The sequence below is a fragment of the Sinocyclocheilus grahami genome, unplaced genomic scaffold, assembly GCF_001515645.1.
Source record: "Sinocyclocheilus grahami isolate Dianchi unplaced genomic scaffold, SAMN03320097.WGS_v1.1 scaffold988.1, whole genome shotgun sequence".
Lineage (NCBI taxonomy): Eukaryota > Metazoa > Chordata > Actinopteri > Cypriniformes > Cyprinidae > Sinocyclocheilus > Sinocyclocheilus grahami.
In genome coordinates this window covers 263,906-335,994 of record NW_015506167.1, presented here as the reverse complement: position 1 = coordinate 335,994, position 72,089 = coordinate 263,906, and the positions used below count along the sequence as shown (strand labels likewise).

Here is a 72,089-nt window from a genome sequence, read left to right as displayed (position 1 = left end):
AGCTTGTGCTGGTTTAACTGGATCTGATTCCTCACCCATCAGAGCAGCAGCAGTCTTTGATTTGACATGTCAGTGGGCATCTCATGGATGTTTTATGGCCCTGGTGTATTAACACATGCGCTATAATAACTTGTTCTAAATTAAGACAGTTTATTAAGCTTTTCTACATTGCGTATTGCCACCTCATTGCATATACTCAACTAATAACTAACCTTCACGTGTACATGATTTATGCTGGTTTTATGAAGGTAAGGTTAAGACTTAAGACATTTTAAGACCAAATAAAGACAATTTAAGGAATCATTCTAAGGGAGCACAATATGTCAATATGGTCTCTAAATGTAAATGTCTAGAAAACACAATGTCTTGTATTAGCAACATTTCAACGTTTGAAAATACAACTTTCTGATTGGCTGAGCCACGTTTAAAGAGGCATAGGAACCTGTATTCCACTGATATAAATATATTAATACAATTATAATTTATATTAAATTGTCAATGGTGAATACAAATTAGTTAAACATAATAAATAATAATAATAATAATAATTAGTATTATTATATAATTAGTATATATAAATAATAGCCATGAGCCACATTTCAGCACACAATGTCTGAACAGATATTCTGGACTAACAGGAGCTTCGCCTGTGGTGGTGTTTGACACACTGAGGTCAAACAATGACGACCCTCTTAAACCAGCCATAACTTTGGCAGAGATACAATAGACAAAAGCGTGTGTGAGGTGTTTGGTGGCATTTAAAGTTCAAAGCCCCCATCATGAGGCACACTTCTCCGTCTCTCATGCTCAAATGACATTTAAGAATTAATTGAAGCAGGGAGAATTGTTTTGGCACACTTGGAGCTCAAAATGACCTTATCCTTAAGTAAAGCCTAGGACATAAAACAATGTTAATAGAATATCAAAACTACAGGCTACACTGGGTTAAATGAATATCGACATCTTATTTAACACATTACAGATGAAAACAACACTGATAACAGCCTCTCATTGCTTCACTGGAAACAGAGACAAATAAATGCATTTGTTTGCCCAAAATAAATCTGAGCCTTGCAGGAAAAACAAATAATGCCGATGTGACGTAAGGTGAAAGTTTAGGCGAGGATAACGGCATTTTCTGTGTAGATCTGACATTTACAGCCCTTTTTATGTTTCTGAATGATGCCTACAGGTGTATCTACTCTTGCAGCTGCAAGTTGAGGATCACCTCTGCATCTGAAATATGGTGGGTGGGATGTTCATTTCACATGCACTGGCTAAACCCATCAGCTCAGGGGTTGAGGCAGATTAGAGAGAGAGCTAGGAACACAACGGGCCGTGAATTTAGCGTGAATTAGAAACAGGTGCATGGAGACTAGCTACAGCATTGAGCCAAGTATGTAATGGCTTTTGTGCTTTTCTTTGGTAGTGCATCATAGGCCTGTAAAGTAAGCCCAAAGTATATATCATCATCAGAATAGTATGTCTGGTTTTTCTAACTCTATTTTACTCTATACACGAGCCCTGAATTTTTGTGCACTTGTTTCGGACCGAGACGAAACAACAGCAGCGAACGTTTGACTTGTGTGAGGGGATTGAGAGAAACCAGAAACTCTAAACGAGTAGAAAGACATTGTATAATATAATTTATATCCTAACTTGTGGAGAGAAATGGTGCAGATACTGGACAAGGTTGAAACTTTCTAGTGTGCATGTGTCAAGAGGCTGTGTTCATGCATGCTATCAAATGCAGGATACTTTAAAAGGCTATACAATTGTATACCTTGGGATTTAGTAGTTACGGAGATGGGATAACTCAAAATTATCCCAAAAGATTCTAACATTGGAATTGTACTCTTGAGCTGCTTGGTAAAAAAAAATAAAAAATAATAATAAACAAAATAATAAACAATTATTAATTAATTAATTAATTTATATTATAATATAATTTTTGTAATGTACTTACTTTTTCTTCAGGGAAAAATAACAGGAAAAAATATGATGACTCATCCTGCACTCATGAGTGTGTCCTGTTTTTTTTTTTTTGGCCAGTCAAATGCTTTGTCCATTATAAAGATTTTCTTTTTAAGAATGGAGAAATGTGAAGTTTTGATATTGTTTAACGCATAAAAAAGCAGTAAATTAATTTAACAAATGTTTTTTAGCTTCAAAATTAATAACATGTTTGATAGATGTTAAAAAGAGACAATAAAGTAATGAAGTTAGAGAACGGGGGGTCCATGCATTGCTGTTCTTAGCGCTGTCAAAATAACATTTCTGCTTCCGACACATCGGCCAAACAGAAAAACGCCAATAATTAAAAAACAATATTGGCCAAAAGATCGGCCTTGGCAATGTATCCGTCCACGACTAAAAAATAGACCAAAAGTTAAGCTGTTATTCACTGAAAATCTTTACTTACATCTTGCTCTCTTTGCTTGTTTCCAGCTCAATCATGAGTTCTTGAGAGTTCATGAAAGAAGCAGCAATGCCTTTGTGTTTGCATTTTACCACATAGCATTTTGTTGTTTATTTGATTGGTTGATTCATTGTTGAGAAATGCATTTGCAAACCACACTTCAAACAGAGAGTAAATGACTTCTAAAGCGAGGCGAGATTTCTGTGTGTGGGAACTGGGACGATGAGTGTTGTCAGAAGATCAGAAGCGCAATGAAGCATGGTGTGTGCGGTGAAGGCCAAAAAAAGTTGTAAACTGACTCCAGCATGGTTATAACGGCGCAATGCACAACACACACCAAAGTCTGTAGTTTGATGTGTTTGGGGTGAGAATCTCACTTTCAATTTCCTGCTGAAGGCACAACAGCAGAATGAAGCAGAAAGTCATCGCTCTGCAGTCGCACAGCATTATTTTTTTACTAAACTGTGTAGCACAGTGCGATCAGACAGAACGTCTGAAGAATGCTGCATGGGTAAAAATATTTTAGTAGAGCTCTGGAATAAAACACCACCATTTACATCACAATGAGACATCTGCATCAAACTGAGGACAAACAAGATGGTGAAAGAAGAAATGTTTACCCAGATTTCACAGTAATCATATAACCTTACTGTTGAAGGGTTCATGCTGTGAACATCATGTGTGAAATTACACTAAAAGGCACATTTGTAAAAGTGTTGATCACAGAGTGAGTCTTTTTCCCTAACCACCCATGTCTATCTCAACCAGAGCTGACTGCTGAGTTAATCAAGTCATTGTAATTTTTTTGCACTAACATTGCTTTTTTCCTATATAAGTTGGGCTCATTATTATAAAAGCCTATTTCTATCTCACTAGAAACAAAAATACATAAAAAGTTAATTGCAACTTAATTTTGCATCTCATAATTGCGACGGTCCTATGTAATAATTAAACATAATTTTTTTTGGCCAGTCAAATGCTTTGTCCATTATAAAGATTTTCTTTTTAAGAATGGAGTAATGTGAAGTTTTGATATTGTTTAACGCATAAAAAAGCAGTAAATTAATTTAACAAATGTTTTTTAGCTTCAAAATTAATAACATGTTTGATAGATGTTAAAAAGAGACAATAAAGTAATGAAGTTAGAGAACAGGGGGTCCATGCACTGCTGTTCTTAGCACTGTCAAAATAACATTTCTGCTTCCGACACATCGGCCAAACAGAAAAACGCCAATAATTAAAAAACAATATTGGCCAAAAGATCGGCCTTGGCAATGTATCCGTCCACGACTAAAAAATAGACCAAAAGTTAAGCTGTTATTCACTGAAAATCTTTACTTACATCTTGCTCTCTTTGCTTGTTTCCAGCTCAATCATGAGTTCTTGAGAGTTCATGAAAGAAGCAGCAATGCCTTTGTGTTTGCATTTTACCACATAGCATTCTGCTTCCGACACATCGGCCAAACAGAAAAACGCCAATAATTAAAAAACAATATTGGCCAAAAGATCGGCCTTGGCAATGTATCCGTCCACGACTAAAAAATAGACCAAAAGTTAAGCTGTTATTCACTGAAAATCTTTACTTCCATCTTGCTCTCTTTGCTTGTTTCCAGCTCAATCATGAGTTCTTGAGAGTTCATGAAAGAAGCAGCAATGCCTTTGTGTTTGCATTTTACCACATAGCATTAGTTAAGGTTTTGTTGTTTATTTGATTGGTTGATTCATTGTTGAGAAATGCATTTGCAAACCACACTTCAAACAGAGAGTAAATGACTTCTAAAGCGAGGCGAGATTTCTGTGTGTGGGAACTGGGACGATGAGTGTTGTCAGAAGATCAGAAGCGCAATGAAGCATGGTGTGTGCGGTGAAGGCCAAAAAAAGTTGTAAACTGACTCCAGCATGGTTATAACGGCGCAATGCACAACACACACCAAAGTCTGTAGTTTGATGTGTTTGGGGTGAGAATCTCACTTTCAATTTCCTGCTGAAGGCACAACAGCAGAATGAAGCAGAAAGTCATCGCTCTGCAGTCGCACAGCATTATTTTTTTACTAAACTGTGTAGCACAGTGCGATCAGACAGAACGTCTGAAGAATGCTGCATGGGTAAAAATATTTTAGTAGAGCTCTGGAATAAAACACCACCATTTACATCACAATGAGACATCTGCATCAAACTGAGGACAAACAAGATGGTGAAAGAAGAAATGTTTACCCAGATTTCACAGTAATCATATAACCTTACTGTTGAAGGGTTCATGCTGTGAACATCATGTGTGAAATTACACTAAAAGGCACATTTGTAAAAGTGTTGATCACAGAGTGAGTCTTTTTCCCTAACCACCCATGTCTATCTCAACCAGAGCTGACTGCTGAGTTAATCAAGTCATTGTAATTTTTTTGCACTAACATTGCTTTTTTCCTATATAAGTTGGGCTCATTATTATAAAAGCCTATTTCTATCTCACTAGAAACAAAAATACATAAAAAGTTAATTGCAACTTAATTTTGCATCTCATAATTGCGACGGTCCTATGTAATAATTAAACATAAATGCAAACATACAACAATAGAAGTATAAAAGACAATCATAAACCTATACAGCTAATATACTGAGAGAGGTAATCTGACTATACATATGCTATAAATAGTTTGCTCTTTTCAGCCGGCGGAGAAAGTGTAGGCGCTGTTGTGCCTTCTTGGAGAGTCACATGATGTTGGTGGTCCAGGTGTGATCCTCTGTGATTCACTCCTAGGAATTTAGTGCTGCTGACTCTCTCCATGGTTGAGCCGTCGATGGTCAGTAGGGGGTGGTCAACAGAGTTTCTCCTGAAGTCCATCTCAACCTCCTTTGTCTTCCACACATTGAGGGCCAGATTGTTAGCACCACACCATTCAGCCAGCTGTGCCACTTCCTCTCTGTAGTGTGTTTCATCGTGGTTGCTGATGAGGCCTTCCACATTGTGTCATCAGCAAACTTGATGATGTGGTTGGTGCTTAACTTGGCAGTGCAGTCGTGGGTCATTAGTGTAAAGAGCAGCGGGCTTAGCACACAGCCCTGTGGGGCACCTGTGCTCAGTGTGGTAGTGCTCGAGGTGTTGTGGCCGACATGGACTGACTGAGATCTTCCGGTTAGAAAGTCCAGGATCCAATTACACAGGGGCAAGTTGAGGCCCAGCAAGTTTAGCTTGATGATAAGCTGCTGAGGGATTATTTTGTTGAATGCTGATCTGAAGTCGGTGAACAGCATTCTAACATAAGACTCTTTCTGTTCTATTTTGCATCTTGCATTGTCCATAGAACAGTTTGGACGGTATGCAAACTGGAATGGGTCCAGCGTGTTTGGGAGACTGGACTTGATGTGATACATGACTAAACTCTCAAAGCACTTCATCATTATTGTGGTCAGTGCTATGGGAGGATACTCATTCAGGCAGAACACAGGTGACTTCTTTGGTACTGGAATTATGGTGGTGGATTTAAGACACGTGGGGACGACTGCCTGGCTCAGCGAGGTGTTGAAGATATCTGTTAGGACATCTGTCAGCTGTGCAGCACAGTCTCTCAGTACACAGCCAGGCATGTTATCAGGGCCCGCAGCCTTTCGTGGGTTAATCCTGGACAGAGTCTTCCTTAGGTTGGCTGGAGAGAGACAGATCACCTGGTCATTTGGAGATGTGGGTAGTTTTTGTGCAGGTGTTGTTCTACATCTCAAACCATGAATAGAAGTGGTTGAGTGCATCTGGGATGGATGTGTCATCGTCACTGGTCTGTGGCAGGGACTTGTAGTCAGTGATGGTCTGAATGCCTTGCCACAGGGTCTGAGTGTCTTTGCTGTCACTGAAGTATTTGTTGATTTTTTTGAGCATATTGTTGTTTTGCCGTCTTAATGCCATGAGACAGATTGGCTCTTGCTGTTTTGAAAGCTGCCTTATCTCTTGATCTGAATGCCTCATCTCGGATTTTTAGCAGTCCACGAACCTCTGCTGTCATCCATGGCTTCTGGTTGGCACGTGTGGTGTTGGTCTTGGTGACTGTCACATTATCTATTCACTTTTTGATGTAAGCAGTCACTGTTTCAGTGCACACTTGTAGGTCTGTGTGATCATTGTAAGTGTCCGCCTCTTTGAACATGTTCCAGTCTGTGTGCTGAAAGCAGTCCTGCAGTGCTGAGGTAGCATCGTCTGGACATGATGTGATGTGTTTTTTTTAACTGGTTTGGCAAGTTTGAGCAGTGGTTTGCATACTGGAATTAGCATAACAGAGATGTGGTCTGAGTACTCGAGGTGCTTAAGTTGTTAAAATAGTATTTATCGAATTATTTTAATGTCAAGTGTGTTAAAATATGTTTTATGGTAAAGTTATGGCAACCACAGTTGCCTTTTTTTCTCCACTTATTTTATAATTTTTTACAGATAGTTTTATAGTAAAATATTGGAGTTTTTGTAAGTGAAAATGTTAAGTAAATAAACAAATACATAAAAACTGCTTGTAGTGAGCCTTGATTCATCATGTGGATTGTGATGGTTGTCAGTGTATTAAGGTTTAAAACAGAATTTAGTACTTCGGTAGATTGGTAATTTAATATTATATAAGTTAATGAAATATACATTTACTGTAAATTTAAATTAAATCTGTAAAACATCAAATATTGCCAACAGATTTTTTTTTATTTATTTTTTTGCGGTAAATTTCTGGCAACCACAGATTCCGGTATTTTACCATAAATTTAACTGATTAAAAAATAAATAAATAATAATAATAATACATATTGGCTTATGTATTGGCAGTAGCAAATTCCTGCAATTGCTTGCAACAGTGGCAATAAGCTACAAATACAGCAATAACCAACAGCAGCAGCAGCATAGCAGATCTATTCCGCCAAGACCAAATACATTAACATTGTCATATTCATCACCATGCTAAAATCTCCTGAGAGTTGTCATGATATAAATAGATATGGGTCAAAATTATTCAACCCCCTTGACCTGCAAGACATTTTGTTGCAGAGAACAACATTTTATGAAAACAATTTAACAAAGACATCAGTGAACTATTAGAGAAAGTTTCTTCATACACATCTGAGTGATTCTGAGAATGTAACATTGATGAATAATGATAAAAATCAAATTGGCTCTAAACATTCATGTTCAAAATTATTCAACCCCAAAAAGTCAAATTTTGTGCAGAATCATTTATTCTTTAAAACCACCAATAAACACTGCCTGTAAGAGCTCAGAAGCTTCTGTCACCTCTCTACTGCAGTCTTGGCTCATTCCTCGCCTGAAAAAGCTTTCAGATCACTGATAATATTTGGTTTTCAAATTGCCACTGCAAATTCAACCAAATATTTTCAATGAGAGTTAAATCTGGAGACTGAACAGGCCACTCAAGTACATCCTATGACTGATCTCTGAACCAAGCCTGAGATTTGGATGTATACTTTGAAACGGCAGGAAAGTCCATTCATCATCAACTTCCAATTCTTGCCAAAATGGCCTGATACTTCAAAGAATCCATGATGTCCTTCATAAAGTCATGACTTGCACTTCCTGCAACCATAAAACAGCCCCATAACAGGACTGCTCCACCTCCAAGTTTGACCATGGAGATGGTGTTCTTCTGTTTATAAGCTTTGCCTTTTTTGCACCAGACATACCGCTGATCCATGGGTCCAAAAGTTCCAGTTTGGTCACATCGCTCCATAAAACATTCTTCCAGGACTCCACAGGTCCACCCAAATGAATTTTAACATGTTCAAGTCGGCCTTTTATGTTCTTCTTGGTCAAGAGGGGCATTCGGCAGGATGCCCCAACACGAAGGCCATACTTGTCTAGTGTTGTTCTTATACTCAGCATTGAAATGTTTTTCCTCCTTTCATCGGGTCATCTTGCAAGTCTTTGGCTGTACATTGCAGGTTTTTCTCAGATGGTCTGATCAAATTTATTATGAAATTGTGCTTTTTCTTCAACACCCTCAAAGGTTTTCTGGTACAACACATATTAAGCTAAGGAATGAGGCTGCCAGCTGTGTCTCAAGGAAATTTTAATGTCTTGGAAATATTCATGTAGCCTTAGACTTTCTAATGCAACTATTTCTTCTATAACCTTTGAGAGAACTCTGTTGAATTTGTCATTTTTGCTACTCACGTCAGCACACGCATGGGCTAAGTTTATGTATGTGTAACAGCTCAAACTAATTCTGTTTTTTAATAGAGTTTTTAAAGGCTTAATTGTGTTTTAAGGCCATTTTGTTACCCACCATACAAAAAAGTGACTTAATAACAGTATAAAGAATAATTATGACATTGCTGTGTTATCAAAAACAATATACAGTATATATTAAATTATATATTGACACTATCACTTTTAATATGCCAGTCAACTGTTATAGATGCAATTTATATAAAATTCAGGATCTTCAAAAAAGCTTGTATTTGTAAAGTACTGCCGTCTCTGAAGGGTTGAATAATTTTGATTGCAACTGTATACATATATATATATATATGTATATATATATGATGCCACACAATCCCTGCAAAGTAAAAAACAGAAACAGAACAAGTAAAAAGGAGAAGAGCGATTCTGAAAGAGCCAGTGAAATGCAACAAAGAGCGTTTTCAAAGCTGGACTCATCTGAGCCACAAGTGCCCACGTCTGATGGCCGAGCGACGCTGAGCCGAATTGATCCGAGCTGTCGAAGAACAATGAGCAGCTCCTTGTCTCCAAAAAGAAGCAGAAAACCAACTGTCTTATCAAAATTTATATGTGATCAACAGCTCCTAAACCTGCCGTTTGCTACGTGCATTGTGTAAAACACACCCAATCACAAGCTATTCATTTCTGTAGAACATACGGTTGGTACAGTGATTAATTTGAGCAAATTGTTCGCAGAGAACAAAAGGACACCCAATTTATTTCTGATTTACAAGTCATATTGATTTCAGGCCGCATGAGCAGCCCGCCTCAATATAATGTCAGAACTCCTCAAAATTAATTATCCTCTCTGGGATTTGACACATTCAGCAGTGTTTCTTTCATGTTGAACATCTTAAATGCAATCACATAAAATTTATTGAAAGACATAAAGGCCTGATCCTCTCATTTGCGGTCATGTGATCCTGTGGGAGGGGAGCAAAAGCACCCAATAAATGAACTTCATACGAGTCCGGTTTAATAACGGGGTTGATAGACTTGCAGCAAATGTAATGGACGGTAAGGAGCTTTGCTCAATTAGAGACTGTGTCTGCTGCTGCTGAGATTAAAAGCGATGGGATGTCATGATTATTTAGCATAAGTATTGCTGGTTTGCTCAAGCTTGTTACTCAATCAAAAAGTGAATGACGTAACATCAAAAGTTTAACACTGCTAAACGCAAGAAATAAATAAGTATATATACAAAATAAAAATAAAAATGCATTTTAATGAAATTAACACTTCTGTTCATAAAGGATGTATTTAATTGATCAAAAGTGACAATAATGACATTTATAGGCCTGGTTTCACAGACAGGGCTTCGGTTAAGACAGGTTTAGGCCATAGTTCAATTAGGACATTTAAGTGTCTTTTATAAGCGTGCCTTAGAAATAACATTACTGGTGTGCATCTTGAGACAAAACAATGGCACTGACATATTTTAAGATCAGTTAGTGCAAGTTTCTTACAGGTTAAACAGCCCAGACATGCAGTTTAGTCTGAGACTAGAGTTAAGCCTTGTCTGTGAACCCAGAGATAATGTTAGAATAGATTTAAATTTCTAATAAATGCTGTTTTTTGAACTTTCTATTCATCTGTGAATCCTGAAAATATTGAATATTGTGCAGCACGACTGTGTTCAGCATTGATAATAATCAGAAATGTTTCTCGAGCAGCAGATCAGCATATTATACTGATTTCTGAAGATCATGTGACACTGAAGACTGGAGGAATGATGCTGAAAATACAGCTGCGCATCACAGAAATACATTACAGTTTAACACAGATTCAGATTGTAAACAACTATTTTGAATTGTAATAATATTTCACATTTTTACAGTTTTAACTGTATTGTTAATAAAATAAATGCAGCCTTTATTTATTTATTTAAATAGCAGCATGTAGTTAGCTATGTCTTGTTAATAGTTTGCATTGCAGGCAGCTGCTGTTTTAATTACTGAGTTTCAAAGTAGTTTACAAGCTCACGATACAAACAAAGCTGCTGTCAGAAAAGTGGCATGGTGGGCGGTGCGTGTGCTTTGACACATTACATGACTGCGCACACATGAGCAATCTCTACTCTCCTGTAAAATTAAAGGTGAAACACTCATAAATACGCCTAGACTTTCACATTTTCTCAAGAAAAATATGTGTGGCGCTTGTGTTTATTAAATGTCGTTAAGGTGTTGTGGGTGTAAGGAGTTGCCGTGCCGCTGCTATGGTGGTTTGAGTGCGTCACTATGCTTTTTTTCCAACCAGCAAAACTTGTTTTCTTACAAGTTACACTGTAGGTTATTGGACCATTGAACTAAACTAAACTAAAAAATATATATATATATATACACACACAATTAAATACAAAAATATATACTGTATATGGTATTGATGATGAGTGGAGCTTACAAAAATCTGTCTATAATCTGTATAAAAAGGAGTTGCAGCTTTTATACAGAAAAAAAAAGTGTACACATGCAGCACGTCGTGTTTTGATATATATATATATATATATATGTGTGTGTGTGTGTGTGTGCGTGTGTGTGTGTGTAGGCTCACGTAGAAACTATGAATAGCCCCTACAGCCTATGCAATGTCAGCTGAAAAGGTAGATAGATTCAGAGCCTAAGCAGTTTATTACATTTTGATAATAGATTATGAGGACATATTTTTTATATTTGGTATAATATGCATCATGCACATGAATCATGCACAGTAAAACCAGGAACATGTATTAAGATAGTAAATCAGTTCAATTGATCCAGTCCTAACTTCTTTTGTGTCTCTGTGTAAAGTTACCCATTAATGAAAATGTTCATGAACAACATGTTAACATCATATGATGAAAACGAGCCTGCTGTTAAATACTGTAGCTGCTAAATTCAGCACTATGAAAGCCTGCTTTTAACATTGTTAGTGACTTTAAAGGTTTTGTGTATTAGAAAAAAGGGAAAGTTTACGTATACATACTGAGATACATGTGTTTGAGTGGTTAAGCAAAGGTAAAGGAAATAGATGCGTGGATGTTTGAGTCACGTGTAATCGAGGCGCCAACGCATATCTATGACAGCACGCCGTCTGTTTTTCTTCACTTCTTCTCCAGTTCCAAGGTTAGCAATCTTTTGACAGGGCAGCAGTGTAAACACTTTTTCTATGTGGCCTTGCAAACTGAACTGAAGTGGCATTCAAGTGTTACACACAATAAGAAAATGAACCAAACTGGGCCTCATTCTGTCACAGCACTGAGAAATTATCAAGGACATATTTTAATGGAATATTCCAGCTCCACAGGAAATGTTCAGTTTAAACTTTAAGATAAAATCATATGCAATCGTACTTATTTTTCAGTGAAATGAGTTTGCAGTCTTTTACATAATTATAGAGCTATATGTTATGTAAAACTAGGTCTGGCATGTGTGTGCGTGCATCTTTCTGGATGGAGGAGTTGATGAAAGGCCCACTTTGCAGATTATCCACAGTACAAAAAAGCAAAAAAAAAGAGACTACTTATCTTTTCAGTTAGATTTCAATTTATGAAAGGCTTAACCTCGCTGCCAGATACGTCATGCCTTTCATCAAGACCGCCTCTATTTGCTTGGGTTTATCTGTCGCCAGACATCCACAGTGTGACAGAAATACATTTTACAACTGTAACTCCAGCCGAGCTAAATCCACCTCGAGCAACGCCGAGCTCCAAAAGACGGGCGGATAGTCAAAGTTTCACATTAGTCAAAGTGTGTTTGTGTTTCATAAATGTCTTTTAAGTGCTATGGGGAATGCATGCAGTCCTCAAAAGATGTTTGGACTGCCCCCCTCAGCAAATTTCTGCACATTTTCCTGCATAATCTCCGACGGCTGGACATCATACATCTAGTAAACCCTTTTGTGTTTGCTACAAATATTTGCACCAGTCTGCCAACGGAGAACGGATTTGCATGGCTTCCCAAAAGTATACGGTGGATCCGTCATATCTGTCATATGCGGCAAACTGCAGTATATCAGCTTATTTCCACATACACACTGCAGAAATCAGTACTTTTCCATTTCAGAAAAGCCTTTAAAGTGACAGTTCTCAAAAATGACAATTTTGCTATCGTTTAAAGGGGACTTAACAGAGATTCAGCCAATCTCATGCTATTCTTGAGTACCTATAGAGTAGTATTGCATCCTTCACATCTCAGAAGAGTCTTTAGTCTTTATCAGATTTATAAAATAAATATAAAGCTTTACGCTTCTCTCCAAAAACAGTCGAGCTCCTGGAGTCGTGCCATGGGCGGAGCTAAAGATTCGCGAGCACCCACAAGCTGTGACATTGACATAAATAAAACAGGAACAATAAAACAGGACTTAAATTAACTATGGCTAAAAATCTGATCCAGCCATACACATTCATTCCAGAAATGGATCCCGACAACTTCCGTATCAGGAATGAAGCACGTTGATGGGCTGCTCCTGTTCTCGCCCTGGGGTGCGTTTCCCAAAAGCTTCGTTACCAACATAGTTCAATGATTCGGTGTTTCCCAAAACCATAGTTCAAACGAACATTCGCAAACAGCGTCGCAAACTTACGTGCTTTGAAGTTCAGCTCTCGACCTGTGGTTAGAAGCGGAGTTTCTTGTTAGTAAGACATATGAGCTTATATAAATTATGCTCTTGGGCACACTAAGCAAGCTAACATGCAGTACAATCTATATATCTTTATAAATAAGTCAGAATGCATGAAATAGCATTAGGCCTCCCCTTTAACCTCATGATATTCCAAACCTGTATGACACAGAAAATAGATATTTTTAGGAATTAGAATTCATTTGATTCTGATTTTAATTCAGTTAAATTCATTTATGATTCCTTTGGGTATATTTCAGATTCTGTAAATTATACAGGAGAAAGTTTCAGACTGATTCGAACCAGTATCTCTTTATTTTGGGGTATTCATTTAAATAAATTGTGTATAAAGAGTCTAAGTTTTGGGAATCGTCCCACATTTGTTTGATTCACTAAAAAAGAACTGGCTCATTAGAGTCGATTGTTTGTGAATCAGACTACATTGGTTGTTAGGGTTGGGTAGCGTTTTGAATTTTAGCGATTCTGATTCTGCTTATTGATTCTGATTCTTAAAGAGTCCCAGTTTTGATTGCAATAAGGTATTAAAAATGAAGTCAAACATATTTATTCTGTCTTTTTTTGCAAACATTCTGTTGCAGCATGAACAAAAATCTGCAGACTACAGAACACTTACACAAGAACATTTGCCAAAAATACCACAGCTAAAACAACTAGACTATCTAATATTGATGTCATACATTATTAAAGGCAAGTAAACAGTTAGAAATAAAATAAGAACAAATACATGAATTAGCAATAGCGCAAATAGCATTAATGGCACAGACAGCAGCAGGAATATTAGGCTGCTGTCACTTTAAGACCTAATGCACAGATACAATATACTGATACATTTGCACTTTCTTTCTCAACTGTGCACATTCACTTAAGATAAAACTGACTGTTTTTGAAAAATCTATGTTTTGACATAATTGTGTGTACCTCTATTTGTCTGTTCAAGCACAAGATGATGCAAAAGAGAACTCCATTTAGTATTTGTGCAAGCAGAATCGAAATGCACGTGTCTTAACGAATCCACATTTCTTGGAAATTCGGAACTGGTTCTCAATACCGACATTACTGGTTGTGTTGTATGTTGTTTTTGTGAGCAAGCTGTGAGAACAACTCAATCGAAAGATGTTTCCTGCCATTGTTTTGCGGTATGTTATTTAAAATCTTGCAAACGGCAAACTTGCATTCACATATCAGGGGACATTATTTCAGACAGGGTCTCTTTTAACGTGGGACAGTCGGAAAAGTATTAATTTTAAATGAAAAGAATAAAGTAAAATATTGATCTTTAACCCAACCGTACTGGAGCTCAGAATAAAGAAAGCCACACCAGTTTGGAATGACATAAATAGTAAATACTGACAGAAGTTACATTTTTTTGGTGAGATATTCCTTGAAGCTGCAATGCCTTCTTTATACAATGAAAGGTAAAGAGTTAGCCTGCGCAGAAACAGAATATGGTTTAATGCAACTGAGCGCAAAAGGCCTCTTCTTTTGAAAAACAGAACAAATGAATATATTCCTCAGAATAAAGAAAGCCACACCAGTTTGGAATGACATAAATAGTAAATACTGACAGAAGTTACATTTTTTGGTGAGATATTCCTTGAAGCTGCAATGCCTTCTTTATACAATGAAAGGTAAAGAGTTAGCCTGCGCAGAAACAGAATATGGTTTAATGCAACTGAGCGCAAAAGGCCTCTTCTTTTGAAAAACAGAACAAATGAATATATTTTGGGCCGTCTAGGACTCTTAGAGCCGCATTCAGACAGTGAGATGAGACGAGAACCGGAGGAAAAGAGAAGACGAGGGTGCTCGTGTAACCATAAACCTCTCACTCTCCCACACTCACAAAACTATTTCCCTCGTTCCCTTTCTTTACTCAGAGAACACACTCATCCCCATCCTTTTCATTTAATTTTGCTCTAGAGGGGTCGGCGTCTTTGGGTCTCGTGGAAACCTGCTCTTCACAGGGCGGGCTGTTCTCTTTCCACCCACTCCATCTATGCCGCGGTGTCTGCTCTGAGCCTGACCTTTTCATATATTACACATACCAAATGAGATTCACTCCATCCGGAATAAAACATTTGAGTGAGATTCCATAACTTGGCAATGATTTCAGGAATGTGTAGAATTCCAAGTGTCTCCTTAAAGATTTTTGAAAGTGCTTTTCCACTGTTTTGACATTCAGTGTTGTGGTATATAGTGGTCTTCATTTTTAATATGACCAATGTTGTGAGGCTCATGTATATGAACACCTTAATCGTCTTAATGCTGGATGTGTTTCAGCTTTTGTCTTCTCCAGATGTTAACTGATGGATTGGAGTGCTGTGGATTATTGTGATGTTTTTATCAGCTGTTTGGACTCTCGTTCTGACGGCACCCATTGACTGCAGAGCATCCATTGCTGAGACACTGATGCAGTGCTACATTTCTACAAATCTGATGAAGAAACAAAAACATATTCCTATTGGATGACCAGAGGGTGAACATATTTTTTCTAGTCAGTACATTTCATGAATTTATTTATTTATTTAGAATGAACAAGGTTTTGTTCGAGGTTTTGTCATAATAGCTCTTAAGTTGTCTTTACCGTATTCCTTTTAAAGCGCATTGTGGTGAGGTCAATAATCACATTTTTGACCACAATCCAACTGAAATGTGTAGCTCTTTCTCTCTGAAAAAATAACCCCACTCCTCAATCAATATAGAGGCTTTAGAGACTCATCCTGGGTTTATTTGTCCCTAACACCTCTTATATTTGTGTCTCTCTCTGCAACACTTGTGTTATTTGGCAGAATCACTGTTTGGATATGACCAATGGTATTTACACAGTTCAAATTCACACAGGATCATAAATAAATGTGTTAATTTTGCGGCCCTGCTGTTTGCGGTGATAAATTACCTGCCTACGAAATGTTGTCAACAGATGGCAAAAATCACTCAAGCACATTACACCGTTCTATGGGGATATGTAATGTAATGTTCTCCCCTCATTACAATGCTGACTAATGTGCAGTTTTTTCTAGGTTGTTTACAGAGCAATTTCTGTCTCGTTTCAGTGGCTTTAAACTGACACAACCTGTGTCCAATCATTGGAGCAGTTCAGGTGCATGATGTATGTTAAACATTTTTCGGTAACACTTTACTTGAAGGGGTGTGCATAAGACTGACATGACACATTCATAATCATGACATGACACATGTCATGAATATGAAGGAGGTTTTATGCATGTTTATGACAACTGTCATTAAGTGTCATTCGCTCAGTTATGTCATTTTTAATGTAAATATGACATTATTTGACCTAACCCTACCCCTAACCATAGCCCATAACAAAGACATCTCAAATAATGTCATATTTGCATTAAAAATTACATAACTGAGCGAATGACACTCAATGACAGTTGTCATAAACATGCATAAAACCTTCATATTCATGACATGTGTCATGTCATGATTATGAAGGTGTCATGTCAGTCTTATGCACACCCCTTCAAGTAAAGTGTAACCCATTTTTCTTCTTTGTTTTTCATTCTATGAAAATAATTTCTAACTTTACCATACTAAATGTAAAATTAATGCATGCATGTATGTATTTTTATGTGTTTAATGTTTTTATATAAAAATGCTACTAACTTTGTCATTCTAAATGTATTTTTTATTAAAACATATTTAAAATATAAAGTTTAAGTATGACAGAGGTAGAAACATTGTAACTAACTTTACATTCAGTTTTTGTTTTTAAGTAAACATAACTTAAAGGGAAAAATATTTTTTGTCATAATTTACTCACCCTCATGTTGTTCCAAACCTTTATGAGTTTCTTTTTTTCTATTGAGCACAAAATTATGAGGAATTCTGGTAGCTAAACCATTGACTTCCATTGTATTTTATTCCATACTATAGAAGTCAGTGGCTACCATCAACTGTTTGGTTACCAACATTCATATCTGCTTTGGTGTTCAACAGTAGAAAGACATTTAAAGGTAAGTAAATGATGACAGAGGTTTTGTTGTTTTGGGTGAACTATCCCTTTAAAATGATAGTTTCTAATCTCTTTACTTTAATTGATGTTCCATGGTTGTGTATTTTATGATAACTCTTGATGATTCAGAAATGTTGAGAAATGGCTGCCTTCCAGACCATTATTTTCTAATGTTATTCCTAAGTGAATGGCCCACTTCCTGTTAAACACACACACACACATCCATCAATGGCGTTGTCGTGTCATGCAAAATGTTGTGAATTTGATTAAATGTGATTGATTGAAGCAGCCAAAGGTAATGCCTTCCTATGAATTACAATGACCAGACAAGCTGTCATTTGGCATCAAGACTTTACTGTTGCATCTTAGTTTTTTTTTCCCAACACTTTGACTCAAAATGCCTTGACAGACTCTAACATTATTCAGTCGTGTCAGACTGACTCAAAGCGACAGCTCACAGCATGTGGGGCAAAAAGAACAACGTTGTCCACCCCTGTCGCGATTGCTTTTCTCTTTCACCCTCTTCTTGCCTTTCCGCTCTATACATCAGAGTGAGCATTTTCTGCTCGAGATGTAATTTCCACCCACTTTCACTGCATTCAGTCCATATATTAGCACTATATAATGACAGTTGTCTGGGTGAAGGCATGATGTGAAGTAATCATGCCAAAGAAATAATGAAGAATGATATACCTGCTGTCTAAATGTGTCTCTTGACACCTGTGGCCCCAATTGTGTCAACAAAACAACAATTACCATTTTTCATGTCTGTCTACGTATTGCATGTCAGGACAGTCTTTTATTATCCACATGCTGTGTGAATTGAACGTAGCTTTAGATAGATAAATGGGCAGATCTCTTAAATTTTTTATGCACACGTTTATTGTAGCATTGCATGTCTGTAGATTCTGAAATAAATTACTCAATAATAGCCAGTACTCAGAAGTAGGTCTGCATGATGATTCATATTTTAAACGTCATCATGATTTCTGCTTTTCTCAGTTTATTAAGCATTACCGTCTGTAATATTTGCCCGCTGGTTATTTATCCTGAATGCATTTCATTTTCATTTGCCGTTTGCATTATCTTGTATTGGTAACAAGCTTTACTGGTCTTTTTAAGGTCTACAAGCTTTCATGGTTGCTGGATGTCAATAGTTTAAATCAGAGCATTGTTCCACGAACCTATACATTTTTCACCCAGAGGTTTACTTAATCTTCCCAACCTGGCAACCATGCCTACATTACAGAAAAAAGCACTGATGAGCTGAAAACACTGGCAAACGTGCAAGTTGGAGTTTAGTGATCTCTATTGAGATATTCTACTCAAAAAAAAGTGTAATACAGCCAGTCTGTTTTCTACATTTCTGTTCTGTTTTCTACATTTCTGTTCGCTACAAATAAATCTGTGAGAATACCATGCGAGTTGACTTTCTCTTGATTTGTGCTTCATGTGAGAGTGCAGAAATTCAGAAAAAATTAAAAATGACAGTGATCATGATTATGTTTTTGGGCAAAATAATCGTGATCAATGCAGCCCTACTCAAAAGTATATGCCTGTATACAGTATGTGGTCTGTTATCTGTGATGTATGACCGTGGGTCGCCCAGATATAATCTTGTGTGTAATGATCATTGTAAATCCACAGCAGTGCAGCACCTGGATCAGTGCAGCTGATGCTTATCTCCTGCTCATGCTCATGCTCGAGCTCTCAGCTTCTCTGCTTCAATTATATCAGAACAAATTGTGTGTGTAGAGGCAGAATAGCCTGAAACATTTTGTTTAGAGTTAAATATTTTTGAGTTGTGGCTTTGGGATGTACATAGGGCTGAGCAATTAGTTGAAATCATAATAAAATCTCAATGTGAGGATATACAAGTGAGTGAAGAGATATTGGATTGGTGCATTAGGTCTTAAAGTGACAGCAGCCTAATATCACTGCTGCTGTCTGTCATTAATGTTAATCAATCAGCAAAATAAAAGGATAAATAACTCACTGCTCTTGACTGAATAACTTTTGTAACTTTAAGGATTCTGAATACTACTGTTAGAACTACGTGAAAAACTTGTTTTATTCATTTGTCTCTTTGCTCTATTGTATTTATTTGTGTAATTATGTGTAATTTGTTCAGCTGTTCTTGTTTTATTACTAAGCATTTTCTCTTTGATAATATTAGTTAGGCCAGAAGTTTTTGCTGTGGTTTAGACATAAAACCCAGCCTTTTTGGGTTAGCAGTTACTATTTAATTGTATAACCTCATGTTTTCAAATATAATTATGAGAGTAATTAATGCTAAAATTATAAGGGAATACCAAGTACCGAGAGGAGTGGAAAATTCTTTTTTTTTCAGACATTTATTCCATTGAGGAAAATACGCTTCAAAAACAAGGTGCATCATTAAACTGTAATTGAAACAGTTCCAACTCTTGATGTGGAGCAAACAAATCATTTTCACAACTGCAGGTTTAAATGGTGCGTTAAAGGTTTAACGAATCTCTCTATCCCACTGATTTTCTTCCTTTCTCACTGAATCAGGAGATTGTCTGGAAATCTAAACATTGAAACTGACTTTTACTAACACAAATCTTCTGTGAAATAACATTCTAATTAAAATGAAATGCTGGCAAAATTAGAAGTATTTCATCAAAATAAAATGTTTTCCCCCTCAAGCCCAACATGCTATACTTATTATTAATGCATTAATACCCCAGCATTATTGCAATTGTATAACGCATTTTCTTTGGTTAATGATGTGTTGTGACAGTTGTTGAAGTTACTTAAATGCCTCAATTATAGATCCTGGTTATTGTAATCCAAAAATTACAGGCCTCTCTCATCTTTTTAAGTGGGAGAACTTGCACAATTGGTGGCTGACTAAATACTTTTTTGCCCCACTGTATTTTTAAGTGATGTATTAAATATATTTTGATGCAGATACAAGATTTTTCTTAAGCACAAAAAAACCCCCGTACTATATTGAGCACTAAAACGGCATTTATTATTTGCATTGCCTGATAATATGGACAAAATCTGAAAGATGAGACTTTTGAATTAATTTCCACACATGCAGTGGTTAAAACAACACTTTATTTATTTGAACTTTATTTGTTCGGGAACAGATGCGTACCATATTTCGTGCACACTTACGTTTGTGTATTTCTCTTTCTCTCTCTCTCTCTCTCACACACAAACAACAACACTCTAACTCACACAGGCACAGAAGCACTCTGGGAAAGACAAATCAATGCTGGGAGAGAGCGCTTTGAGACAGTTTCTTTAAAAACAGTGAGGTTAATCTGCGCATGCCAGACTTCCTGTGCGATGCATCACCTCGCGCTAATGATCTTAAGAGTTCTGGGAGGATGTTTGCCATATGTATTGTCAAGAAGCAATTTTTGTACATCTCTAAGGGAGATCATTGCTGCTGTAAACCAATGTTCAATTGTATTAACTCCGCTGGATAAAGGGCACAAACAACAATAGCTCAAGAAAAGGGGATTTTTGTGCCAGTTCAGAACCTCGTGAACCATGATGCTCCTGCCAGACGGATATGCTTTGTGCTTCAAGACTAAATCTAAAAGCAATATAGCTTAGCCTTGTGTTTTCTAAACTTCAAACTAATGTGCATCAGAACAACACTTTATGAAGTTAACCGGGTGATGATACAACAATCGGTCAGGTCAGGTGGTTATCGATTCAGTGACTGCAAACTGTTTAACTGGTGTGGTGTTTCCTTCTTTTTTCCCCCCAAATATATGCAAGATGCAATGCCTTCCAGGTACTCCATGATGCCACTGAGCTTGTATTTTATTGGCGAAAGTCTGACTCACTCATTCTAATGTAGCTACTGAAGTGAACAGCTTATTAAAGGGCATTCCAGGGCATTCCATTCACTTGAATTTTAGCGATTCTGATTCCGCGTATCATTTCTGATTCTTAATGATTCCCAGTTTTGATTCCAATAAGGTATAAAAAATGTAGTCCCACATTTAGATATCAAACATATTTATTGTCTTTTTGCTAAACATTCTGTTGCAGCTGAATACCAGCTACCAGAAAATATTCTGTTGCAGCCTAAAGAACACTTACACAAGGAACTTTTGCCAAAAATACCACAGCAAAAACAAGACTAACTTTTTTTTTACAAACATTATCAAGGACAAGTAAACAGTCAGTAATACACTAAGAAAGAAACAAAAAAGCAATAGCAAAAATAAAAACAACTGAACAAAGTTTGGGTACAGAAACTGAACTCAAAATGTAATCAAAGGAAAAATTACACTGCATAGTTTTCTTTTTATAAATAAAGTAGAGAATAATCAAGTTAGAAAAGATTTTCATTCAAGATCAGTGAGTGATTTTATTTGTTTGTTCATTGATAAATAATAATGACACAGATGGAAGCAGGAATATTAGACTGCTGTCACTTTAAGACCTAATGCACAGATACAATATACTGATACACATGCATTTTCATTCTCTATTTATGTTCACTTGGCATGTCACCATATTCTAATTTGTTGAGATAGTGAATTGGTGGGTTTTTGTTAAATGTGAGCCAAAATCATCACAATTAAAAGAACCAAAGACTTAAACTACTTCAGTCTGTGTGCATTGAATTTATTTAATACACGAGTTTCACAATTTGAGTTGAATTACTGAAATAAATGAACTTTTCCACGACATTCTAATTTATTGAGATGCACCTGTATATATTGTGCCCTTAAAATTGTAAATTTCTAGCCTTTCTTGCCCTCACCAGTCTGGGATTGTCAGTCAATTAAATGCTTAGCTCATCAAAAAGCAACTCAAAACCCCCATCAAGTAGATGTCAGAATCTTTTTATTTGAGTTTTAGACACTGTGCACCTTTTTGTTTCATTCATCTCATCCTCAATGGCCTCGTACCTCCTCCTTTCACAGAACTGACGACTATATTAATGCCACGGGTTTTTAGGGGAAATTTGGTTTCTTCAAATTGCTTTCTAGAAAATTATAGGAGAGTGAGTAACACAATGTATTGCTTGCTAAGATTTGGCTACAAATCTTTAACAAGTTTTAACTGGATTTCCGTTCTTGGTGACTTTTTAATTCTGGAGAAACTGCTTCTTTTACATGAAGGAAATCTAAATGGCTGACCCATTTATTTATTTTTTTTATTTATTGGTTTATTTAATAGGGACCATGCATATTCATGAACATTGTTGTATAAATATACACCATGTAAATATGCCAGAATTAGTAACAATTAGTTAACAATAACTACTTTTCAATAACTACTTTTCATCTGTAGTCCCTATTTACTGTACTTTAAACGACTAGTTGCAGTTTTAACAGACTGATTGGTGCTGAGCAAAATGCAGACCTTATATTCATATGAAGTTGTTTAATCTGCTAACTTTTGAAGACTGTTAATGACAAATATTAGTGTCATAATTGTGTACACTCTTAAAAATAAAGCTGCTTCACGATGCCATAGAAGAACCTTTTTGTCTAAATGGTTCTATAAAGAACCTTTAACATCTGAAGAACCTTTCTGTTTCACAAAAGCTTATTTGTGGTGAAAGAAGGTTCTTCAGATTACAAAAAGGTAAGAAAGAGATGGTTCTTTAAAGAACCTTTGACTGAATGGTTCTTTGTGGAACCAAAAATGGTTCTTCTATGGCATCGCTTGAAGAACCTTTTGAAGCACCTTTATTTTTAAGAGTGTAGTTACAGAATCTACCAGCAGTGGCTCTACATGACAGCGCTGGAGAAGAAGGGTTATATATATATAAAAAAAAACACTGTCAGCTGGAAAAGAAGGACGTTTAAGAGTGCAAAAAATTACATTTTGCTGAAATATTTTTGAGGGCAGACATTTTTATCCTTAGGAATAAGCAGTGTTTTGGTAATATCACTGAGATACTATTATAATTCTTAACAAAAAACATTAATATATCCTGTTTTCATTTTAATTTTCATTTAAAGTTTTAGTAATTTTTACCTTTGTCTGTAATTTTTACTAGTTTTTCATTTGTCTACATAGTTTTTATTTATGTACTGATTATTTATATAATTAATATTAATTTACTAAACTTACTAACTTTCTAATTTTAAACTAAATTAAAATATTGCCTCTGCAACTAGCTGAAAAAAGTACCACTTAAATCTACAATGACAGAATCCACTGTCAATTTATTAATCTAAAATTGTTTAATTAAATATTCACTTTATGCTGTGATTTATATACAGTATAAATAAAATAAAATACCTTCATCTTTTAATGCAACATTTAAATTGCACTTTTAAAACATATTTGCCCGTTTTTAATCATTTATTTGCCTCATGCTTTATCCAAGCCGGACCTACATGATTTTCTTTGTACATTTTCATATGAACTAAATAAACACATTTCAATGACTATTTATTTGTCAGTTTAGACAATGATGTATCTATTTCAGTTTTTATGTTTGGATTCATACATAGATCACTGACAATGGCACTCAAAGTCCTCCATAGCAATAAGAGCAAGAACGTCTATTTCATCGCGCGTCATTTTGATTTTAAGTTAACCAATGATACGATGCAGGTTTATTTTTCTTTTTATGGTCTTCCTCAGAATGCCCCTGGTGACAGTCCTAATGCCTGATAGATTGTGTGGAGAAAACAAAGATGATTTCAGTGAATTTCCAGTGTTTACTCTAGTTTTATATCTTAATTTAGTTATAAAAATGGCTTTTGTTCGCTATAGTTATTTGAATCTGTGAAATGCTGTTAGCAATGATTTGACGGCATATAACTGGCAGTTTTAGGAGTAGAGCTCATAAAATGTTATTTTGGTCTCATTTTTAGTGTGCTGGCAGAGATGCTTCTCCCTAAATCCTCATGATGTTTTCATGACCTCTTTCTATTCTCTCCACAAGCACCAATATTCCCCCATTGTATCAAAACCACTATATATCTCTACTCTTTCCCCCTCGCAGAATCACACTCATTCATGACTCACAGTGCTTTACTTTCCCGGTGTTTCCAGCGTTGTGCGTCTGGCTTCAAGCCATGCAAAACCTACGGCAAGGCCGTTTCTGTCTCATGTAAAGTGTTTTAAACATTACATTGCACTTTTGACGTGTTTAGCGGTGGATGCTTAGTCGACGGGGGGAGTTTGCTTTAGTTGATCCACATTGACGCAACTGTTCTTCCCATTTCTGCGTTTTCCAGTTTCCATGTCTTTGCACAGACGAGAGCGCTCTCATCGGCGGGAGTAAAGCCACAGTTCATTAACATGAAGGATTTTTATAGGGTGCCATTAAAGCACCTTATATCAGCGTCAGCTCAAATTGATTGGCTTTAACAAGAACGAATAAAAGATGCAAGTATCTCATTTGTAAGCGGGTGTAAGGAAAGAGGGTGCTTGCAATCAAATGTTTATTTATTGTGCTCATATTATTCATTCGGTGAGAATCGGTGCTGCTGATGCAGAGGTCACTGGTTCAAATGACCCAAGGATCTGGTACTGAGATTGCAATTCTGCCCTGTTGTTATTACGTCCTTGAAGAAGGTCGTTAACCCCGGCTGCTCCAGGCAGACATCCCTTCAATGTTTTGTGCTGCAGTACCTGCTCTCGTGGGCATACCGTGATTATGCATGTGTTTCTGCCAAAGGTCAAATGACCGCTAGACTAGCGGTGCTGAAAGTGCTGCGACTTTAATTTCCAGTGACACCAGAGCAGGTTATCAAGTAGCTCACATTTCCTGTTTCTTACATTTGCATTTATGCATTTAGCAGATGCTTTTATCCAAAGTGACTTACAGCAATAAAGCTATTATTGTTCTTCCTCAGATGACTTGGAACATAATGCACGAGATGTATGCTAAAGAGCAACCTGTGAGCGAGTAGATGACAGATTTCAATTTTTTGCATGAACTTGCACAATACAAGTATTATTTGTACAGTACAAAAATCGTTGCATATCTGGGGTTTCCTGTGTGATAAAGCACTAAAAGTCCCAAGACTCCCAGAGAACAGTACTGTACTGTAAGTGCTTCCGATTTTGTAAGTGGCTTAAATTAAACCAGTTTTGGTGTGGCCACTTTTATCCCACACCTCCAAAACATCACTCATCTTTCACATTTCTCAAGTCAGACTATTAAAATTAATACATAAATAAATAATAATAAAATGCATGTAATGCAAGTCAACAGATTTTGTGGGGAAATAATATAATGATGCTGCAATCTTTCTGAAGTCATTTTATACTCTCAGGTGAAAGTTGTCATTTTGACCCCCTCTACAAAATAGTGGATTTCTCAAATATACATCTGTGACATTTATGCATTTCCTTCAGGAAACGATCAAAATCAGATGTTTTAGCTGGGGACCTTGAGTTGACTTGGAATTACTTTTTTATTTATTTTATATTTTGTAATGAGATGAACAAATAGCACTAAATTTAAATGAGATTTTTTTGCACTGTATTTGCATTATTCAATCTGCCTGTCGTAAGCTCTCAGGATTTATGGAAGACTCAGATATATTTCAGGCAGGGCCTTTAGTGTACTTTCTTCAAGCAGCTTCTCATCAGATACCTGATCAAATGAATGCAATATAAAAGCTGAAATTTCATGCTGGCTTTATGGAGGCATCCAAAAAAGCCACAAATATGAGTCTAATTTAAACTTTATTTAATTTTATATTTTCAAGTAGTGAGAGACATATTGACTTTCTTCCCCTCTCTATTTTTCTTTTCTGTATTTTGTATTTGTTTTTGAGGTGAATAAATAAAAATGAAGACGGTGCTTTAAAGAAATTTAACGAGCTGCCTGAAAGCCGGCGACTCCACAGTAGAGACAGGCTGCATGTTTTCAACAACATACCGTGCAATAGCTTTGTTGATCTGTCCCTGACCCTGGCTAACAGTCCGGTTAAAATCTAGTCGCTGTTGTTTGGCTGGAGGGGCTTGACTCACTTCGAGTGTGTCCACCGACACCGGGTTAGCTTCTAGCTTCGTCGAGGCATGTACTTTCTGGAGGTGCTTCGACAGATTGGAGTTGCTGTTTATCGCAGTAGATAGGACCTTCGAACCAGAAAGACACAGCTTACATTTGACTAAAAGGTTTTTGTCTTTATGCTCAACTAAAGTGAAATAATGAGCATATTTCCACTTTGAGAAACTCGTCTTGCTCTCGCCTTGACTCGCCATGACTGCCGCACATACTTGATTAAACGGAAACACGCCCACAGTGCATCTTCGTGTTTACAGTGGTTGGCATCCACCAATCCTACAATGCGTCGCTGCTGTAAACAGGTTAGGCTGTAGGCTACACTTCAGCCAAAATTAATTAATTTAAAAAAGTAACGGACAACGCACCATATGGTAACGGTAACGGAGTTAATTTATTTAAAAAGTAATGCGTTACAGTATTAGTTACTGTCAAAAGTAACTGCGTTACAGTAACGCATTACTAGTAACGCGTTACTGCCCAACACTGGTGATAAAGCACTAAAAGTCCCAAGACTCCCAGAGAACAGTACTGTACTGTAAGTGCTTCCGATTTTGTAAGTGGCTTAAATTAAACCAATTTTGGTGTGGCCACTTTTATCCCACACCTCCAAAACATCACTCATCTTTCACATTTCTCAAGTCAGACTATTAAAATTAATACATAAATAAATAATAATAAAATGCATGTAATGCAAGTCAACAGATTTTGCTAACAGAGCTACCAATCTCTGTGGGGAAATAATATAATGATGCTGCAATCTTTCTGAAGTCATTTTTTACTCTCAGGTGAAAGTTGTCATTTTGACCCCCTCTACAAAATAGTGGATTTCTCAAATATACATCTGTGCCATTTATGCATTTCCTTCAGGAAACATGATCAAAATCAGATGTTTTAGCTGGGGACCTTGAGTTGACTTGGAATTACTTTTTTATTTATTTTATATTTTGTAATGAGATGAACAAATAGCACTAAATTTAAATGAGATTTTTTTGCACTGTATTTGCATTATTCAATCTGCCTGTCGTAAGCTCTCAGGATTTATGGAAGACTCAGATATATTTCAGGCAGGGCCTTTAGTGTACTTTCTTCAAGCAGCTTCTCATCAGATACCTGATCAAATGAATGCAATATAAAAGCTGAAATTTCATGCTGGCTTTATGGAGGCATCCAAAAAAGCCACAAATATGAGTCTAATTTAAACTTTATTTAATTTTATATTTTCAAGTAGTGAGAGACATATTGACTTTCTTCCCCTCTCTATTTTTCTTTTCTGTATTTTGTATTTGTTTTTGAGGTGAATAAATAAAAATGAAGACGGTGCTTTAAAGAAATTTAATTCTTTCATATTTCATAGTGTGGAAATGCATTTGAGCGCTTTATACAGCAGCATGTCGTATCTTTTCTCTCATACTCAATCAATCATCTGTTATCTGATCAAACTCTTATTTAGCAGGATGCTCTTCAAGCATCAGATCGTTTTAAGCACATCTGCAGACAATACACAAGCGGCTCCTTTCAGCAATAAAAATTAATCGGCTACGGAAAATCAATGCAGCACATACTGTAAATCACGCTGCACGTCTCATACAAAAATCTGTCTCTAAACAGCCCGTGAAGATAGTTTATTAAAATTTGGCTCATTTTGTCTTATATTACAAACTTCAGCTTTGCTCAGCCATGACAGCTTTACATTTTTATCATGTCATGTATTTGAAAGAGTCCGGTAAACATTTAATTATGACTCCAACAAAATGGCAAAGAGGTGATCCATATATATATATATATATATATATACACTGATTCCTTGTGTTGCCAGAGATGACACATTTGAAGAAGACCTTACCCTGGATGACGACTTTCTGAATACAGATCCCAGGAGTGGAAGGATTGTTCTCTGTATGCTTGTCCAATGGATTCGTCGCATGCAGAAATCAACATGTCTAACCGTAAGCATCCAAAACAATATCCAGAGATCCAAGAAGTGGCTCCATCTTCACTTATTGTTTTGAGTCTCAGTTTCGTCAGATTCAGCTGCTGCTGTTCAGCTTTCCAAAATCCAGCCAATATCTCCAGAGGTTTGGCCAAAAACGACGTCTCAAAGAACGTAAAAGTCTGTCCCGTAGAGCTCTCCACACAGACGGCAACACAAAAACACACATATAACACTTCTGTCCTGTCCTTTCAGGTAATTGTAAATCCGTACACATATACAGTTTTCCTCACGGAGTAAAAAAGGAAACAAACAAGAAATGGAAATAAACCATGCGGCTTGTTTTAGTTTACAGTGACTTTTACACAGACTGTACAAGGCATCAAATATATTCATCTGAATCCCATTCAAAATACTCGTCTACATACACTTTTGAATTAAATGAGTTTGTTTTTGAAGGATGACAACCCGACTGTATTTATAACCTCAGGCGTCCTGTGTTCAAATGCAGCTGATGGATTTAGTTTAGGTGTTTGGTCTATTTACAGCACACACAAATGCGGATCTTCATCATCGTCGCCGTGTGCCTAATTTAAAGTGCCGTCTTAAAAACAAAGTTTAATGTAGATCAACCTACTCAAATCAACAAGCCTACGCCGTACATTACCACCGAAGGACTCTCGGATAGCAGCTGCTCTGAAAGTCACATGCCCATGAATCTACGGAGAGTTTAGAGCCTCCAGCTGGTTTTATGATTACTCTTCCAATTATGAAGAGTACAATTTGGCAAGAATCTTGCTGAACAACCTTCTATTGCACGACCTGTCTCATTATTCAAAGAAATATCATGGTGTATTTTTTTTTGTTTCATGGCCTCGTTTAAGGATCAGGGAAACTACAGCCATCGAAGTACAAATAAACTTTGCTACGTTTACATTACAGCGTCCGGGCTGGAGTTACAAGCCAGAAACTTTAACAAGGAAACATCAAAGTAACATTTTTATCCTGCAACATTATAACATAACAATTGTAACATATTGTAACATTTTGTCACCCTTTACTCATTACTTGAGTTTTTTTCATCTTTTTTTTTTTGTCTGACAAAGTTGTTGTAGGGATTTTTATTTATTTATTCATTTATTTTTCCAGCTGTGGCACAAAACTACCTTTCAATGTATAATAAAAGTAGCCTTTTCTATCCATGCATAATTTTTCAAATGATCTGAACCCATTTTAAAACGGTTTGCATCACTATTCGCTGATAATCTGGCAGAACACTCTAATTTTACTCTCATTTTAACATGAGGTTAAAATTTTGAACTGTAATTTTAAACAAGTTTTTGCCTCAAGTGTCATACATTTCTAAAGCAATTGGCTATTGTGTGTCTTGCTACTAATTGCGACATGCCAAGCATTTTTAAACATCTATATAAAAGTATAATGTTACTATACTCATATATTTGTAATATGTGAGCCTGGAGCACAAAAGCAGTGTTAAGTCGCTGGGGGATATTTGTAGCAATAGCCAACAATACATTTTAAGGGTCAAAATTATACAATTTTCTAAAATCATTAGAATATTAAGTAAAGATCATGTTCCATGAAGATATTTTGTAAATTTCCTACCATAAATATATCAAAACGTATTTTTTTATGAATAATATGCATTGCTAAGAACTTCATTTGAACAACTTTAAAGATGATTTTCTCAATATTTAGATTTTTTTGCACCCTCAGATTCCAGATTTTCAAATAGTTGTATCTCAGCCAAATATTGTTCTATCCTAACAAACCATACATCAATGGGACGCTTATTTATTCAGCTTTCAGATGATGTACAAGCATCTCAATTTTGAAAAATAGACACTTATGACTGGTTTTGTGGTCCAGGGTCACATATAAATACAACATAATTAATCACATAACAGAGAAAAGCAACACTTTGCTGGTGCAGGATAAAAATCGCTCCATGAATGTTTCCCTTAAGTGACAGTATTTGAACAGCATTCCATGCTGGTTTTTGTGTTTGTTGTTGAGAGATTCTATATTTTATGTTTTAATCCAAACGCAATCCCAATACAACTGCCTTGAAATCCAAGATTGAGAAGCAGCCACTAAACACAACTCTATTATGACTGGGAAAATTAGCTTTCGGAAAGCAAGCGTAGATTTGGCGTAAAACATGGGGCTCTTATGTAGTTTGTAAACAGTACTGCAACGTGCCCATCTCAGCAGTCTTTGGTTAAATGATATAAAAACACCTCAAGACATCAATACAAGAGCAGAATGTCAAACAGAATGAATTCCATCAACCGCAGCTTCAGATTCCTTTCAAAACCTCGACATTCCTTTAAAGGACTTGTTGATAATACAGTGTTGGTTAAATGTCACCGTCTTATTTTCAACCACTACCGTTGCTTTTAAAATACGGTGATAAGGGCATCATGGGGAATATGTAATTTTGATGCTTTTTTCAAGCTATATCTTGGTTATTAATCTCAGAATATTCACTCTGATTAACCACAATAAGATCCGTCAGTTTCTTCTTCGTATATATCGTCTTTTAGTCAGAAAGCACTAAGCCATTCAATTTTTAATTAAAAAAAAAGACAGAAAACCAATTCACAGCGACTATTGATTTTGTCAGCTTTAGTGGAAATCCATGATGCAGCATGATGTTGAAGATGGTAAACACACCGCGGAAATCAAGAGGTGAAAAGCAATCATCTTCAGCACTTAAACGTGGGCGAATCGTACTTGAGATGTTTAGGAGGACACAATCACAGCATTCAGTGGCGCTGAAGGTCATGTAACACGTGAAGGTTGAAAGCTCAGGACATTTCTTTCGATCGATTCCTCTGACCCTCCACTCTCCAAAAAAGTAAATAAGAGCCAAACAAACAATATATGTTCAACTACACTGAAACGATGCTCTGAAATGGCATGATTGTGTGTGAGATTCGATTCCGGCCATAGACTGCTACGCTCACATGCTGCATGCTAACTTAAAGGAACACTCCACTATTTTTGAAAATAGGCTCATTTTCCAGCTCCCCTAGAGTTAAACAGTTGAGTTTTACCGTTTTCGAATCCATTCAGCCGATCTCCGGGTCTGGCGGTAGCACTTTTTGCTGTAGCTTAGCATAGATCATTGAATCTGTTTAGACCGTTAGCATCTCCTTATGTTTCCTAGCTGGGGACTATTTTCAGGCGCTGCGTAATATCACTGCGCCTGCTGCACGCATGGTACGGCAGCAAAGTTCCTTGATTATTACGCCGGAATGAGAGTAAAGTTCGAAGCCATATCAGCCTAGAAAATCACAACTTTTCTGCGTAATATCACTGCGCCTGCTGCACGCATGGTACGGCAGCAAATTTCCTTGATTATTACGCCGGAATGAGAGTAAAGTTCGAAGCCATATCAGCCTAGAAAATCACAACTTTTAATTTTCCGTCGGGCTTAATACACTATGTAACTACAGAAGAGTCAAGTTTTAAATAGAATGGATTCTAAAACGGTAAAACTCAACTGTTTAACTCAGTAGGGGAGTTGGAAAATGAGTCTATTTTCAAAAATAGTGGAGTGTTCCTTTAACGTGACTCTCACACGACGTGAGGATACAGTGTTACGGGGTAGAAAAAGAAGATACATTTATTGTGCCAAAAACAAAGCAATAATGTAAACCACCGTGGTTTACCACACAGTCGAGCTGAGCTCAGTTAGCGATCCAGACACAATATGCACTAAGCCGTGGTGCTGTTATTTTCACTTCAAGGCTGTTTTTGCATATGAATATACGACGAGTGAATGGCAGCTGTACAGAGTGGAGGGAATTTGAAATCAGATACTATATATATATATATATATATACTGTATATCTGTTCATATATTCATGTTACACAAATATAGACTCTTCGGAAACTTCAGAGCATGTATTAAATTCAGAGCTGGAGATAAAAGGTCAACAAAAAACAACCAAAAATATATATATGGGGTGCAAGACCCTATACGAGTCCGTGTCCGTTTGTTCGGTCCAGAGTTTGATTTGGAGTGTGAAGCACGTGTCCGCTATGGCAGTTTTCCTTCTCCTAGGCTTTAGAAACGAAGGTGCTTCTGGTGATGATTTTTAGACTACATTGGGTGCAGTGTTGAGGCTGTGCTGTCCGCGCCGTCCAAATAGCAGGCAATTTTCTCTTGGCTCTGAAATAAGAGTGATTCTGGGAAAAAAGAGTCACTGTTTTGAAACTATAGCCACGCTCCCCTCATGAAGCCAGCCGTGAGGAGCAGAATAGCGAGTCCATTACTCGTGGATATCCTCGTACCTGTGGGGAGAGATGAGAGGATATTGAACGGAAAGGCAAGACAGAAGCACTTCACTGCAAATATAAATGAAACGCACCGGTCTAGCCTTGATTATACAAGACTGAGCTAACAGCATAAGAATACTTCAAACCCACAGGCCTTTGCTGCTCATTTATTGCACGTCCCTTTATATTGCAAAAGGAAGTACTTCAAAAGAGAACGATGGATGCAGATTTCATACAGCACATATATTGTAACAAACAGGAATGATTACAAGCTGTTCCACAACATAATAAGTTACATATGGACATAATGTAATTAACTAATTGCTGACCTTCCGTCTAACTGTTGTTATGTACATTTTGTATTTGCATCTAGGAAATCCTTGATCTAAAAGTTTGACATGCAAATTAAAAATGGCATGTTTCTCAATATACACACAAACGCTTGCGCTAAGCCTAGGTGGATATTTTGGAGTTTTGCATTAGTCAAAATGTGTGTTCATTTGTTTTGCACAAACTGTGACGTTTTTTGACCATTTCAGTGTGGAAGAGGTGGAAACACTAGACAAACAAGGAGTTTATTTAAAAGATTTGAGCACAGGCAATTCCAGTCATAATGTGACTCATAATGTTACATAAATTATAATGTGATGTGCTTTCGTAATACTTATTAACGGGCTTTCCATTCACCTGTTTGTATGCAAATTTTTAATTTGCATGTAAGAAATCCTGAATGTAAATGCTTTATACAGAATTCAAATTTGCATATTCCTCGATATTTGCATAAAAAAATTATGTGCTAAGCTGAAGTGGATTTTCTGACATTTTGCATAAGTCAAAAAGCACATTTGTTTGTTCTTTCAACACACGGAGTATAGAGAAGGGTTATTATGTTTAACTAAACAAACTATATAGCTATATATATATATTGTTTTTAATATAAAATAAGCATTAACTTGAGAAACATTGCCTTGGCAACAAGATGATTATTTATTTATTTATTTGTTCTCCATTTTCACTTAGTGTAACTTTATGTTCTTAAATAACTGAACATAAAACTGAAATAAAATAAAATAAAATTGAAATAAAGCAAAAACACAGCTAAATTACTTATTTTATTTTAAAGGTTGAGTATTAATAAAAAGCTATAACAGTATTTCAATTATACTAAAATAGCACTAAACTAGAACAAGGATTTGTGTTACAGTACCGTCTACTTTTATATGTATGTATGTATATAAGTTTTAAACACAATCATAATAATTCACATAAATAAGAGGTTCTTTAGTTTTTAGTTTTTCTTTCCAGTTATTCTAATACAAATTTGTTATGTTTATATGATGTAAACACATGATACGTAAGTAAATTTGCATGCTTGATTAATATTTCCATAAATGTTTAGGTGTTAAGCTGAAGTTGATTTTCTGAAGTCTGCATTCATTTATTTTGCATAAACAATAATGTGTGTTGACCATTTTGGCAACACGCTGAGTGTAGACCAACAAGGAGCATTATTACAGTCCCATCGATGAGGGTTTTGAGCATGTTTCCAGGTACATGGATGATTTTGGCCCTCATTATGTGAGCTATTGTCTGCACAGCTTTTAATATGTGTATATTTGCTCACATCTCTCCCCAAACAACGAGGTCATTCAGGCCCATGGTATACATACATGTGCAATATTACTAATATTATTAAGTTTTTCAACATAAAGTGCAATCAGAACAACTCTAAATCGCCCAGGTACCACAAAATAGTCCTGTTTTATTGGTCTGTGTAAATAAAGACGATGCTATCTGCCTATTCACAGAGGCCTTCTGCTAAAACCTCCCCATATAAATCAACCTGAAAACTGCCATTACGCCATGAAAAGGGATTAATGTGGAGCCTCCTGCAGCCCAGCCTGCCTTTCTAAAGGCTTTTCAGAGTATTTTTAAAACAACCTATGTGCTGACAGCTGTGTTATGGAGAAACACAACTACAGCTCTGTGCTGGATGCCAGTTTAGAAACAGATAAAGCATTAATTTAATTTAGAATTTTTTTTTAGTGCTGCAGGGATGTATAGGAATGCTTTGATAAATGACGAATCTCTTCCACTTTCTCCACTAAGTCAGTTTCCGGGTCCTATTGTTAGCAGGTTTGATCATGTTCCATTTTCTCGCGCAGTACTATAAATACGCCTGGATTTTTTAACCGCATTTCCTGTTGTTTTTCCTCATATTTTTTTTAGACCTCCTTTGAACGATGAAATTAGGTGCAGTACAAGGCCAAAAGACTTCAAAGCAAATGCGATCTGATTCCGCTCTGAACTTATTGCACACCTGCCTCGACTGCAGAAGAGAACGGGAGAAGCTCAAGGATGTGCACTGGCCATAAAACCAGAAAACAAGGCAACAAAGAGGAAATGGGAAATTAAATATTCAGTAAATCACGGTGACATTTACAGGATGTTTCCGTCAGCCCGAGCGCGGCGATGGGAGGGGGTTCGGTGTCCGGGGAGCTTCGCTGGAGCTCTAAATCAGAGAGGAGAGGAGGATCCTCCCATGACCCTCTGCTCCTCTCTGCCAGATCTCATTTGGCCGGAGGTGATCAAGCCGAACGGGAACCTTCCTGAAACAAGCTTTCCTCCCTTCTTCTACTTGCAGTAATTAATCATTCTTGCCGGCCCTTTTAACTCTGGGCCGAAATGCACTGTCGATTATGCGTCGCATCTATAGGTTCATTACCAGTCGCATCTGATTAGCCGTAAGGAAGAGTATGAGTCATGCCAGCATGTCTGCAGCTGTAATTACAGCCCGCTGATGCTGTAGTAGTGAAGGATCTCTAAAGCTAAAAGAGCTCAGAGTACTCGTGCTCAAGTAAAACGACTCAGATGTAATTATAGTAAAGGTATACAGCATATGACAGAATTAATCTGACCTCCGCTCATTTTACATGCTGTACGAATGGTATGTTAGAAGAACATCTGTGCAATCAAGTTTAAAAATCATCTTAATGGTTGATCTATTGATAGATCAGAGCCTTCTTTATTCTTGTGTTATGCTTTCCAGCATCTTTTCCATCTTTTTTTTTCTCTTCAGCTCAAGAGGTTTGTACGATCTCTGCTGGTTTTGGAAAGTTCAGAATGTAAGAATTGGCTCCTATTCAAATCAAACGTTGAGAATTTAATTGAATTGGCCACGGTGTGCAAAATGTTGAATTAGAATGACTGGAAGAGGAATTTATTGAATTGCAATTCAAAGATATTCAGCGAGGTTACTCAATCTCATTAATCACAACTTGAATAATTAAATTACTAGTTTACACTAATTATGCATTCATTATTAGATTTGGTAACCATGCAGAGTGTGTTAATATCACCTGATTTTAAATATTTAAACCTAATACCTGATTTTAGTGCAGACTATTAATACTTGACATGCAAATATCCAAAATCTGGTCCAAATATTTGCCAGTGTTGTTACACACACACACACGCGCACCCACACAAACACACACACACACGCACGCACGCACGCATGCACGCACACACACACACACACACACACACACACACACAAACGCACGCACACACACACACACACACACACACACATAATTATATATATATATATATATAAATTACTGAGGCAATGTTTCCTTTCAAAAGACGAATTTATTTCCTATTTTGAGGTCAATAGAGTACCTACAGACAATACAATTATAATGATTCCATGCAAATGAAACCTATTACATATGTACAAATATGCTTACTATATTTAAATTTGCAATATTATGCTGTAGCTAATTTAAAGAGCCATAATAACTGGTTGCATTGTTTTCCCTCACGGTAAAACACTTACAGTTTTTTACGATTGCTTACATGTGTGTGTGTGTACTTCATTTACAGTACTCTAATCACTGAGAAGTAGACTTGCTAAAAGTGTTTTAGGTTAGCAACAGCAGTGTGTAACTGGTTCAAAAAGATTAAAGTCATATGAAATGTGTGTGTTTCGTATGGTAACAAAATATTGTTTTTATAAAGTTGTGTATAGTTTTGACAAAAGTGTTCCATTTTGCAAATGATCTGAAGTGTTGTGCTACTTTGGTGTAGGGTTGTGTTAACTGTGTGTAGTGTTTTGACAAACTGTTTTCAAAATTGTGCTTAAGCAATCGTAAAAAACTGTAAAGACATTTTTATATAGCAATGAAAATGTACAAGTATTATAATTGCAATAAAGTACGTACAGTAATGTGAAACTTTACAAACTGGCTGCAAATCGAGTTTGAATTCCAATTACATAAATGCCGAAGTAATTAAATGTAGCTTATTACACTCGCAGTGATTGGCCATAAATATCTTGCTCAAATATTAATTGTTATGTACATATTTTAAATGCTAATTAAAAGTCGCTCAGTAGAAGGATTTTTATTTTTTTCCCCAGTAGTGCATAGTATTTAATACAGTGGTCAGCAGAAAAACACCATTGATTTCAGTTTGAAAATTCCCACAACACTGCAATATCTGTCATTCTATGGCATCACAGACGATTAATAATGAAATCTTGCAGATGCACATGAACCCATTTCTAATGGCAATCCGCAAACATGTTAAAACACAATGACTGAACGCTAGAGACAGAAACAGATCCCTGAAGCGCACGTAAAGCGTATCGTACCTGACCCTGTGCTGTGCTCCACTGTTTTGGAGTGTGCCGTCTGCGAAGTAGAAGTGGACTGGGACCTCTGGTCTGAACTCATGCTGTCGCTGTCCTGGCCGAGAGAAGAGCTGCTCTTGCGGGGTTTCTTATCAGTCAGGTGCAGCGGAGAGCTCTTCTTAATGGCCCTGTTGCGAGGGCGGATGGTGGCGTTGACTTTCAGGTAGGCTTGAGCTTTGTGCTCCTTCAGCTCTCCATAGTTAGCGTCTGTGACGCGACATTCGTACAGACCCTCATCGTTCTTACTCACCCGAGAGATCTGCAGATTGTGGGAGATGTCATTGCCTTGGACCTTGGCTGTCTGTGAAGAGAATGGAAGACAGATCCTACATGAACTTGCTGCTCTAGACCAACCGATAACATCTTTATATTTCATAACAGCAGAGGTGCCGTCAAGTTATTTAACCCTGTAACGCCTACTGTATCATATTTGATGTGCAAAAGCCTCTAAACAATCAAACTTTGCTGTCGCACACAATCTCCTCCATAGAGATCCTGTTGTCTGATTGATAGTTTAGAGTTTTATATGCAGTCAACGCTCTTTTAGTGTAATTGTACAATAGTGTAGCTTTCTGCTGTCAAATCTTGAGTGATTTTAATCAAGTAAACATCAGAATAACTGTAGTCATATTTCCAGAGCAACTGCATGTACCAGCTTTAATAAAGAGATTGTTCTCCCAGCAATCATATGCATGTCATAATTGACTGTATCATTGCAAATACGGTTTCTACAGTATGTAGTATTGCATTCTGAATATATAGCCATAGGTCATGTACTCACACTTATTTTAGTCCCTTCTTCATCAGGATCCGGATCTGGAATCAGCTCCATCTGCTCATGAACAACAAGAACAGGAGAGTTTAGGGCTTCTTATGTTTAAAGTCAAATCTGCACTTTTTACACTGTATATTATAATGCTGTGATGACTAGTGTTGTCACATTAAACTGAAATGTGTACATTTGATGTTCATTATCACGGAGAACAATTGGCACAAAATTAAGTGCACAAAACATGAACAATAATTAATTTACTTTTGACCATATTTAAAGTATTTCCATATCAGCTGGAACTCTGTTATCTGATATCCCTGATGGGGGTGGTAATAATAATAATAATAATAATAATAATGACTATTATAATAACTATTACTAAAAAACAATCTTATTTTAATTTTTACTTCTAAGAAATATATTACTATTGTAATACAACGGTATGTATGTTATTTTACTTCACACTGCAATAGTAAAAGCCTTAATTTCTTTACTTGCAAGAGTTCAAGCTTTTATTTTGGTGGAAAACTGCAGGGAAGCCTTTTGAGTTTCTGTGACAACAGCTTTCCAAACGCGTCTCATTATAAATCTTGAAATGCTGCAATCATCTGCCCGCAAAATTGTTGAAGATTATACGAGTGTGGAAATACATCATATCTGGTGCATGCTGTGTTCACCAATACATGTTAAACTCACAACACATGCAGAGATATTTGGTGCATTTACTGTAAACCAAGACATTTGAAGTGACACACTTTGCTCTGAAACACGCAGTGCCAGAGACTACTCACACACACACACACACACACACACACACACACGCACACACACACACACAAACACACACAGTGTTGCTCTCTCTCACTCTCTTTGGTCATCAGCAGTAAGTTGGCTCAAGGCTAGAATACACAACACCGATTTTGCCCAGATTTTAGCCCGATTTACAGTCAGGACAAGTCAGCGGTACACTCTGACCCAAAGTTGGGTTGAAACAACCCAGCATTTTTTAGAGTGTAGTTGCCGAAAGTCTGCCGATTTGAGAAATCACAGAATAGATTTTACAGAAAATTGTGCACTTTGTGATGGGCACAGACTTCCGCTTTTTAGCTTCGGACTATAAATCCAGTCAGTCAGAGGACCAAACATTATTGATATTTTGAGCCTATTTTAGAATCTGAAGTGACATTTGGTGTTTAATGATGCTCAGAAGTGGCATAAATGCATTTACACAGAAATCACAGCTTTATACAGTACTTTGACTCTAGGGGCTGAGGTGGGTCTGAGCAGACATAATGTAGTCTGACTTTTAAGCAGCAATGCATCTTCACACTGAATTATATATATTTGACAACACCTAGTGATGACTAAATTCACTTGCAGCATTTAAAAATGATTGATTTTTAGTGTTTAGTGTTTCTTTTCTTTCTTTTTTTTTATTTAAACAAAATAGTTTATTAAATAGTTTATATATATATATATATGTGTGTGTGTGTGTGTGTGTGTACTAGGGATAGTATATACAGTATATAGTTTATATATATACTAGTATACATAGTTTATATAATAGTTTATATATATATACTAGGGATGGGAAGATTCACCGATTCGCATTGGTGCATCGGCATAAAAGTTGAAGCGATGCATCGATTTAAAAAGTGTGCATCGGCTACAAGTTGGCATTTATGCATCATTTCTAACATGCTTGCATCGGTAAAAAACTATTTACTTATATATAATTACTAGTGGATGCGCTATACTTTTATTATTTAGAAAGTGACCAATATTTTATATGCAGATTGATTTCTCCTCTCTTAACGGTTTCTCAAGCGTGTTCTAGCTCTCATCACCGCTGCTGCTGCGTGAATCTGACGAATCACAAAGACTACAGAGACCCGAGGCCTGTTTCATAAAAGACGCTAAGAAAAGCAGGGATTAAAGTCAATCGGGGCTAAAGCGGTTCCATAAACGACTACTTAAGTTCACACAATCTCACTAATTTGTGCACGCTTATTCCTAAACAGCTCTTAATGTCGATCATGGATCAAATCGATCCACCATCACAAACAGCGAATATATCTGTGCTGTTTAATGCATTTGAGACGTTGTGTTTTCCTCAGTGCATAACTGACATGTCACAGGCATATTTGTCATCTGTAAATGTCAGAAAGTCACGCAAACGTATCCATATTGCTGTCAGGAGTGGGCCAGGCTTGCGCGAGTGAACGAGCGCTGCTAAACAGACGGAGAGCAATAGAATAGTAGCGCAATAATTCTGAGTAAAATACACATTTTGCTAAAATATTAGTTGTTGGACATTAAATGTGTCTTCTGTAGAATTGTAAACTTACATATAAATGTATTTTTATCCCTCTATAGGACTCACTGTGAATTTACAGCTTAAAAAATAATTGACTTTATATTTTACATATATTTAGGAGTATTTGTTTTCGTCATCTGACCTTTGACCTTTTTTTAGGGATCCGTCATTTATAACTGACGTTGTCCCATTAGGGTAAATTATTTTTGGCAAATTGTCTGAAACTTCACACACAATCAAATGCTTTTTCACTGTCTGAAAAGAAGAGAAAAGGTCTTACGGTTTAAAAAAACATTAAAAATCTTTATGAACATTCTATTTTTTTCTTGTGCTGCTATATTTGATTTGGAACTTGCGCGTGAAAATGTCTAAAACTTGACACAAATTCGGATGCAATTTCACTGCCTGAAAACCATGTCTTAGTGTTTCAAAAGCATTAAAACAACTTTAACATTGCGTTACATCTTGTAATTTCAAATCAATTATCATAGCACAAGTGAAAGTCAACAAGACTCTTCTTTTTCAGTATAGCCCACACGCCCCACACATAAGTAGATGTTGACTTGTGCAGTCATCACTGGGGCATTGCTGTCTGTCAGTATAGTAATGCCAATAGACACTGGCATCTTTCCTGACCTCTGGTTGTTGTATGGATCACATCTTTCAAACTGGCATACAATAATGTACCCAAATGCCTGACTTCCACAACAACCTATTCTTCATCACTGCCCTCACCCTCACTGCTTCTATCCTCCTTGGTCCTCAACAACTTGTTTTATTACTACAGCCTGCTTTTCTGATGCACTCATATCACTATCATCAATACTTTCTGAAATAAGTACAGATTTGTCTCTCCATCTTCCAAAAATCTTCCAAAAATGAACCTAAAACACTATAATACTGCCGACCAATGCTGGTCAATAGTGCCAGCTGCACAAAATATGCATCCCATAATAGTCAGGTATGCATGACGCTCAGATTTGTTGGTCTCTGAGTTGTTGTTTTTATAAAAGTGCATTAAAAATGACAAAACACTTTATAAAACACATTTGGATGTACAATTATATTTTTTATAACTTGAATGTATATGTATTTTCTAGTCTAAAATGAGCTCACTCTGGAGCCTTGAGAGCATGTGACCTAGCATGTGCTAATGTCTCCTTTACTACTTAGTTACCAAAAATGTCAAGCACATGGCTAATACATTTAAATGTTACTGGTTGAAGGGGATGTCATTTGACATCACTAAAATAAAATGTTGTTGGTTGAACATTAATATTGTATTTTAAATGCAATTTTCTTAGCGTCATTTATAAATGACGATATCCCATAGAGGGTTGTGATAGCAGTAACTGTAAATGGACTATTGTAATGCGTAAATCAAATATAAGCTAGTACAGTACTAATTACTAAGCTCAAATGAGTTAATGTGTGTTTCTTATACCAGTTAAAATATAATCCTTTTAGTTAAATAATAGTATAATTGAAAGTCAGAACTTGATCTAGGCCTATGTTAAACTTGCTTTATGGAACCAAATCATTTGACAATGTGTCAGACTAACTGAAATAAGCCTGGCTTATTTGGTAAACTTGTTTTATGAAACAGGCCTCGAGGCATTAGAAATTTTCATATTTTTTTCCATTGCATCGAATTGCATTGTGTTGGATCTAGCTAATGACCTAACCTATGGCCTAACTAACCTGTTTGCATGTGCACACACAGCAAACTACAGCCCAAAAATTACATAATACTGTGTGAATGATCCCATTTTTACATTCAGTCTGTGCATTTTATTTATACATTTTTTTAGCGTTAGTCCAGCGTGTCAGACAGACGTCCTTGGCTGTTCCACGTCTCATTCTGCATTTATAAAACATCATGCTAAAAATTGTAGTTAATGACTCTTATTTTTGCATCAAGTGGCTGGTTTTTAATTAATCAGCTAATTATCCTGCTGGTTAGAATGCAAAAGGTCAAATAATTGAGCATCAAAATGGCGAGCTGTTGATTATCGGTTATCATTATCGGCTCAGACATTCCACTTTTATGCATCTCTAATAACAGAGAGAGAGAAAAGAAACATTCAAGCGTGTGTTGCAGTGACCTTGAATTGTTGTTCTGTTACGAATTATGGCATAAAAAACTCTGAATGTTTGAGAAGCGCATTTAATTGTTTGTTTAGGGATGGCGCGCAGACGGTGAGAGGTGTTTCCGTCTCCTAAACCGAACAATGATTCATTAGAAGCGGCACAGGAACAGATGGCACTGCAGGCACCGTTTTCTGCTCTTTAAGGAGTTTGAAATATTCAAAAAGAAGCACATCAAAAAACAATCAGCACAAAATCCAGAAGAAGAGAATGACGCTTCCGCCTGACGACACGCTGCTGAATAATGAACTTCATCTGCTTGAGGTCTGAGGCAATTGGTTTTAAATTAAGCAATAAGGAACAGATTATATCCATGGTAAACATGTTCATCTTTAACACCAATAATGTCATGTTTGCTTGCGGCTCTCCAGAAGTATTATATGCTCAGGCTTCATCCCAGCTAACCTTTTGAGAGAACACCTTGAAAATGCGCTCGAATGAAGACGCCTGATGAGCCGATTTGACCCCAGATTTAAAGATCTGTGCATTGATGTTTAGTAGGAATCACTTATTTAGAAGGGAAAACTGCCTAATGGCATTTTAAAGAGGTAGACGTTGCTGACAGGGTTCAGCGTGAGCGCAGAGGCTCCTCATGCTGCCACATGATATCAACACCGGGCTGAAATGCTGCAACTTTCACTGCGGTTTTGCTGAAGGGCAAACAAGGATAGAGAGATGCTTTCTGGAAATGACTGACAGATTGAACCGCAGAAGACACAAACAGTAGAAGTTCATGATGAGACTCATAGTAACCCTTATGAAAAAGTATTAAATGTGCACTTGTTAAAAATAAATAAATAAATACTTAAGTGTGTTAAGAAACAGACATGAACACAGTCTCTTATTAAGTACACTTTCAAAAACTGCACCTTGTAATGTCAAATTAGATTTTTTTAAATCATTGTTTTTATAATCTTGTCTCATGCTTTGAAGTACACTAATTTTGATGTGTTGACTAACATACTAAACTAAAGCAAAAGTACTTGATTATAATTTTTACTGTAGTGTGTTATTTAATATTAGTTTTAATATATATATATATATATATATAAAAAAAAATTTTAATGTACTAAATTGCTAATTCATCATTATAAATGTGTAATTACAAATATACTGAAATACATGATATGCAAATTTTCAATAGTAATTACATTAATTAGTTTAGCATAAATGCTTGTCTGTACATTCAGCAGTACTTTACCCATATTTGGAAAATAGAAATAATTACGAAATTACATATAAAATATATTTAAGTCACAATGGAAAATAAAATAACACTGTAGAGTTAATTTAACTGCAAATAACATGCAATAAAGTGTCTTTTAAAGTTTTTGTTTTAAGTACTGTTTTCAAATATTTACTAAAGTGTACCTGTTTTTACAATAGATCAGTGTTACATATAAAACCATTTAACACATCTGTTACTTGGAATAAAATATGATCTGAAATAAAATATTATTAATGTCTCATTTTCAAACTACACTGAAAACATTATAAACAATATAAAAATGTGAAATATTAATTGTTAATAAATCAAAATATTGATCAAAACTATAATAGTATCACAATGATATTAAAACAGGTAGAGCAGATGTTACAAGGTCATTTTCAGTAATTGTACCCTCATTAAAATTTTACACATGAATGCACTTTTGAAAAGCATGTTTAAAATCATGTACACTCACATGAGATGAATAATAACAGCAGTTGTATTTGACATGGAGCGGGTCGTCTCATGGAGAGCATTATGATCACATGACCAGCCAAATGCAACTCACTTTGTCTCAGTAATAACCCTTTATTGCACACTTTCACTTGTGGAATAAATTAATCATGTCTGAGGAGATGCCATATATATATGTATATATATATATAGAGAGAGAGAGAGAGAGAGAGAGAGAGAGAAAGAGAGAGAGAGACCTTCAGAATCAACATTTTTCTCTACGGGAATTTCTGTATTGTGTCCAACATGGCAAAGAGTTGATGTGAAATTTCAGAGCAGGACAAGCAGAAAATGAAAGTGGTTTACTCTTATCAAGCACATCAAACCCTCCAGCCTTAAGGCCAATTACTGTGAAAGTAAGTTTTTCTCAGAAGAACCTGGTGAGAGTCAGGATCCGAGTTTACACAGTATGACATCTATTCTCTGTATTATCCATGAGTTTCATACAGTTTCATCCACTACTAAAGAAAAAGGAGATCAAATGAGGGGAAATCCCATATAAAATCCTCTTTAAAAAGGCTTATATTATTGTTGTAACAGTACTCAAAGTTAGAGAAAATATAAGTAAAAAACACAGCAAAATCCATCAATCAGTGTTTTTGTCTTGTGTTCCTGTAACAATATTGAGAAAAGGTATTGTTTTTAGATGATATGTATTAAATTTCTTGCCCCACTGGCTTTATTTTATGTTTTAAGCATAAATCAAACTACATTTAATTAAGTTTATGCTTAAAACAATAACAACTTAATTCAATAACATTCTCTTTTATAATGCATTTCATATTCTCAGGATATAAATCCTGTTACAGTATATTGTGCAAGCTTCCTTCTGAAATAAATGCATCTAGTTTTAAGGACATTTAGACAGTTTTACTGGAAAACAAAAATAAAATTATGTTTTGCAGAAGGGTTTGAATTAATTGCAGACGTCCTCAATAGTATCAAGTTGATGAAAGCAAGCTTTTAGAGCAGAAGAAGGACTCATGCGTCCGGATAACTCACTCAGAGCTGACGTTTGGTTAATATGGGCCGTTGATCTCCATTACGCTGAGATCTCGTATCTCTTCTCTAACATACCGGCCATTGAGCGGGACCTCCAGTAGCCTCCCATTAAAATCAAATGCAATTAAACTAAATGTGCTCTAATGAATTTCCAATTTCACTAGCGGTTCTGGGTGTTCAGCACTGACTTCTAAATAGTATCTAGCTTGCACTGCAAATAGCGACTCTTTATTTCATGAACCCACTGATATGCTGATCCTGCTTCATAGTACTCAAAGGCACAGTTCAATAAAAATTTTATATAATAAGTTATTATTAAAGCATTTAATGCAGCGGCCTTTCCAGAGCTGTCCGTCATCTCACATTGATGGAGTTTCGGATGATCATGATGCAGGACGACTGACTGACTGATGGAGTCTATTAGAATGCAGTTATATGAGCCTAAAACTCATGATATGAGGAAAAAAAAATCACCGTCTTATATTTTATATATATTATATCATAGCAATATCACACCAGCAAGAGTCCCCAATATCTGCGCCCCTGCAAATGTAATACTGATTTATGCAACTGTTCAATAAACAATAAGTTAATGTTGTGTTAATGTTGTGCTTTGCTCAATTTTGCAAAAAAAAAATAGTTAAAAAAATAGTTCCAATCAAATCCATAAGTTTCGTGACTGAATGAATCCACGTTTTTAAACAAATCGAGTGAGTGAGTGATTCAATGACTAATTCATGAAGACAGTGGGTCTGTTCCAATACCCTATATCTACTTACATGACGTATTTCCTGCGTTTGGCCCAAGTGTTGAAGACCACAAGTGTGTGTAGAGCTTTTCATTCCCCTTGTCCAAATACCCACACTTGCGGTCTTGGCCAATTGAGAGCGCGTGCGCAAGACTGTCCCAGGTCTTAAAAACACCAGAGCGCAGTGCCCTTAGCGCACACTAAATCCACACTATCTTGAATACTGCTCCAGAGCGGTATTCTAGGCTTAGTGTATCCCATCATGCATCATGTTGTGGAAATTAATCATAAGACTTTTTGCTGAGATCTCACGAGTGTTAGAGTCTCTCTAAAGGAAGGCGAAGAAAACTAGGATAATCCACAACGAAAGTCTTTAATATTATAATCCACATAGACTCGGACAAGGAAATAACTCAGGGTAGTAGTCACATCAACAATCACCGAAAAAATACAGAACAGAAGGAAGTACTTTAAGTAGGGCAGCTGACGAGGGGAAAACAGGAGAAAGGAGTAAACTAATGACTAACAAGCAAATTAATCAAAAACCAATAGAAACTAATAGACAAGGGGACTCAGGGAAATGTGGAGGCAGAAACAGAACCAAAACAGAACATAACCATGACAGTTCGCCCCCTCCCGGAAGGCGCGTCCTCGCGCCTATCAACAGTCCAACAGAGAAGAGAGGGAGGGATGGAGGGAGGATGGGGGTTCAGGAGGCGGGCGTGGGGCAGGCAAATGAAAAAGGAGCATAGTTCATAGGGCCAGGGCGGAGTGGATGGAGGGAGGAGCCAGATGGAAATCCAGAGACCAGCCAGGATAGCGGCCCACGGTCGATGGCGGAAGGAGCCAGGGTGGAGATTGGGCCGACAACACCAGGGGACCGACTGACGGAGACTGAGCTGGTGGAAGAGGAGCCCAGGATGGAGCCGAGCAGACGGTGAGCCAGGGCGACACAGAGGATCCGGAGGGCCAAGGCGGACCTGAAAGCTCAGGAGACCGAGGCGGAGGTGGGGTTCTGGAAGACCGTGGCGGAGCCGGAGCTACTGAGGATGGAGGAGGAGCTGGAGGGAAGGAGGAGCCTGACAGAGCCAGAGGGATGGAGTGATGAGGCGAAGTAAGAGGTGTGGAGTCCAGAGGCGGCGGATGGTCGACAACTGACCAAGGCGGAGCCGGAGGAATGAGGGAGCCCGGTGGAGCTGGTGGGATGACGGGCCATGGTGGAGACGAAGGAGCTAGGAGCCAAGGCAGAGGCGATGGGTCGAAGGACCGAGGTGGAGTCCAGGGCTCAGAGACTGGAGGCGGAGGCAGGGAATTCTCACGCCAAGGTGGAGCTGGAGACTGGAAGTCCCGAGGCAGATCAGAGCGCCCAGATGGCGTTGACTGAGGGTGAGCTGAGGGACTGACAGGCACCAGCAGAGATGGGCCTAAGGAACTGACTGATCTTGTCAGAGGAGGCGGGAGAGGGAGGCTGGGAGGGAACACCGGAGAACAGGAGCTGGGTGGAACCAGTGGAGACGCAGGAGAACTGTGTATTACCTCCCCAAACCAGTCTTTTAAGTCCGTTTGAAAAATGTCCATTAGTTCCTCATAATACATCCCAGAAACCGGCTGCAGCTCACCCTCAGCGGCGGGAGTGTGGGCGGGGCTTCCCTCCAAGTCCTTAATCTCCACCAGTACTCCCTCGGGGATGGGCGATTTTCCTGGCTCACGCACCTTGTCAGACCGGTCTTGAGGCCCAGGCTTCGGGGTGACGATAGGCTCAGTGGCGGGTATGCTCGCTGGCTCACGTGTTGCAGCAGGCTCAAGCTCTCCGTTTGCGGTGGGCTCTGGAATTTGCTCCGTGCAGCGGCATGACGGCTGGCTGGTCTCAAAAACAAAAACACTCTGCTATTATGCTACTCAATTTGAGGGTCGGTGATTCTATTACAGTCTCTCTAAAGGAAGGCGAAGAAGACGAGGATAATCCACAACGGAAATCTTTATTATTATAATCCACATATACTCGGGCAAGGAAACAACTCAGGGTAGTCATCACATCAAACAATCACTGACAAACTACAGAACAAAAGGAAGACTTTAAGTAGGGCAGCTGACGAGTGGAAAACAGGTGAAGGGAGTAAACTAATAATGACTAACGAGCAAATTAATCAAAAACCAATAGAAACTAATAGACAAGAGGACTCAGGGAAATGTGGAGGCAGAACCAAAACAGAACATAATGCATTACAGCGAGAGGTCATGGAGACCTTTCTAATGTATATTAAATATTAATAATAATTATATATTACATATAATTTGTGACCCTGGACCACAAAACCAGTCTTAAGTCACTGGGGTATATTTGTAGCAATAGCCAAAAATACATTGTATGGGTCAAAATTATCGATTTTTCTCTTTTATGCCAAAAATCATTAAGTAAAGATCATGTTCCATGAAGATATTTTGTAAATTTCCTACCGTACATATATCAAAACTTAAGTTTGATTAGTAATATGCATTGCTAAGGACTTCATTTGGACAACTTTAAAGATGATTTTCTCAATATTTAGATTTTTTTGCACCCTCAGATTCCAGATTTTCAGATAGTTGTATTTCGACCAAATATTGTCCTATCCTAACAAACCATACATCAATGGAAAGCTTATTTATTCAGTTTCATATGATGTATAAATCTCAATTTTGAAAAATTTACACGTAATACTGGTTTTGTGATCCAGGGTCACATTTGGTAGCAACACAAAGAGTTGCACGTTTTATTGGTGCAAATGAGTAGTGGTGATAATTATGTTATTCAACATTTGCAACTGTTTTTTATCACTTAATTAGACGCACCACAAAATTAAATTGCGTCATCTGTTATAGGGACTACTGAACAGACATTTATCGGGGATGGGCGATTTTCCTGGCTCACGCACCTTGTCAGACCGGTCTTGAGGCCCAGGCTTCGGGGTGACGATAGGCTCAGTGGCGGGTATGCTCGCTGGCTCACGTGTTGCAGCAGGCTCAAGCTCTCCGTTTGCGGTGGGCTCTGGAATTTGCTCCGTGCAGCGGCATGACGGCTGGCTGGTCTCAAAAACAAAAACACTCTGCTATTATGCTACTCAATTTGAGGGTCGGTGATTCTATTACAGTCTCTCTAAAGGAAGGCGAAGAAGACGAGGATAATCCACAACGGAAATCTTTATTATTATAATCCACATATACTCGGGCAAGGAAACAACTCAGGGTAGTCATCACATCAAACAATCACTGACAAACTACAGAACAAAAGGAAGACTTTAAGTAGGGCAGCTGACGAGTGGAAAACAGGTGAAGGGAGTAAACTAATAATGACTAACGAGCAAATTAATCAAAAACCAATAGAAACTAATAGACAAGAGGACTCAGGGAAATGTGGAGGCAGAACCAAAACAGAACATAATGCATTACAGCGAGAGGTCATGGAGACCTTTCTAATGTATATTAAATATTAATAATAATTATATATTACATATAATTTGTGACCCTGGACCACAAAACCAGTCTTAAGTCACTGGGGTATATTTGTAGCAATAGCCAAAAATACATTGTATGGGTCAAAATTATCGATTTTTCTCTTTTATGCCAAAAATCATTAAGTAAAGATCATGTTCCATGAAGATATTTTGTAAATTTCCTACCGTACATATATCAAAACTTAAGTTTGATTAGTAATATGCATTGCTAAGGACTTCATTTGGACAACTTTAAAGATGATTTTCTCAATATTTAGATTTTTTTGCACCCTCAGATTCCAGATTTTCAGATAGTTGTATTTCGACCAAATATTGTCCTATCCTAACAAACCATACATCAATGGAAAGCTTATTTATTCAGTTTCATATGATGTATAAATCTCAATTTTGAAAAATTTACACGTAATACTGGTTTTGTGATCCAGGGTCACATTTGGTAGCAACACAAAGAGTTGCACGTTTTATTGGTGCAAATGAGTAGTGGTGATAATTATGTTATTCAACATTTGCAACTGTTTTTTATCACTTAATTAGACGCACCACAAAATTAAATTGCTTGCCATGTTATAGGGACTACTGAACAGACATTTAGAAGTTGATTTTAAAATGCAAAGTATTGAAAATTAAAATAAAGCTCTGTAAACACTTGCATTTTTGCAAAACTATAAGTGTGTCCCATCAGGTAATGAAAAGTTCTACACACACTTGTGGTCTTCATCAGAGCCGGCGCCAGCGCAGCACTGATGAGGGGGCGGCTGAGGTGACGAAAGGGGGTGATGACATAGCACAAAGTAAAAGTAAAAAAAACAACAACAAAAAAACATGTGGCCCATTCACGTATTTGTCGGACCGTAAACAAACCTCCCCGCTATTACTACAACTATTAGAATACAGGGTTCACACAGATAGTGTGTGAAGTGGAAGTTTTTTTTTTTTTTTTAAAGTGCAAGGTCTGGAGACGTGTTTTAGAAGCTGAATTTCTTTGAACTTGAGCGCCGTGTTTTAGAAGGATGTATTATGCACGAGAATTATGCGCGAGAAGCTGCTATAAAGACCTGAGACGAGAGCACAGCATTCAAGACGGGGCGGGATAGTCCGAGTGAGGGGGCGCCGGCCCTGGTCTTCATGCTCACTTGAACACTTGGACCAAATACAGGAAATACGTCATAAGTGGTCAAGTGCAAAGACCGCAAGTGCGGGTATTTGGACAAGGGGTGTACCTGATGTACATCTAAATGTCTATTCAGTAGTCCCTATAGTGCAACACTTTGTTTTACTAACAAATTATATGTAATATCTAATTAGTATTTTTATTTTACTTACACTGGAAATGTTACCCTGAACTCATGCGAGATCTCGACAAAAATTCTCATGATTTATGTCCAGAGCATGATGCATGATGGGATACGCTCCGGAGCAGTATTCGAGATATAGCTTTAGCGAGGTTGCGTACAGGGCACTGTGCTCTGGCATTTTAAGCCCTGGAACAGTTTTGTGCACTTACTTCCTGTTGCGTGAACACGCTCTTAAGTGGCCAAGACCACAGACAAGCTCTGTCACTTGCTTCGTTTCTGAGTAAATCAGCCATTTGAATGAATCAGTTGAATGAACGAGTCAGTGAATCACTCATTAAGACGGGGACTTTCTGCCACCTGGTGGCAACTTTAGTTCAGTTTTCACTTGAGAGTATCGTTTTTTTTTATCTTTTCATTTAAATAATTTCAAATATCAATGTTATTTTTTTAAACAATGCCTAATTATTATCATTTTTTTATGCAATGTTAAATCAAACTATTTCTTTCTAAGGCTACTTTCTGTAATAGTGTTCCAATGCTTTTCTCATCCAACAAAATAATGATTTATATGTCATTGTGTTGTAAGTTTATCTTTTTTTAAATCTTTTTTAATATATATTTTATATAACTTTTCTCTCTTCTATTAAATGAAAACATCTAATAAACAGGGATTGTCAAGCTTAAAAAAACACACCATAAAATCACCACAAAAATAGTCCACAAGACTTCTGAATCTGTAGCTTTATGTGAGCAAAAGGCAGGAATTTAAGATGGTGAACAAATATTTTGGGTCTGATTTATTGTAGCTTTTTTATATTTCTGAATTATTCCTTTGAAATGAATCTTAAGTATTCTTTCAGCTCTTTCATTTAAAGGAAATTCAATGAAACAAGTATTTTTTTTCATAAGCTGTCCTACTGATGCATGAACGTTTACATAAAGTATTATAAGTTCACAAGTTTAATAATGTGACAAACAAAAACAACTTATGTTTTGCCTCATTTTCATGTGTGGAAACGCACCACTGCCTGCCGCACTAATACCTCTGCTAGTTTTGACTGCGATTCTTACGCTCTTCATTACAGCAAACTGTCGTTCTTCATGCTCGCTGGAATTGACTTCTTGTAAAATGTGCCCCTGCAATTATTTTGCATAATGCACAAGGCTCTGAGGTCCCCGACACTAAATTAATGTCAGGGAAGAAGGATAGCATCATCTATATTAAGATATAAACATATCTCACTTGAATGGTCACAGCTGTCAAGCATATTTCACTGCAGAGATGGAGATGAAGCCCTCGGATCTCTGCGGCTGAACCTTGCGGATATCGTTATTATGAATCTGTATCTCCCTCTTTATGAGGATATTGAACAGTGTGTTTTTGTTCTCAGGGCAAACAATATGATTAGATACACACTTCTGAAACTTTCTATCTCTCTCTCTCACACACACACACACACACACACACACACACACACACACATACATCTCCGTTCCACACACGGTTTCATCAACTTAAAGCTGGCTGAACTTCAACAAGTTATTATATTGCTCGTGTATGCTGTGTGAATGTGGCATAAAGCAGTGATGCATTATGATGGCCTTGCTTTACGGCCATCCAAGCGGATGAAATATGACTGAGGCAGCACATGGAGTGTGTGGAACATGTTCAACTCCTCACTTAATGACATCTGGGCTCTGTGCAATGAAATAAATGTGTGTGCATCTGCAGATTTCCAAACACTACAGCAGATAATGCACAGGCACACAGGAGGCTTCGCTTCTGAGACCGCGTCGGTGATGATTAATCCACTTACTGTATTTCACACTTAGGCAGTTTTCCCAATAAAAGCATCCAGATTTATATTTAACGGCAGTCATTAGAGGTCTTTATTACTGTCATTGAGGTTTGAGAGCATTCAATTAATGTTGCCAATATTTTCATGATGTTTTCATGTATTTGAAATAGGCATGGTGATGAAACGCAAAGCAATTTAATATTTAATAAATAAAGAAATATCCAAAATGTACTGCAATGAAGGCAAGTTTAAACTGACAGCGTTATATTAAATAATCTAAGTGTAATTAGCATTCATTAAAAAATAACTAAAATATTATTTTAATTAAATACTGAAAAGTTTTTTAGGTAAGATTTTTTAAATGTTTTTGAAAGAAGGCTCTTCTGCTCACCGAGGCTGCATTTATTTGATCTAAAATACTGAAAATGTTTTAAATAGTATTATAATTTAAAATAACTGTGTTCTATGTGAATCTCTGTTAAACTGTACTGTATTTCTGTGATGTGCAGCTGTATTTTCAGCATCATTCCTCCAGTCTTCAGTGTCACATGATCTTCAGAAATCAGTATAATATGCTGATCTGCTGCTCCAGAAACATTTCTGATTATTATCAATGTTGAACACAGTCGTGCTGCACAATATTTCTGTGGAAATCATCATACATTTTATTTTTCAGGATTCACAGATGAATAGAAAGTTCAAAAGAAGAGCATTTAATAGAAATAGAAATATTTTGTGACATTCTAAATAAATATATACTGTCACTTTTGATCAAATTAATATATACTTGCTCAAAGTATTAATACAATATTTTTTTTGAAAAGTAGTGAATAAAAAAAAATAAATACAAAATAAAATAAAATCTTTCCAAGAGCTGCCCAGTAGCATTCAGTCACCAGCTCTTTTTATCAGAACAAAGTGATCTAGTGATATTAATTTCCTCTGCTCAGTGGAAGAGTTCATTAGTGGAGCGACGCATCCATAACTGTACATGCAAGAGACATCATTTACTTCTTAACATCTCCTGAACCCACTGAACCTGTTTTGAACCAGTTTTCTCCACACAAATCCACTGGTACACAATCAATTTTGTGTGAGTACCATCTCTACACCACTTCACTCTTTCAATTGGCTCTCTGCATTGACAGATTGTTGAAACATGTCAAATGTGGTATAGCAACATACTGGTTATGCTGAGAAAGCTTGTTAATGCCCAGAGGGATGATATCATTTACTGCTGGGCACAGACACACTGTTGTGTGAGTCATGAATTATTCAGGCCTGTGGAGAGGCGAGAGGCCTGTGAAACAACGTGTGAATATATGTATATGAAGGAAATTATTGTATTTGACAAGTGCTCTCGGTGTGACTCTAGACAGATGTTGCTGATGATTGATTTTGGCTCTTGTAATGTAGTTAACAAGTGTTCTTGTCACTTGTTAGCTCTGCTTAATGCTTGACTTTTTCAAATCCCGGTAATCCAATATGGTTTTAATAGAGTAAACAGTAACACGAACCATGGGGAATTTTATCGTCTGTTTCATCCCTACTTGTAACCCTCAAACTAGAGTGAACTTGGCGACCCCTAGTAAATCTTTAATGACATCTAGTGCGGGTCGTGACGCCAGCATTGGGAACCACTGGTGAAAATGAACGACCGAATTGCATAAAAAGTTTTCCGTTTCAAGTTGAAACGGTGTCGTAATGGCCCTGAGTTTACATTTCTCACAAAACTGACTTCTTCTCTCAAAGTTGTGAGAAACAAAGTCTGAATTGTGAGACATACAGTAAACTTAGAATTGCGAGGGGACAAAAGTCAGATTGTGAAATAGAAAGTCACAGTTACCTTTATTTTTTGTATTCCATGGTGGAAATGTGCTTCCATAGACACCAGCAGATCTACAGTCACATAAAGAGTTCATAAGGTTTTTGAGTGTCCGCGAGGTCTAAAGCAGTGCCTTCACCCCTCTCTCTGTGCTTTAATAATCCAAGTATATGTTGCATTATTAAAAGGCCTGTTTTCCTCTGCATTCAGCACATCCACTCACTGCCAGTATTATTTGCTAAAGGGAAAAATAATATGATCTGCTGCTGTTCTAATGGACGAAAGCTCTTGCAGTAGGTGAATGACAGAATAAGTACATTTAGTGCTGCTCCTCAGCAAGGACGCGGCACAGATATATTCCGCTATTCACCACGTTCGACTGATTCAGGCTGGTCATGGCTTTCAGGGAAAATTAATGCAGAGAAATCATCCAGTTGTTGTGAGGATGCGCTATGAAGCCTTCAAGTATGTGCTAGATCAGAATTTAAAATTAAGATGTACAGTCAAGTTATTTTGGGGGGGGAAATGTACATTTTAGATTTATTCCTCACTTATGAACAAACACATGGAGCTTTAGAAGGCGTGTCTGATGCTTTATGTATTTTTGCATTTCCGCACCGCCACAGAGAATGATGGGAAGTTTGTCACTCAAGCCTTTTGAATCATAAACGGCTTAAATGAGAAGTATTTGCTCAAGCTTTCTAGCTTTTCATCAACACCAAATGTGTCAACTAAATCTTCCAGTCAACATTTCCAAGAACTTACTGTCATCAGTACCTCTCTCTCTCTCTCTCTCTCTCTCTCTCTCTCTCTCTCTAATACAATAATAATATAATATTAAATTAATTTTCATCCCCAGGTCATCATCAAGTATAAGCCACAAGAAGGCAAAAAAATAAATAAGTAAAAGTTAAAAAATATAATCAATCAATCAATCAATCAATCAATCACATAAATCAATAACAGAAAGATGGACAATTATCTCTCTCTCTCTCTCTAATACAATAATAATATAATATTAAATTAATTTTCATCCCCAGGTCATCATCAAGTATAAGCCACAAGAAGGCAAAAAAAATAAATAAGTAAAAGTTAAAAAATATATATATATATTTTACTAAGTAAAATAAAATTATATATATATAATATTAATATTACAACTTATTTAAATTACTGCACAAATATTGTCTAAAATATCACTATTACGTATATTAGGGATATATGAGGCTATTCTGCTAAACAAGGAAAAACTATGAATTAATTCATTCATGCACATTTATTTTGTTTTATATTTTTACAAAGGTTGCATTTAAATGACTGTCATGTTAACATCAGTGAGGGAGTATTTTGACTTAAACTGCACAAAACTTTACTGCGGTCTTCTGTGTCAAACTGGAATATTATGAATGAAACTTACTCCAGTATAAATATCCCAATGCCTTTAAATAATGTATAGTTGCTAGAAGACATCAAGCTTTTCTTGTGATTTTGCCATCTGTTATGTGCACATGCACTCATGCTGTCTGTATGAAAGTTTAACCCGCTGTGGTCTGAGTGGGTTTTGGGGCCCTGGAGAATTTTGACATGCCATGACATTTTTTTCAGTATCTTAAAAACATTTTAATAGCTAAAGTCTGATTACACTGTGTTCAGCACGAACTGTGTTACAATAATATATAAGCAACATGTTTGTGTTTTTGAGAAAACAATCTTTATGCGTGGCTAGTGATTTTTTTTTAAATTGTGTTTGCAATGCTCATAATGCAAGACAAGCTATGTGCTATTTTTCAGCAATATTCAGTATGAGATTTTACTTTGATTCATATATTAAGGCTATTTCAATTAGATTGCAGATATAGACAGTTTTTTACTGAATTCTGTGGTTTGTTAGAGATTCGGTTCTAATATTTCTGTTTAAATGTTAATGGAATTAGGCCTAAACTCCACATAAACTGTGGAACATAAAATAACTATTTATTTATATATGTGTTTGTTTTTAAGGAGGTCAGTGGTAACCAACACAGTTTGGTTTTGGTAAAAGAAAGAAAGTCATACAGGTTTGAAACGACATCAGGATGAGTAAATTATGACAGGATTTTAATTTTTCGGTGAACTAACCCTAATTTATTAACATTGAAAAATGAATTTATTAAATATATTTTTTAATGAAATGATACAAATGAATAAGTCATTAATTAATTAATTCAGATAGTTGATTCAAATGAAGTAAATTGAATTGTTGGTTCACCCGATTCATTCAAAACGCAGATTCATTCAGATATTATGTGTTGCTCAGAGACGCACAACAGTTCTGCTGTGGCTTTAATAGGTAATATTCGCATAAACGGAGCAAAAACAGACAATATTGTTTCTAAAAATAACACCAGAAACACATCCATAGCGGTGTTATTTTATTGTAATAATTCATTGAATTTTAGCAAAAAATTTAGTAATTTTGTTGTGTTTTCATAATTTTTTTTATCCTAGTTTTAGTTATTTTAAAGTTAAACTAAACTAAAAGTTTAGTTTACGAAAAGTTTTTTTCAGTGTTTTCAATTTTATTTCAGTTCTTTTATTTTATTTGAAGTAATGACTTTTTATTGTTTTAGTATTACTTTTAGGTAACTATAATAACCCTGATATTTGCTATGACAACATGCTTATGCTGAAAAAAAAACACTTATGATATAATTTTTCATAGGGAAAACTGGTCTTGAAATGGTTTGTCATTTTTGTTTGGGATATAGTATATAATATTATTATAAAGTTGGGCACTTTTATGTTCCAGGTGGTTTTTTAACCAATTTCCATGTTTTATTTATTGTATTGTCTTACCCTTCACCCAGACCCAGACTTTCAATCTGAACTATGAATATTCTTCATGCAAATAATAATTATAATAGTATAAATACCACAGTCTAATATCTTTATGAAGTTAGTGCACAGTTACCAAGGAGATGCCACTGAGGTGCACGAGACATGATATGAGGATAACAAGGACAATCAAGGCATGCATATATATATATATATATATATATATATAAATAAGGATTTGAGCGCAGAAACACATCCATAGCGGTGTTATTTTATTGTAATAATTCATTGAATTTTAGCAAAAAAATTAGTAATTTTGTTGTGTTTTCATAATTTTTTTATCCTAGTTTTAGTTATTTTAAAGTTAAACTAAACTAAAAGTTTAGTTTACGAAAAGTTTTTTTCAGTGTTTTCAATTTTATTTCAGTTCTTTTATTTTATTTGAAGTAATGACTTTTTATTGTTTTAGTATTACTTTTAGTTAACTATAATAACCCTGATATTTGCTATGACAACATGCTTATGCTGAAAAAAAAAACACTTATGATATAATTTTTCATAGGGAAAACTGGTCTTGAAATGGTTTGTCATTTTTGTTTGGGATATAGTATATAATATTATTATAAAGTTGGGCACTTTTATGTTCCAGGTGGTTTTTTAACCAATTTCCATGTTTTATTTATTGTATTGTCTTACCCTTCACCCAGACCCAGACTTTCAATCTGAACTATGAATATTCTTCATGCAAATAATAATTATAATAGTATAAATACCACAGTCTAATATCTTTATGAAGTTAGTGCACAGTTACCAAGGAGATGCCACTGAGGTGCACGAGACATGATATGAGGATAACAAGGACAATCAAGGCATGCATATATATATATATATATATATATATATAAATAAGGATTTGATCAAGCCTTAATTCTTCTGCATTCAATTTAGATTCATTATTTAGAGTGAGTTCATTTCTGGGCTGATTTACAAGCCAGATCAACCTTCAGGTTCTATTTTTGCTTGCCAGAATTGAACAGTGATAATTACTCAACGTGCTTAAACTAAACTGCAGAGTTATGGATACCAAATGGCTTGGCATATCCGATGATTATCAACAACACCAATGCAGCCGAAATACACCAACAACCCAATACAACATTTAACATGCTTTCTAGTTCCCTGCCAGGTGTATTTGTATTATTTGAGGAGATCAGGACTCGTCTGACCCACACCTTCAGTCTCATTTCATTGATAGCAACACCTGACTTCCACTGGCCTTTGAAAAGCCATTAGCCCAAGGCTTCACATACATTCTCCAGCCTGATTTGTGAATCAGGGCTTTTCTGCAGGGCACTCGAGGCTTTTCCCATTTCACTGTCAGTCATTTTAATGTTTGTACAGACGATGAGTGGATGGGTTAGTTAGTGAGAAATGTCATAGCTCCGACAGACTCCCAGGAGTAAGGGATGCAGAATATGGTCATGCATACGTACTAATAAACAGCCAGTATGCTAGTAATATGCATGCTAGTTAACAGTTTGTAGTTTTCCCTAATCGGAAGTGTTAATTAAAATGTATTATATAATACATTTAAACATGTTAAAATGTAATCCGATCAGTCTTTTCACAGTCATTTTATATTAGTCCACTTTATTCCACATTTTACAAGCTTGCTAATGATTTTCTAAATACAAACACAACTGAACATGTAGACCCAATAAACTGCTCTTATGAAAAAGAAGTACACTTTAGCATACTTGAGTACTAAATTGAGTACGTATTATTGAAATAATATACTTTAAAGGAACATACTTAAGTGTGAACTGAATGTAATGTTTTCGGACACTTGATTGTTACATTGTCAGATTACTTTTTTCAAGTAACTAGTAAAGTAACACATTACATTTAAATTTACAAGAAAATATCCGAGTTACCTTTTCAAATAAGCAATGCCAGTTACTTGGTTTGCCAATTGATTTATACTTTTGGTGTGAAAAGGCCTTTACAGTTGCCAAAAATATAACTTTTGGGTCTTTGGTTATTAAAAACAAATAAGCAAGGCCAACCCAGGTGACAAAAAAGTCATGGAAACGTAACGCAATACATTACTTTGCTTAAAAAGTAACTAAGTAACGCAATTAGTTGCTTTTTATGGAGTGACGCAATATTGTAATGCATTACTTTTAAAAGTAACTTTCTCTTTCTGAATGACAATATATTAAATGTAATGCTTTACAGTAACCTTCATTAGTTAATCTCAGTTAATGCATTAACTCGTTAACGATGAGCAATACATTTTCTGCAGTATTTATTAATCTTTGTTGATGTTAGTTAATAAAAATACAGCTGTTCATTGTTAGTTCATGTTAACTAAAGAAGTTTATTGTAAAGTGTTATTATTAACTTTAAATGTAATATTAAATAACACTACAGATGCAATTATAGTCAAGTGTTTACTATGTTAGTCAACACATGAAGTGTACTTTCAAGCATGGCAAATTATTATTAAAACATAATTTAAAATGTACTTTAAAGTATTTGACAAAGTGCACTTAAATGTACATAGTCATGGAAGTGTTAAATGCATTTTGTATTAGCAATAATATATTATCTTGCAAGTACAGATTTTTTTTAAATATTCTTTAGTGAAGTACCCTACAAGTGCACATTCAGTACAATTATGCACACTTCTTTTTCAGGGTACTAGCCTAAACATGCAATGCATTCATTTTTGTTTTTAATTCCACAAACTCACATTGAGAGAATCAATCAGAACATTTCACGATTAACTTCTCTCACGTTTGTTTAGATTAAAGCACTAAAGTTACGTAGTTTATCAAAACACAGCAGTGAAATCTTTCACTAGGGTTGGGGATCGAGAACCGGTTCCAAATTTCCAAGAACCGGGCATTCGATAAGACACGTGCATTTCGATTCCGCTTAACGATTCCTGTGTTTGAATTTTAACGTGATTTTAAACCATTTAAGAGCAAGCAACCAGAACCACGGGCCTGTGTTCATTCTCGAACCGTTCCGCACATTTTCACTCCAGAAAAGGTAGTTCCGGGCCAGAACTGACTTCTTTCACATCTTGCGACCAGTATGCACAAAAGTACATCAGTATATACTTGTAAACACCGCTGTTTTTTGTCTTAAGTGAACGTCAACAGATGAGAAAGAAAATGCACGTGAAACGGTATTTTAGATCCGCGTGTGTTCGGTGTTAAAGAGACAGAAGCCTAATAAACCGGCTGCCTGTCATTAATGCTAATCTAAGAACAAAATAAAATAATTAGCTGATCTCGATTGAATATCTTCCGTAACTTTAATGCGGATTAATCTTAATTTTATTTATGAAAAGAAATCTATGCAGTGCAACTTTAGATTTCAATTTCTGTGCCTGAAACTTGTTCAGTTGTATGTATTCATGGCATTACTAATTGATTAGTTTGTTCCTATTTTATTACTGAATGTTTACTTGTCTTTAACAATTTACTGTTTGAAATTAAGGTCCCACTTTATATAAAGTGGCTTTAACTACTATGTACTTACATCAAAAACTAAGTACAATGTACTTATTGTGTTCATATTGTATTGCAAAACACTTTTTCTGCTATTGCGGTGGATACGGGTAGGTTAGGTAATTACATGCAGGTATTTTTTCAAATACAAGTGCAATGTAAAAACATGTATGTGCACAATAAGTGCATTGTACCAAATTATTAATTTAAGTGTAAGTACATAGTAGTTAAGGCCACTTAATATAAAGTGGGACCAGAATTAATATTAGTCTTATTGTTTTTGCAGTGGTATTTTTGTTGAAACCATAGGCAAAAGTTCCTCTTGTAGTTCCTAAGTATTCTGCAGGCTGCTGATTTTTGCTCATGTTATTCAGCTGCAACACAACACTTTGTAAAAAGACAGAAGCTGCGTCCCAAATGGCGCACTATACACTATGCACTCATACACTATGTACGTATGCACTATGTACTCAACCATGTAGTGCATGAATTATATAAGGTTATTGTCATGCATAATCGGAGTCTGATAGCCCCTCCCCCTTCGCTACGTAATTAAAGCTGTGACAGCTGTGTGCATGAAGTGTCCAACATTCCACACTTTGTTTTATTCGGTTATTTAAGTGCATCATCCGGGTATTTAAAGTGCATTTTTTCTTTTTGGAATTTTCAGTGTGAATGCACTACTCTTTATACTAAAAAAATGTCTTAGAATAGTGCATAAGTACGCGATTTGGGACGCACCTAGAATAAATATGTTTGACTTTTGTTGGATTTTTTTTTTTACATTATTGGAATCAAAACTAGGAATCGATAAGAATCTGAATCAAAAAGCAGAATCGGAATCAGAATCAATCAAGTTCAAACGATACCCCACCTTCCTCTCACTCATGAGTACATTTCATTTAGAGGTTTGAAAATTGGAAAGGAGATCTGATGATGCCGCTTCAGACAAAATCAATTAAAAGGACTGATCCTTTACGGTCCTTCACAGACGTTCATGAGCCTCATCTGCTTTGAGTCACAAGTGGCTTTAATTTCTTGACCTGAGAGCCGGAGCTTCTCATCTCTCAGCGGCTCTTGAAGAGGCTCTCGTGAGCGGGAATGGAAATTACGGCAGAGGAGATCCGTGTCTGGAACAGGTTGGGGATTTGTAGGATTTGTAGCGTTGTAGGAGTGATATTAGGCGTAACTCGGCCCCATATGTTGAATAAATCATCCACTGATGTTTAATTAAAGTCCTGAGAGATAAATTAGCCTGACTTAGTTTAATAAAGTTTTGATGAATACCTGTGTTGGAGAAATTCACACCTCACGAAGTGCTGTGTTTTAATATAAATCCCAGTAAGGATGAGGAGGGAGAATTATCAAGACAAAGCACTTCATCACCACGTCAGACTTTGACGGCTTTGAAAACCGCCTCCAGACTCAAAGTAAATAAGAAAGACAGAGACAAAACATTTCAGCATGTCTGGCCAACAAAAACAAAGACAACAGGATAAAGATAAAAGTGCTTGCAAGGCAGCAAATGTTTGCATTTCAGATGATTAACCCTTGTAGTGATACTCAACGTCAGTCTCGATGGGAGATTTTTCAAAATCACTATATTAAAACCAAAAATATAACACACGCAACTGGAATCAGGTTTGAATGGATTTTGTGTCTTCTGTGTGTGTTTCGAGCTGAATTAATTTAATACTTGTGGTTTGAGGTTTAGAACAAACTCTGAAGTGAACGTTTGAGGAAATCAATACAGCATGTCCTCGAAAGAGCTGTAAAAAGAAATGAAAGAAAGCTTTCTATACACAGAAGTTCAGGTGCCATTCAATACTTCCAATACGCTGCCTTCATGTAATCCTGCAGTGAAATCAAACGCCGGTCGTCTCGGGATTCCAGTCAGAATCCATTAGTGATTTCCTGCTGAGGTGCGATTCTGGGAATCTGGGAATCGAATTCCAGTTCCACAACAAACGAGATAAGAACAGCAAGAAAACAGACCATACTGACAGAGTTCTGCTCCACGTATTGAAAGAGCTGAACGAATCTTTTCAACATCCCGCTATACACATGTTGTAATTTCAACAGAAATAGTGCAGCTTCAGATTTATGTACAGGATTGCAATTTACTGTGAAATGATTTTGCACATGAATTGCCATGTAATTTCCATTGAAAATCTATATTTACACTAAAATATTGTACTGTTATATATTTTTTTACGCCTTGGGTATGCATTATATTTCACCGGAGTCAATTATTCCACAGAAAGAAAGAAAGAAAGAAAGAAAGAAAGAAAGAAAGAAAGAAAGAAAGAAAGAAAGAAAGAAAGAAAGAAAGAAAGAAAGAAAGAAAGAAAGAAAGAAAGAAAGAAAGAAAGAAAGAAAGAAAGAAAGAAAGAAAGAAAGAAAGAAAGAAAGAAAGAAAGAAAGAATCACATAATTTAGGGTGAAAAACCAAAATACATTTTTGAGTAAGTTAGAATAATTATACTGAATAGTATTTTCCTTTTTTATCTTTTCCACAGCCATCTCTATTTATGTTGTAATTTCAACAGAACTAATGTTACAGATGTATCAGGAATGTATTTTACTGCACAGTACTGTAAAATGGTTTTGTATGAATTGCCATAATTTACATCGAAAATCTGTAAACATATGTTTACACTAAGATATGGTTCTGCGATTTTTTCTAAGTAAAAAATTAATAAAATAAAACCAGTCTTATAATTTAGCGTGAAAAACCAAAAGGACAATTTTAGAAGTTAGAATAATTCTACTGAGTAGTTAACTTATAGTAACTGGATAGCTACTGTACACATATAGTGTTTTATGCCATACTTTGTTTTTTAGTTAATGTTCACGTCATTATTTAAGTCTTTATGGCATTGTGCACTATTATATATATATAGATATATATTGCACATGGTTATGAATTATAAAAAATACAAGCAGCAAAGTGCTACACATTTCAACCATATGCATATAGTTAGTTGTTTGTTTCCTTAGTAAATTTCTGATGATAATTGTTTTTTTGTTTTTTTTTAAATACCACATTTTTACCAGGATGTTCTCTCTCTCTCTCTCTCTCTCTCTCTCTCTCTCTTTAAACAGTGATTTTACAAAGCAACACTTCATCAAGTTTTGACGTTACACTAGAGTCACGCGGGAACGCACATGCGCTTGTTGCGAAACTGGTTCTAGAGATAGATGAGATAGATCAAATGCGATCTAATTGGACCCCACAGTGCCCGGTGTCTTCAAAGGGAACTACTTTTGTTTTGATCCCCTAAATTGAATTGGACTGTGCTGCTGGCATCTCTTGTGCACATTACACGGCTGCTGATTGGCCCTCCCCGTACACGATCCTCTGTCCAGCCACTCCTCTTTCTCTCCGGGACGCTGGTGGCAGCCTCTTTTTATCACACGGCTATGGCAGTTGTGGAAAGAATCCATTATGCTGGGATCTCCAAATCCTCAACGGCCCAGAGTCAAGATTAAAAGAGTGACTGCCCACACACATTTATTCTCATCATCCCACTGAAGCTTCACTTTACATCGTCAGGCGGGCCACTAAGAGTTGGCTTTTTGTTGTTTTCCAGTGGGCCGATGAATATCTCTTCTTTGCCAGATTATTTCAGGGTTTTTGTTCGCAGTTGAGCTGACTGAATGCGTTCAGCGGCGCCAGTTTACTCCTCAGAGGGGCTTTCCATGATTTTGTGCCTTTGCCATCAGAGCTTTTTTCTGTTATCACAGCTTGTCAATGACAATAAGGCTCATATGTCAGTGTGAATTAAGATGTGTGAACAAACACGGCGACACCACAGCGGTGAGCAGAACGTGGGTCATTACGCTTTGAGTTCAGAAGTCATGGCATTTAGGAATCTGGCTAAAATGGCTTTGTGACATGCATTCCGCCATCTTTGCACTTCAATGCTTTTCAAAACTACTAATTTAACTCCAGTAGTTCAGCTGTTTGCAACATTTGAGTTGAGGGAATGATTAAACGCATCTCTCTCTCACTCAGATGTTGTGTTAGAAAGTAGTACAGTCTGTTCAAATGGTTAATTGTGCACAGGTTAAAAATAACTGATTCAATAATAAGCTTGTTCATTCATTATTTTTGTATGAGGAAACATACGGCTCTGATTAAATTGAGTTACATCATTGGAAAGATTTATTTATTTTTATACACTAACATTCAAAAGTTTGGTGTCGGTAGATCTCTTCTGCTCACCCAAGGCATTTATTTGAATAAGAAATGCAGGAAAATCAGTAATATAGTGAAATATTATTAGAATGTAAAACAGCTGTGTTCTATGTGAATCTGTGTTAAACTGTAATGTATTTCTGTGATGCGCAGCTGTATTTTCAGCATCATTCCTCCAGTCTTCAGTGTCACATGATCTTCAGAAATCAGTATAATATGCTGATCTGCTGCTCAAGAAACATTTCTGATTATTATCAATGTTGAACACAGTCGTGCTGCACAATATTTCTGTGGAAACTGTGATGCATTTTATTTTTCAGGATTCACAGATGAACAGAAAGTTCAGAAGAACAGCATTTATTTTAAATCTTTTGTAACCTTATAAATGTCTTTACTGGCACACTTTAGATTGACTTAATGCATACTTGATGAATAAAAGTATAATTTTTTTTTAAAAGTCTTACTGACCCCAAACTTTGAATGGTAGAAACATCAGAATCAGAAACATTTCTGATTGAAACCCGTGATACATTGTGTTTTCCTCAGGATGAACAGAAAGAACATTTATTTCATCCTTACTGTCCCCAGATTTTTGAACGGTAGTGCAAATATTTGTATTTCTAAAAAATATGTTATTGCATAATTTTCTTTCTTAAGTGCAATGATTGGCGTACAGTCATATCCCGTAAGTTGGTGGCTGTTGAATCTGAGCAGTTATACCGATGATCATACTCTCTGTAAGAGGCGTGAAAATCCATTTAAATTTAAATGCGACACTACAGTATAAAGCTGTGCTGAAATTAGCACTCTCTCGAAACACCCCCGTCTCAACTCAGAGTCTATTAGAAGCCATTTTCAGCGATCACGACATCCATTCCAGTGCTAAAGCCCAGCGGGACTGAGAAACTCTAAGCATGTACTGCTAATGAAAAATTGTGGTTGAAACCATACGTACATACTACTGCCTTAAACTCCCTGCTGGCATGCACTGCAGTCTGTACATTATGTTAGTGAGATTACTTATGAGCACTAATCCGATGCAGCTGATCGCAGCAGACTCACAATGACATTTTCATATTAAAGTTTGAGACCTGTCAACACATTTATGACTTCTGAGATTTCAATGCAATTTTTCAAGCATTAATTGCGTTCCTCAGTTGTAAGAGTCACAATCATAATAAGCTTTTCATTAAAGTCCACCGTGTGTTAGCAGTCCCAGTTCGTGCTGTAAATGAACTCCGTCTAATAACTGACATGCAGCTCTTCCAATTAAGCCAATGTCAATGTCATTATTGAAGCTCAGTATTAAGCTCAGAGTGTAAATGTTACGCTAGAGAAGAAGTCTGACTGAAGTAAGGCTCTGTTTTCTGAGCATTTGTAGTTTCTTTATGCACTATCCGGTCTCGATTCTGCTCGAGGCTACAGGTCAGAAATCAGGGAGAAACTATAGGGTCGGTTCAGACTCGGTAGCATCCACAGATGGAGAGCTTAATCAGTGCAGCATTACATTGATTATGAATGTGTCTGGCCTAACAATAGGCCGAGCTGATGGATGCATCTATCGGCTTTCATTGACCTTCAGAGCTTATTGTCTTTAAAAGTCTGGCGGAGGGACTTAGATAGAGAGCTGGGTGGTAATTGGGCTAAAAAGAGAGGCAGAGCGGATGGTATGGATTTTGTATTAGTTTGTACTGGTAAGGAGTGTGCTGTTGAGATCGGCCGCTCGTTTCCATCGGAGAAAAGCAGACGTTTGTGTGAAATCTTAAGTGATAAAACGTCTTTTCCTTGTACGGTGGCGGTATCAGCGGTAGCTGTCAATTAAGCTTTACATGACTGAAAATGCCTACCACGAGCAGCAGCGCTGGTCAGGATTTAAGGAGAAACTGGCTAATGTCTGTCCAACGAATTTCTAGTCAACTCGGATCAATATGGACACTAGAACGTGTTCCAAACCCTAGTGTGCTGCCTTCAATGACAGCACCCTAACCTTATGAATGAGTGGATTGGGATGATCAATACACACTGTAAAAGGTGATTTTTCAGAGCAAAACAAAGATTATTTGAGTATGTTTTAAAAGACAATATTGTTTCAGTCTTTCTACTTCCAAATACCGTGTTTAATTCAATGCAAAACAACTGAATTGTGAAATTTGCTAGCGATTTCTAAGTGAAAACAGTTTCAATACCAATGCAACAAGTATTGCACACAATCACATTCATTACAAGAAACATAAGGGAACTGCAATAAATATATATATACACAAAAAAACAGTTTTTCAACAGTTATAAATTATAAATTTGTTTTTATGTTCTATACATACACTAGCATTTAAAATGGTCTCTTATTTTAACCGAGGCTAAATTTTTTGGATCAAAAATACAGGAAAAAAACAATAATATTGTGAAATATTATTAGAACTTCAATTAACTGTTTTCTATGTAAAAATGTATTTCTGTGATGCGCAGCTGTATTTTCAGCATCATTCCTCCAGTCTTCAGTGTCACATGATCTTCAGAAATCAGTATAATATGCTGATCTGCTGCTCGAGAAACATTTCTGATTATTATCAATGTTGAACACAGTCGTGCTGCACAATATTTCTGTGGAAACCGTGATGCATTTTATTTTTCAGGATTCACAGATGAACAGAAAGCTCAGAAGAACAGCATTTATTTGAAATATTTTGTAACATTATAAATGTCTTTACTGGCACTTTTGATCAATTTAATGCATCCTTGATCAATATAAGTATTTATTTCTTTTAAAAAAATAAAAAATCTTTAACTTTTGAATGGTATAGTGTATGAAAGTGGCATAAATTTACTCAACATTAATATGCAATAATACTTCCCATATTCTCTTTGAACTGTTTTATATCTAGACCACATTTGGCAAGTGTGTAAAATCCGAGATGAAGCGCTGGAATAGCCCTTCAGGATCTGCATGCATATGATATATAATGGGAACTTCTGCTGTATAATTCTGGCCTGTGAGTCATGAAGAAGAAGCATGCTCCTTTAATGTTCAGCTGCTGCCGTGCTTGATCCTGTCTCGCAGCAAAGCTACGTGCATATTATGATTACACTGATGGATCTAGTCTCTTACAGCTGAAAGAACTGCTACGTTCTTGTCTCAGATGCCAGTGCTAATTTATCCCTTAAAAAAATAAGTCAAAGAAAGGTAAGGCAACACATGCTATTAAGCCTTTTGTTCAGTTCAATTTAGCAGAGATTCTTTTGTGTTTACACACAGCTGAAATTAATTATTTTGCACAATTCTGATCCTTCATATTACCATAATTTAATTCGAAAAATGTAAAGATTAATAACCGAGGTCAAAATAAACTCATAAACTCTGTCACTCAGCCAGTCTTGACATTTCAATTGTTTTAGACTCGTAGGCCTTTTCTATTTAATAACCCGTAATTGCATGATTCGAGGTATTGCCATGACTAGTCATCGTAGCACAAAATCACAGTGATGATAAGAATATGTTGTTGGATGATACACATTTGACAGTCTCGAATTTTCTCTGCATTCGCATTCATCCGTCAGCAGCGCCAAGGTATGAATGCAATGAAGCTATGTTCAGCTAAAAATGTCAGTCTCTACCCAAGCCTTGATCTCTTTCTGAATAATATTTGGATTACTAAACTTCCCTGACAAATGGGAGCAAGTCGCAGCAAAGTTCACAAAAGAACACGGCGGGCTGGAATAAATCCAGCTAATTCACTGGAGAGCATCAGCGAATGAACTTCAGCCCGTAAGGCTCCCATAAGTATGCAAATAAAGCAGATCTTTGCATTCGAAATTGCATTATCATTTGCATTTATGTGGGCCGTAGCTCTTTTGATAAATGACCTCTTGTCTTGCTACGGGACATCAGAAATGTGCATCCCCTACCGACGGCACCGATTTATCCAATTCGAGCGAGCACGTGGAGAGACTTTCGATGGCCAGGATGCAATCGGTTTCAGATTACAGCAAAGTGCTTTGGCCTAACCAGAGGTGAGTTCTTATGTATCATTACAGGGCAGAATCTGTACTATTCCTCATTCACAGCTATTAATAGCACCGTGAAGCTCTCTGCAGTTCGCTGTCAGCAATAGCAGTATCGATGGCTGCAGATTCAGGATCATATCCATTATAGATGATACAGTGACACGGCGACGGCACCGCTGCTGTCCTTCACTGTGCTGCACTATCACTCCTAATGGCTGCTCTTCAGAGGTGAACGCTTCGATATTGTACATCAGAAGCCATTGGCGGATGTCACCCATCTTATTATTCCTGGATGTCTTTTTGTAGGATGTCTCTTCGATCCTCATTTTTGTCAGATTTCGCCTCGCCGGGGACCCAGCTGCATGTCATTTGATGCACAATGCTCAGAGAAGAATGAGATTCAATCAGCGAAGCCACTTTCAGCGTTACAGCTTCTCCCGTTCCAAATTGATAGATCCCATGGATCAAAGCCTTGGCAGTATGTGCATGATGAGAGACAACAATAGCTTAGTATTGGCGGCATTAAATCTGAGCAGGATCAAAAAGGGATGTTCTTCTTCCCATGCATTTATCAAGCAAAAAATAACTTATTTGATGTTAGTGATGACAGACTGCCAATTTCAAAGAGAGAATAGATCACAGACTACACTCTAACCCTACTAACAACAGCTTTTCACTTTCTAAAGACATCTCTCAAGCTGGCATGTACATAAAAACCAATGTACTGACTCATTTGTTGATGTTTTGTCATTAAACACTGATTCACATCTCCAAACACACACACACACATACACACACTTGTTGACATTCAGCCAGTGCTGTCTTTAACACACAAATTGCACCCTTGATGTCAGGCCTTGCTTCTGCGTTTTGCCCTTCAAAAGACCAAACGAGCGCGTCACAGCGATTTTCGTTGCGGATCTCAAAGCCTTAGGAGTCTTCCTTTTGTTATGAATCACGAAGCATGAATCAGGCAAGACAACATCCTTGAGCAAAACAGCCAATTCGTCTGACATGTATTGTGTGCTGTGCAAGTGTGTGTTTTGACGTGGAGGGTTAGGGGCTCTAATTATGTGACATGAGTGGGAATACAGGGATATTTTGCAAGCTCTGCCTTTCAGAAGGACACATGAGTGAAACTGATTGCTGAGGTGGCTTTGCAGCAGAAGGGAAATAGTGGCAATGCAAACGCAACAAGTGAGAAGCAGTTCAGCGACGGTGAGCAAAACCGTTCATCCAGTCAATTAAAAGCGCAAAGAGTGGGTGGATAAAAAGGGATGCTTATCCACTAGGTGCGTCAAAAAATGGGAAATTCATGCAACGTGCCAATGCTGCTTAGGAGGCTTCTCCTGTAGGCTGGGTAGTTACAGAATGACATTATGAAGAATTAACCCTTCCTCAACCTGTGCATAAAATGTTATTACCTCCGTATCGTCCTCATCCTCCTCGCTCGTAATCAGTTCCTCCGGAGCTCGAGTAAACCACCACTGGATCTCCAAGTAAACCGAGGACATCCCACTTTGAAAGGCACATGCCATTTCAATGTTCTGCCCTTCCCTTGCAGTGATGTTAGTAGGGAAATCTGTAAACTTTCCTGCAAGAGAGACATAACAAGTTAACATACCAGTGCTTATATTTAAGAATTTAATAGTATATAATAGTTTAATCATTTAAATAATAATAATAAATCAGTCAAAAAATGGGAAATTCATGCAACGTGCCAATGCTGCTTAGGAGGCTTCTCCTGTAGGCTGGGTAGTTACAGAATGACATTATGAAGAATTAACCCTTCCTCAACCTGTGCATAAAATGTTATTACCTCCGTATCGTCCTCATCCTCCTCGCTCGTAATCAGTTCCTCCGGAGCTCGAGTAAACCACCACTGGATCTCCAAGTAAACCGAGGACATCCCACTTTGAAAGGCACATGCCATTTCAATGTTCTGCCCTTCCCTTGCAGTGATGTTAGTAGGGAAATCGGTAAACTTTCCTGCAAGAGAGACATAACAAGTTAACATACCAGTGCTTATATTTAAGAATTTAATAGTATATAATAGTTTGAATGATAAAATGTGCCAAATGCCAAATAAAATGTGCATTAAAACGTTCCTTTGTTTTATATATGCTTTTATCTCTCTATCTGTCTTCTACCAATATATAACCTTTTTATTTTTGCAACGAGTCAAATGTTCAGGTTGGGTGAAATGTAATTAATACTTCAGACTGGAATCGACGTGTTGGTCCGGCAGTGCTTGTCTTTTGTGAAATGGAATGAAATGAAGGACTTCGGTCCGCTGCGTTCATAAGAGCTTTCATGAGCGCTGTCCGTGGTGCTGAAAAACAACCGCAGTCCGTTTTTAACGAAGCCCACATCCGAGCATCCCCCACTTGAGATGCAAGTCGCGCGTGCTGTTCCTTCAAAATTACCCTTTACTACCTATAATGCTGGCAAAGACACATAGCACGAGTTCATGTGGAGAGGAAGGACAGATACGAGACGATACGCAGACATTTAACGAGTTTTCCCGAAATCAACAGTTGATTTTTCTATTGCTCCTCTCGTCACGGACAACAGGCTGGCGTATTTATAACTTTTGACACTTATTATGTAAAGCGTGCTACAGAAATGCATGCGGAGGTAGTTTTTAACTGTGAAATAGCCACTGAGAGCCTCTTCGGAGTTAATAACGGTGTACTATATTGCGGCCTGATATAATGCATTGAAAAGTCTGTAAATGTATTGTCAGCCGTAAATGTTCTTACCATCAAGAGAAAATCCAACTTGAATGGTCAAACAGGAAAAGAGCACAAATCCAATACTGTCATGGAAGGTCCCCATCATTCCAAAGACAGCTGAGGTCACATGAGCTGGAAAAGAAATGTCCTCCAGAAATGTTTAGCGCATTAAGCGAAAGCCAGGCGAAGATGATGCGGAGCGGGAAACATGCTGCAACTCTGGCGCACACAGGTGCTCACGGCTCTCCACTGTCTCTGCGAGGTGTTGATGGAGTAATGATGCTGTGTGTGTCTCTCTCTCTCTCTCTCTCTCTCTCTCTCTCTCTCTCTCTCTCTCTCTCTCTCGATGCTCGTGAACGTCAGTGTGCGGCTCTCACGCGCTCTCTATTGCTCGCTCGAAAAGAGTGACGAGACGCAGCACTCAGAATATAACAAACCAAGCCCTCTCAGCGCTGTTCTCAAGAAAGCACGAATGTTATGCTCAAAACTCAGGGTTTTCGCTTACTTGGTGTTTGGAACTTAGTGTTTACAAGTGTTAAATCTTGGCAACCATAGAACTGAATGAATA

General features: G+C 36.8%; 2 protein-coding genes across 2 annotated transcripts; both read right to left on the bottom strand.

The window, feature by feature from the left end:
• Positions 1-31,671: 31,671 nt before the first annotated feature.
• Positions 31,672-70,354, bottom strand: vstm2a (V-set and transmembrane domain containing 2A). The gene is made up of 4 exons (XM_016250436.1): positions 70,211-70,354; positions 37,907-37,957; positions 37,087-37,426; positions 31,672-32,444 (listed from the first exon to the last, which is right to left on the bottom strand). The coding sequence occupies exons 1-4, from the start codon at positions 70,322-70,324 to the stop codon at positions 32,368-32,370; spliced, it is 582 nt and encodes a 193-aa protein (XP_016105922.1). The 5' UTR covers positions 70,325-70,354; the 3' UTR covers positions 31,672-32,367.
• A 162-nt stretch (positions 70,355-70,516) lies between these two features.
• On the bottom strand, positions 70,517-71,776 carry LOC107565214 (V-set and transmembrane domain-containing protein 2A-like). The gene is made up of 3 exons (XM_016250434.1): positions 71,549-71,776; positions 70,606-70,775; positions 70,517-70,537 (listed from the first exon to the last, which is right to left on the bottom strand). Exons 1-3 carry the CDS (start codon positions 71,625-71,627, stop codon positions 70,517-70,519), a joined length of 270 nt encoding a protein of 89 aa, XP_016105920.1. The 5' UTR covers positions 71,628-71,776.
• Between the last annotated feature and the right edge of the window lie 313 nt (positions 71,777-72,089).

Excerpts from the sequence above, each read along its gene's own strand:
- LOC107565214 (XM_016250434.1), bottom strand. The coding sequence starts at position 71,627 with ATGATGGGGACCTTCCATGACAGTATTGGATTTGTGCTCTTTTCCTGT. Across the intron at positions 70,776-71,548 it reads AGTTGGATTTTCTCTTGATG|GAAAGTTTACCGATTTCCCT; the intron begins GTAAGAACATTT and ends TCTCTCTTGCAG. Across the intron at positions 70,538-70,605 it reads AGGATGAGGACGATACGGAG|CCTACAGGAGAAGCCTCCTA; the intron begins GTAATAACATTT and ends GTAACTACCCAG.
- vstm2a (XM_016250436.1), bottom strand. The coding sequence starts at position 70,324 with ATGGCATGTGCCTTTCAAAGTGGGATGTCCTCGGTTTACTTGGAGATC. Across the intron at positions 37,958-70,210 it reads AGGATGAGGACGATACGGAG|ATGGAGCTGATTCCAGATCC; the intron begins GTAATAACATTT and ends GTTCATGAGCAG. Across the intron at positions 37,427-37,906 it reads AAGAAGGGACTAAAATAAGT|ACAGCCAAGGTCCAAGGCAA; the intron begins GTGAGTACATGA and ends TTCTCTTCACAG.